A 72,089-nucleotide genomic window follows, 5' to 3' on the forward strand; every position below is an offset into this window, starting at 1 on the left:
CTCGGTAATACTGGCCTCGGTAATACTGGCCTCAGTAATACTGGCCTCAGTAATACTGGCCTCAGTAATACTGGCCTCGGTAATACTGGCCTCGGTAATACTGGCCTCAGTAATACTGGCCTCAGTAATACTGGCCTCAGTAATACTGGCCTCGGTAATACTGGCCTCGGTAATACTGGCCTCGGTAATACTGGCCTCGGTAATACTGGCCTCGGTAATACTGGCCTCGGTAATACTGGCCTCGGTAATACTGGCCTCAGTAATACTGGCCTCAGTAATACTGGCCTCGGTAATAATGGCCTCGGTAATACTGGCCTCGGTAATACTGGCCTCGGTAATACTGGCCTCGGTAATACTGGCCTCAGTAATACTGGCCTCAGTAATACTGGCCTCAGTAATACTGGCCTCAGTAATACTGGCCTCAGTAATACTGGCCTCAGTAATACTGGCCTCAGTAATACTGGCCTCAGTAATACTGGCCTCAGTAATACTGGCCTCAGTAATACTGGCCTCAGAACAGCGTGGACCATAACATTCCATTTGTTTGTTGTTTCCCATGAGATTCAGGAGAGTTTTGTGTAACTGTGCATCACAACCTGACTGATAATGTTTTAAAAAACAACCTGAACTTGTTCAATAAAATGTATTTTTTAAAACCGTTCATGCTTATGGCTGAGTTGATCCGCTTTCAATCAGTGATGCTTCAACACAGGCCTTAGAAGCAACTGAAATCCCATGTTCATTTAGAAGGGAGAGATGTGATTGTATACAAATTGACAGCAAGAAGCCCAAACAGATAATGTTTGACTAAAATATATTTTCAGTCTACAAATGATTTGTAATTATGTTCCCCCCGACCATCCAGCGGCTGGATCTATTTGATGATCCGTCCTCTAGACCGTGTCCCAAATGCCTACATTTAGGAAGTAGACCTAGTCTTGTTTAATCTGTGCTTGACGAAAGGTTAAAGTGCCCCCATAATTCCATCCTCCCACTCTGCTGTCTCAGCCTCTATCTGGTCTCTGGCTGGTCTCTGGTGATTTTCATTGTGGTTTAGGGTGTGAATCGATGCAGGTACAACTAGGGACCACTCACGCCACATTCCAGGAATGTAATTCCAGTGTTTCTAGAAGAGGCCTTCTGGTCATACATCCAGTCATTTAATTTCTTCCAGCAGCATCCGTTTGCCCCACGCAGGACCTCTAAGTTGTTATTATCTGGGAAGAAGTGTCATTGGATTTGCGGTAAGGCCTCTGGGAAAAACACTTTCTCTCATCTAAACAAGGACAGCATATTTCTCTGCTTGTAAAATGGTTGGTGGGGTGCAATAATGTGTTGGTCTTTTTTTATACTATGATTTATTAAAACATGAACTGGCACAGTGGAGAGGTTTAAAGATCTTTTAAAAACAGTTATGCTATTTGATTCATTATAAGAGTCCTGACTTGGGGAGTATGAAACCGTTTTAAATGTCAGTATGATATGTAGATGAACATGTTTGTACACAGGGCCGTCAGAAGGTATTTCACACCCCTTGGCTTTTTACCTGACTTGGAGAGTATGAAACCGTTTTAAATGTCAGTATGATATGTAGATGAACATGTTTGTACACAGGGCCGTCAGAAGGTATTTCACACCCCTTGGCTTTTTACCTGACTTGGAGAGTATGAAACCGTTTTAAATGTCAGTATGATATGTAGATGAACATGTTTGTACACAGGGCCGTCAGAAGGTATTTCACCCCCCTTGGCTTTTTACAGGTTTGGTTACAGACGGAATTTTAAATTCAGTTTTTTTGTCAATCGAATATTTATATTTTTTACAAATAGTAACATTGTTCTTCCACTTTGACATTTAGAGTATTTTGTGTAGATAGTTGATAAACAACGACAATTAAATGAATTTTAATCCCACTTTTAACAACAAAATGTGGAAAAAGTCAAAGGGTGTGAATACCTTCTGACAACCAGAGATATTAGAGAAAGGAGGAGATAGGAATCCCACAACCAGAGATATTAGAGAAAGGAGGAGATAGGAATCCCACAACCAGAGATATTAGAGAAAGGAGGAGATATGAATCCCATTGGTCAATAAATGGCGGAAGGCATATCTCAGTCACACGGTTGCTGAGATAATCGCCAAGCAATCCCTTTTCAAAGTCAGGGTTTGATGCCACGTTCTAAAAATGTCCAACTTGATATCTGGTTGTAGATATGCACGTGCCACGTTCAACCAGATAGCAAGTCGAACATTTCCTGCGTTCCGACGAGCACGTGAACGCAGCAATCAGGCGTGGAATTTAGTGGCAATTTCTGAAGGATATTTTTGTCATATGAAACCGCTTACATTTCTGATGCGCTTTTGAAAAACAGTGTATTCCCACGAATTGCCATTTTGGAACATTTGTGCATATAGCCTTCTGCCTTGTGGGCGTTGCTGTATTTTTATAATGTGAAGAAATAACCTAATAGTTGATCAACATTTTGAGCTAAACGTTCTGATTCTTTTGCATCAGCCTCATTGCTGTTTAAAAGTTGTTTTTATGTGCAGTGGCTGTATTGTGATCTGACGCTTCCAAAACAGCACCAGAGTCTGTTTTGAGAAAATGTATTTCTCGCAGAGAAGGACAAGATGACCAATAAGAATAGGTGAACTGTTGTACTACAGGGGATAGTATGTCCACATAGGCTAGTGCTTTTGCTGTTCCTTAGGCCTACTGATCTGGTTGGCTGACGGAAAGGAAATATGGAAATGATTTGAACATCCTCAATATGCATCTTGGAATTGGATAAGAATGACGGGCGGCGTTGCTTCCCCAATGTCTGTCTTCACTTGTAGCCCACTGAGATGAGTCTGTCTTCACTTGCAGCCCACTGAGATGAGTCTGTCTTCACTTGCAGCCCACTGAGATGAGTCTGTCTTCACTTGCAGCCCACTGAGATGAGTCTGTCTTCACTTGTAGCCCACTGAGATGAGTCTGTCTTCACTTGTAGCCCACTGAGATGAGTCTGTCTTCACTTGCAGCCCACTGAGATGAGTCTGTCTTCACTTGTAGCCCACTGAGATGAGTCTGTCTTCACTTGTAGCCCACTGAGATGAGTCTGTCTTCACTTGTAGCCCACTGAGATGAGTCTGTCTTCACTTGTAGCCTACTTCGGTGCTGAGATGCCTGTGAGAAGGACCTGATCACATGACAGGCATGGACTAATAAGAATTGAGATAACTGACAGAGCCATGTGAGTGACAGGTACTTCGTAGCACGGCGATTGACAGCTGGGAGAAGGGAATTATAACTATTCCTTCCAAAAGGCACAACGGACACTTCAGCTGCAAGGCATGGATTTCTTTAGGGAGCATTATAATGCTGCTGGGAAATTCTAGGTCTGGCAGCAATAGTGGACAAACCTGCCTGTTTTCATAGATAGTATCCAACACATTGTGACTAAAGATAAACCATATTACAAAGAATATCTCAAAGTCTTCGGGAATTTTTTTTTAATGTTGTACTTCTTCATGATATTCAATGCTAATGTTGGGCTTTTGAGCTAGAACCCAATCGACTCCCACTGGATGCGTTCCAGTACATCACTGTTGTCACTTGCTCCTACATGTCAAATGTGTGAAATTGACAAAAAAAAACACATGTGATTTAAAGTGAAGTTTTGACTGCGAGTTTCTGCAGTTGCTCTTAACCAACTTCATCCTGCAGCCACCGCCTGCATTGTGGGAGGATCTGTCATCAACCAATCATTAAACTGTTTTTGTATGACCCATGTGAATGTGACCAAGGACATTTATTTATTTTTACCTTTTATTTAACTAGGCAAGTCAGTTAAGAACAAATTCTTATTTTCAATGACAGCCTAGGAACAGTGGGTTAACTGCCTTGTTCAGGGGGCAGAACAACATATTTTTACCTTGTCAGCTCAGGGATTCGATCCGGCAACCTTTCGGTTCCTGTTCCAATGCTCTAACCACTCCGTACTGCCCCGTCACGTGACTGAAACAGGAACCCCTTACTAAAATGTACCATGGTACTTTCACTGATACCATGGTATAGATGTGGATCATGGAAATAGCCTTGAAAAATGATGGTACTCCCATGGTGTGGTCTAGAAGACAAATAAATGCACGCCTATTAAGACGAGGTGCTGGCTAGCGGAGTAGAACACCTATTAAGACGAGGTGCTGGCTAGCGGAGTAGAACACCTATTAAGACGAGGTGCTGGCTAGCGGAGTAGAACACCTATTAAGACGAGGTGCTGGCTAGCGGAGTAGAACACCTATTAAGACGAGGTGCTGGCTAGCGGAGTAGAACACCTATTAAGACGAGGTGCTGGCTAGCGGAGTAGAACACCTATTAAGACGAGGTGCTGGCTAGCGGAGTAGAACACCTATTAAGACGAGGTGCTGGCTAGCGGAGTAGAACACCTATTAAGACGAGGTGCTGGCTAGCGGAGTAGAACACCTATTAAGACGAGGTGCTGGCTAGCGGAGTAGAACACCTATTAAGATGAGGTGCTGGCTAGCGGAGTAGAACACCTATTAAGACGAGGTGCTGGCTAGCGGAGTAGAACACCTATTAAGACGAGGTGCTGGCTAGCGGAGTAGAACACCTATTAAGACGAGGTGCTGGCTAGCGGAGTAGAACACCTATTAAGACGAGGTGCTGGCTAGCGGAGCAGAACACCTATTAAGACGAGGTGCTGGCTAGCGGAGCAGAACACCTATTAAGACGAGGTGCTGGCTAGCGGAGCAGAACACCTATTAAGACGAGGTGCTGGCTAGCGGAGCAGAACACCTATTAAGACGAGGTGCTGGCTAGCGGAGCAGAACACCTATTAAGACGAGGTGCTGGCTATCGGAGCAGAACACCTATTAAGACGAGGTGCTGGCTAGCGGAGCAGAACACCTATTAAGACGAGGTGCTGGCTAGCGAAGCAGAACACCTATTAAGACGAGGTGCTGGCTAGCGGAGTAGAACACCTATTAAGACGAGGTGCTGGCTAGCGGAGTAGAACACCTATTTAGACGAGGTGCTGGCTAGCGGAGTAGAACACCTATTAAGACGAGGTGCTGGCTAGCGGAGTAGAACACCTATTAAGACGAGGTGCTGGCTAGCGGAGTAGAACACCTATTAAGACGAGGTGCTGGCTAGCGGAGTAGAACACCTATTAAGACGAGGTGCTGGCTAGCGGAGTAGAACACCTATTAAGACGAGGTGCTGGCTAGCGGAGTAGAACACCTATTAAGACGAGGTGCTGGCTAGCGGAGTAGAACACCTATTAAGACGAGGTGCTGGCTAGCGGAGTAGAACACCTATTAAGACGAGGTGCTGGCTAGCGGAGTAGAACACCTATTAAGACGAGGTGCTGGCTAGCGGAGTAGAACACCTATTAAGACGAGGTGCTGGCTAGCGGAGTAGAACACCTATTAAGACGAGGTGCTGGCTAGCGGAGTAGAACACCTATTAAGACGAGGTGCTGGCTAGCGGAGTAGAACACCTATTAAGACGAGGTGCTGGCTAGCGGAGTAGAACACCTATTAAGACGAGGTGCTGGCTAGCGGAGTAGAACACCTATTAAGACGAGGTGCTGGCTAGCGGAGTAGAACACCTATTAAGACGAGGTGCTGGCTAGCGGAGTAGAACACCTATTAAGACGAGGTGCTGGCTAGCGGAGTAGAACACCTATTAAGACGAGGTGCTGGCTAGCGAAGTAGAACACCTATTTAGACGAGGTGCTGGCTAGCGGAGTAGAACACCTATTAAGACGAGGTGCTGGCTAGCGGAGTAGAACACCTATTAAGACGAGGTGCTGGCTAGCGGAGTAGAACACCTATTAAGACGAGGTGCTGGCTAGCGGAGTAGAACACCTATTAAGACGAGGTGCTGGCTAGCGGAGTAGAACACCTATTAAGACGAGGTGCTGGCTAGCGGAGTAGAACACCTATTAAGACGAGGTGCTGGCTAGCGGAGTAGAACACCTATTAAGACGAGGTGCTGGCTAGCGGAGTAGAACACCTATTAAGACGAGGTGCTGGCTAGCGGAGTAGAACACCTATTAAGACGAGGTGCTGGCTAGCGGAGTAGAACACCTATTAAGACGAGGTGCTGGCTAGCGGAGTAGAACACCTATTAAGACGAGGTGCTGGCTAGCGGAGTAGAACACCTATTAAGACGAGGTGCTGGCTAGCGGAGTAGAACACCTATTAAGACGAGGTGCTGGCTAGCGGAGTAGAACACCTATTAAGACGAGGTGCTGGCTAGCGGAGTAGAACACCTATTAAGACGAGGTGCTGGCTAGCGGAGTAGAACACCTATTAAGACGAGGTGCTGGCTAGCGGAGTAGAACACCTATTAAGACGAGGTGCTGGCTAGCGGAGTAGAACACCTATTAAGACGAGGTGCTGGCTAGCGGAGTAGAACACCTATTAAGACGAGGTGCTGGCTAGCGGAGTAGAACACCTATTAAGACGAGGTGCTGGCTAGCGGAGTAGAACACCTATTTAGACGAGGTGCTGGCTAGCGGAGTAGAACACATATTAAGACGAGGTGCTGGCTAGCGGAGTAGAACACCTATTAAGACGAGGTGCTGGCTAGCGGAGTAGAACACCTATTAAGACGAGGTGCTGGCTAGCGGAGTAGAACACCTATTAAGACGAGGTGCTGGCTAGCGGAGTAGAACACCTATTAAGACGAGGTGCTGGCTAGCGGAGTAGAACACCTATTAAGACGAGGTGCTGGCTAGCGGAGTAGAACACCTATTAAGACGAGGTGCTGGCTAGCGGAGTAGAACACCTATTAAGACGAGGTGCTGGCTAGCGGAGTAGAACACCTATTAAGACAAGGTGCTGGCTAGCGGAGTAGAACACCTATTAAGAAGAGGTGCTGGCTAGCGGAGTAGAACACATATTAAGACGAGGTGCTGGCTAGCGGAGTAGAACACCTATTAAGACGAGGTGCTGGCTAGCGGAGTAGAACACCTATTAAGACGAGGTGCTGGCTAGCGGAGTAGAACACCTATTAAGACAAGGTGCTGGCTAGCGGAGTAGAACACCTATTAAGACGAGGTGCTGGCTAGCGGAGTAGAACACCTATTAAGACGAGGTGCTGGCTAGCGGAGTAGAACACCTATTAAGACGAGGTGCTGGCTAGCGGAGTAGAACACCTATTAAGACGAGGTGCTGGCTAGCGGAGTAGAACACCTATTAAGACGAGGTGCTGGCTAGCGGAGTAGAACACCTATTAAGACGAGGTGCTGGCTAGCGGAGTAGAACACCTATTAAGACGAGGTGCTGGCTAGCGGAGTAGAACACCTGTTAAGACGAGGTGCTGGCTAGCAGAGTAGAAACTTGAAAATAAAAGAGAGCCGCACACTCTAGGAGCTCGGATGCAAAAATGTAATTACTCCCATGGTAGTGCATCATTTATACCATGCTATAGATGTGGATCATGGAACTGTACTGTGGTTTTAAACTGCATTATACAGTCTACCATAGTAATGCACAATTATTATAAATGGTACTAACAATGTATCATATGGTACCATCTTTAGTAATGGTGCGTTACTGTAGTACAATGGCAGTATAAAGCATTAAATGAATTAACTCCTCGAGGTCAGAAGAGGTTGGTTGGCATTATAGTGATCCGCTGTGGAAAACGTCCCCAGTTGTCACACTTGATTAAAGTAAAGATCCTTAATAGAAAATGACTCAAGTAAAAAGTAAAGTCACCCAGTAATGCTACTTGAATAAACATCTAAAAGTATTTGGTTTTAAATATACTCAAATATCAAAAGTAAAAATATAAATAATTTCAAATTCCTTATATTAAGCAGAGTAGACGGCAAAATGTTCTTGTTTTTAACATTTGCGTATAGCCAGGGGCACACTGCATTTGTGTTCAGTGAGTCTGCTAGATCAGAGGCAGCAGGGATGACTAGGTGTTCTCCTGATACCTGTGTGAATTGGACCGTTTTCCTAACAAGGGAAAATGTATGGAGTAAAAAGTACATGATTTTCTTTAGGAATGTAGATAAGTAAAAGTTTTCAAAAATGTATATACTAGTATAGGCAAGTTTCTGATGAAGTCAGAGGCAGGCTGCTATTGTTGATCCTAGTTTGTCTGTAACATCAAATAAAACGTGATCATACTTATGTATTGATATGACCGTTTTTTCCTTCTTATGTTTGGGTTCCCTGTGTTGCCAATCTGAAATGTGAGAGATATGGTAGCCTAATCTTTGGCATGTTTTAATCATTTACACTACTTATCGTCCAGGGGTGTAGCGCTTGTTTCGGGCCGCAGATGGAGCCGGTCGCTGTAGCGGTCTCTTCCCGTTCTCTCTCTCTCTCCACAGCGGTTCTCTCACTAGCCTGCCGAGGCAGCCGAATGACACAGACACCAGATAAACGGAATATATTTTAAACGTTATCCGGGTGAGCGAGTTATAAAGCATATGGTATGAAACACCAAGAAGCGCGGGGTGTAAATGTATTTTTGTTGTTGTTGACGTTTTGATAGTTGAATTAGTTGATCTGTTAGCATAGAAGCTAACGTCGGCTAACGTTAGCTCCAGTCAAGCTAGCCTGGGGGGTGTCATGGCAACAGGACCAACGAGCGGCCCGTTCACACAGAGTGGAAACAGGAACACATAACTTCCTGTTCTTAGGGAAAGGTTGACAATTATATGATGAAAATTTATCTATGAGATAAGATGAGGATGTATACCTTTTTACAAATAGTTTTTAGTATATTGGCTATTTAGAATTGTAAGTGAGTATCCAAGTCAGCTGAATAAGAGAGAAACAACTGAAAACTGTATTGAAGAGAGAAGCCCCTGATAAATTATTTTAAATCTTCAATGTTTTAGACTCCATTCATTCTTCTCACCATACCCTGTCCAGGTCCGAAGGTTTAATAGGGTACACTACTAGACCATGTGTGTTGTGGTTTTTCACTGAGTTAACAGGGTTTAAGAGGGTACACTACACAAATCAAATCAAATGTTATTTGTCACATACACAGCGTTAGCAGATGTTAATGCGAGTGTAGCGAAATGCTTGTAATAACCAACGAGTAATCTAGCTAACAACTAGACCATGTCTGCTGTGGTTTTTCACTGAGTTAAAGGGGTTTAAGAGGGTACACTACTAGACCATGTTGTGGTTTTTCACTGAGTAAATGGGGTTTAAGAGGGTACTACGCTTTGCCATTGCAGAGCTAGTAGTCACTGTTGCATTATGTGGGTACCATAAATTACTAGGTTTTTTGGTCACTTTACCCCAAAAAACGGGGGGACACAGACCACCATAATACATTGCATACAACTACCATGCTTTCATGTTTCACCACATGCTGCTAGTACATACATACATGGGGACACTACCATGGCAGGAAAATTCCATGGCATTTGCACCAATATCAATGTATTTTACTACCATGGTAGTGCCCCAAAAACCATAATAGTAACGTTACCATGGTATTTATTTTTTATTTTACTACCATGGTACATTTTCGTAAGGGACCAACTTTGCCTCGATTCATGTACAGTGAAGTAATACACATACATGTGATTTTAGAGGCTCTCAATGATTGATTGTATAATGTACCCTAAATATTTCAGCTTGTGAGTGTGTGATATGGTGGTTGGAGCTAAGTTTTACTTCTAAACAATGGCAACAGCGCCATGTTGATCTGAGCCTTGCTGTCGAAAAACCATATTAGTGTCCGACTTTCATCAGTTGCAGAAACACCTGCCCTGAATACACCATCCTCAACTTTCGTTTTCACTCGGTTGTTTTCGCCATTACGTCGATGCACGGCGCGGCCCATCGACGACGCATGGACAACGCACACAGTGGGCGTTTCACGTCTCCTGAAAAGTATCTCTGAGAAAACTACAATCAGTTCTCAAACTACAAACTGGTCCTTGTGGGTCCTTCTATAACCGAGTAGTTTATCGCTGACGATTTATAGAAATGTAAAATATTGAATGAAAATAAAGCAAATACACGTTAAACAAGACTCAGTCTTTAAAAAGTGATGGTTTTATGTAATACTTGGTGTGATTATTGTTATTTAAGGGAATGGTTTTGTCCTTAGTTGAGACTTTAATTAGACGAACCGCGTCAGGCAATGAGGAAGACACATGCCCGCTTCCTTTTCCGCCGCACAGTTTAAACTGGCAGTTGTTATTGTTATGGAGGTCTGGGATTGAAGTTTTTGCAGATGGATTTTCTCGATCCTTCGTGTTATTCAGGCAAATAAGACAACTATAAGCCATTTACATTTAGCACTTCTTACCACACGTACAGTGTAGTGTTCATTTAGTAAAACGGGCGAAACGCAGGTGGAAGTCTACCGAGATGTCTCTGCCTCCGGAGAAAGCATCTGAACTAAAGCAGATCATACACAACCATCTGATCAAGGTAGCTAGTTACCGAAGCATTTAAAATGATCATTACCAATCTGATAGCTATGAAGTCATTAAAACTCGTTTTTTCAACCACTCCACAAATGTATTGTTTTAACAAACTATAGTTTCGGCAAGTCAGTTAGGACATCTACTTTGTGCTTGACACAAGTCATTTTTCCGACAATTGTTTACAGACAGATTATTTCACTTATAATTCACTGTATCACAATTCCAGTGGGTCAGAAGGTTACATACACTAAGTTGAAAAGGATGTCATGGCTTTAGAAGCTTCTGATAGGCTAATTTATATAATTTGAGACAATTGGAGGTGTACCTTCAAACTCAGTGCCTCTTTGCTTGACATCATGGGAAAATCAAAAGAAATCAGACAACACCTCAGAAAAAAAATTGTAGACCTCCATAAGTCTGGTTCATCCTTGGGAGCAATTTCCAAATGCCTGAAGGTACCACGATCATCTGTACAAACAATAGTACACAAGTATAAACACCATGGGACCACGCAGCCGTCATACCGCTCAGGAAGGAGACGCGTTCTGTCTCCTAGAGATGAATGTACGTTGGTGCGAAAAGTGCAAATCAATCCCAGAACAACAGCAAAGGTCCTTGTGAAGATGCTGGAGGAAACAGGTACAAAGTATCTATATCCACAGTAAAACTAGTCCTATATCGACATAACCTGAAAGGCCTCTCAGCAAGGAAGAAGCCACTGCTCCAAAACCGCCATAAATAAGCCAGACAATGGTTTGCAACTGCACATAGGGACAAAGATCATACTTTTTGGAGAAATGTCCTCTGGTCTGATGAAACAAAAATAGAACTGTTTGGCCACAATGACCATCATTATGTTTGGAGGAAAAAGGGGGAGGTTTGCAAGCCGAAGAACAGCATCCCAACTGTGAAGCACCGGGGTGGCAGCATCATGTTGTGGGTATGCTTTACTGCAGGAGGGACTGGTGCACTTCACAAAATAGATGGTTTCATGAGGAAGGGAAATTATGTGGATATATTGAAGCAACATCTCAAGACATCAGTCAGGAAGTTAAAGCTTGGTCGTAAATGGGTCTTTCAAATGGACAATGACCCCAAGCACACTTCCAAAGTTGTGGCAAAATGGCTTAAGGACAACAAAGTCAAGGGATTGGAGTGGCCATCACAAAGCTATGACCTCAATCCCATAGAAAATTGGTAGGCAGAACTGAAAAAGCGTGTGCGAGCAAGGAGGTCTACAAACCTGACTCAGTTACACCAGCTCTGTCAGGAGGAATGGGCCAAAATTCACCCAACTTATTGTGGGAAGCTTTTGGAAGGCTACCCAAAATGTTTGACACAAGTTAAACAATTTAAAGGCAATGCTACCAAATACTAATTGAGTGCATGTAAACTTCTGATCCACTGGGAATGTGATGAAAGAAATCAAATCTGAAATAAATATTTCTCTACAATTATTCTGACATTTCACATTCTTAAAATAAAGTGGTGATCCTAACTGACCTAAAACAGGGAGTTTTTACTAGGATTAAATGTCAGGAATTGTGAAAAACTCAGTTTAAATGTATTTAAACTTCCGACTTCAACTGTAGCTAGCTATGTACAGGGAAACACTTCTAGTTAGAGAGAGACTGTTGCCATTGAGGGAGAACAGCCAGGAGTGGGGCTTGAACCATTCTGTTCTAAGATGTAGTGACTAGTAGTAATGTGTGTTTTGTCAGATAAACATCCATGGGAAGATCAGGGATGTGTTGGCGGAGACCGTGAGAGAGGATCTGGACCCTGGACACAGCTCTCTGTCTGAGGAGGACTTCCTCCGGGCTCTGCAACGCAGGGGAATCGTAGACGATGTCATGAAGGATCTTCATTTCTCCAAGGTGAGTTGTGGGAACTCTTCCGATCAGCACGTTTTATTATCGGAGGTTGAATGCGGCTTTCTACAGAAGTTCAGAGAGGACATGAATATACACCAAAATTAATTCCCTTGCTATGTCGAGATCACAACTTATCTCATGATCGCTACATAACAAACGTTGTTTAATTGAGACCACGAGATAATCAAAAGTACCACGCATCATCCATTCATTTGTTCAGATGCACCATGCAGGATTTAACCACCTCATCAAGGAGTCCTGTGGCTGTATTGGTCACAATGCACTCATGGGGCATTTAAGCCCCGAACAATGCCTGACAAGCAGCCCTGTCTCCCAAGGCTGTGTGCCGCCCCCAAGACCACAGCCAATCGCATGCAAAGAACAACGCAGTTAACTTGGCTAGTTAGCTGGATAGTCTTACTAGAAAGTTGTCTATGCTGATTGTTAGCTTGCATAACTGATATGTGTATAACTATAATGGACACTATTTGTTTTGTGGATAATATTTAAATGTACAGTGGGTCAACTCCATTCCTGACAGGCTGATCAGATTCAGCCTCAGAGGCTGATGAGTCAGGATGCTGCCTTTAGAGGCTGTTTCATGGGTAAAGCTCCTGACAGGCTGATCAGATTCAGCCTCAGAGGCTGATGAGTCAGGATGCTGCCTTTAGAGGCTGTTTCATAGGTAAAGCTCCTGACAGGCTGATCAGATTCAGCCTCAGAGGCTGATGAGTCAGGATGCTGCCTTTAGAGGCTGTTTCATAGGTAAAGCTCCTTGCAGGCGGATTAGCTGTCGGTGCTTTATAGGTTGATGCATATAATCCAGAGTAGTTGTGCTCTATTCCTGGCAGGCTGATCAGATTCAATAGCAGCCTCAGAGCTAGATCAGATTCTATAGCAGCCTCAGAGCTATTTCAGATTCTATAGCAGCCTCAGAGCTAGATCAGATTCTATAGCAGTCTCAGAGCTAGATCAGATTCTATAGCAGCCTCAGAGCTAGATCAGATTCTATAGCAGTCTCAGAGCTAGATCAGATTCTATAGCAGCCTCAGAGCTAGATCAGATTCTATAGCAGTCTCAGAGCTAGATCAGATTCTATAGCAGTCTCAGAGCTAGATCAGATTCTATAGCAGTCTCAGCGCTAGATCAGATTCTATAGCAGCCTCAGAGGCTGATAAGTCAGTATGCTGTCTGCAAGGAGCCTTACATATGAAACAGCCTACAAGGCAGCATCCTTAGAGGCTCAGAGGCAGCATCCTGAGAGGCTCAGAGGAAGCATCCTGAGAGGCTCAGAGGAAGCATCCTGAGAGGCTCAGAGGCAGCATCCTGAGAGGCTCAGAGGAAGCATCCTGAGAGGCTCAGAGGAAGCATCCTGAGAGGCTCAGAGGAAGCATCCTGAGAGGCTCAGAGGCAGCATCCTGAGAGGCTCAGAGGCAGCATCCCGAGGCTGCTATTGAATCTGATCAGCCTGTCAGGAATGAAGCTCACCCACTCTGTAAATGTAAATAGCATCCATAAAACATACAGTGTCCCTTACAGATATCAGTTATGCAAGCTAACAACCAGCACAGATAACAAGCTCACTAGCTGACAGAACTACCTTGCTAGCTCACTTACTCACTCACAAGACGAGCCAAGTTAGCTGCGTTGTTGCTTGCATGCGATTGGCTGTGGTCTCGGGGGTGGCACAAAGCCTGGTAGACAGGGCTGCCTGTCAGAGGCAGAGTTAAGGGCATAGATGCCCCATTAGCTCTAAAGGGACATTTAACTTGTTCACATTCTAACGTAGAAACTGATAATGATCTCCAAACACAAATGAAAGCATGACGTCAGCGTGAAATGTACCCTTAGCATGAAATGTACCATCCCTTAGTGTAGCAGTCAATAAAAACATGGGCTCTGATCCACTGTGGGCTCTGATCCACTGTGGGCTCTGATCCACCAGGGGCTCTGATCCACCAGGGGCTCTGATCCACCGCTGGCTCTGATCCACCGTGGGCTCTGATCCACCGTGGGCTCTGATCCACCGTGGGCTCTGATCCACCAGGGGCTCTGATCCACCAGGGGCTCTGATCCACCAGGGGCTCTGATCCACCAGGGGCTGATCCACTCCTATAGTTTATCTCGTCATCTCAACAAAACAACTTTTGTTATGTAGTGTTCATGACATAAGTTGTGATCTCAACATAATGAGGGGGTTTGTAGTGTTCATGACATAAATAAGTTGTGATCTCAACATAATGAGGTGTTTGTAGTGTTCATGACATAAATAAGTTGTGATCTCAACATAATGAGGGGGTTTGTAGTGTTCATGACATAAATAAGTTGTGATCTCAGCATAATGAGGGGGTTTGTAGTGTTCATGACATAAATAAGTTGTGATCTCAACATATGAGGGGGTTTGTAGTGTTCATGACATAAATAAGTTGTGATCTCAGCATAATGATGGGGTTTGTAGTGTTCATGACATAAATAAGTTGTGATCTCAACATAATGAGGGGGTTTGTAGTGTTCATGACATAAATAAGTTGTGATCTCAGCATAATGAGGGGGTTTGTAGTGTTCATGACATAAATAAGTTGTGATCTCAGCATAATGATGGGGTTTGTAGTGTTCATGACATAAATAAGTTGTGATCTCAGCATAATGAGGGGTTTGTAGTGTTCATGACATAAATAAGTTGTGATCTCAGCATAATGAGGGGTTTGTAGTGTTCATGACATAAATAAGTTGTGATCTCAGCATAATGAGGGGGTTTGTAGTGTTCATGACATAAATAAGTTGTGATCTCAACATAATGAGGGGGTTTGTAGTGTTCATGACATAAATAAGTTGTGATCTCAACATAATGAGGGGGTTTGTAGTGTTCATGACATAAATAAGTTGTGATCTCAACATAATGAGGGGGTTTGTAGTGTTCATGACATAAATAAGTTGTGATCTCAGCATAATGAGGTGTTTGTAGTGTTCATGACATAAATAAGTTGTGATCTCAACATAATGAGGGGGTTTGTAGTGTTCATGACATAAATAAGTTGTGATCTCAACATAATGAGGGGTTTGTAGTGTTCATGACATAAATAAGTTGTGATCTCAGCATAATGAGGGGTTTGTAGTGTTCATGACATAAATAAGTTGTGATCTCAGCATAATGAGGGGTTTGTAGTGTTCATGACATAAATAAGTTGTGATCTCAACATAATGAGGGGTTTGTAGTGTTCATGACATAAATAAGTTGTGATCTCAACATAATGAGGGGTTTGTAGTGTTCATGACATAAATAAGTTGTGATCTCAACATAATGAGGGGTTTGTAGTGTTCATGACATAAATAAGTTGTGATCTCAACATAATGAGGGGGTTTGTAGTGTTCATGACATAAATAAGTTGTGATCTCAACATAATGAGGTGTTTGTAGTGTTCATGACATAAATAAGTTGTGATCTCAGCATAATGAGGGGGTTTGTAGTGTTCATGACATAAATAAGTTGTGATCTCAACATAATGAGGGGGTTTGTAGTGTTCATGACATAAATAAGTTGTGATCTCAACATAATGAGGGGGTTTGTAGTGTTCATGACATAAATAAGTTGTGATCTCAGCATAATGAGGGGGTTTGTAGTGTTCATGACATAAATAAGTTGTGATCTCAACATAATGAGGGGTTTGTTTTATGTCCTCTCTGGGCTTCCGTACCTTCATAACTTTGACAGTATTTTGACAGGAAGTGCCTGACACCGAGTTAGGACTCCAGAACACTCCGAAGCCTGCAACTCACTTTATTGACAAGGACCCGACGAAGCTCAAGAAAAGTAAGAAACACTGTTACCGGGGAGATTGAACGAGAAGTCTCTAGTAGCACCTGACGTTCCCTTACTACTGTTCAGTGTCAAATTATTGTATTTCTGTCCTCCCAGCCAACATGGACCCAGCGAGGAGGTACCTGTACCTCCAGGTCCTGGGGGGTAAGGCCTTTCTAGAGCACCTCCAGGAGCCAGAGCCTCTACCTGGTCAGGTCTGCTCCACCTTCACCCTCTACCTGCACTTCAGGAACCAGCGCTTCCACTCCAAGCCTGTCCCCTGTGCCTGTGAGCCAGACCTGCAGGAGGGCTTCCTGCTGGAGATACACAGAGAGGGCCTGGGTACAGACGGGTTGACTTCCTGACTGCCTGATGTTACACAACTGGTTTACTGTAGACAACACTGCCTCCTTTAATTTATCTTTAATCCCTGTTGTAAAGTAGTCCTGTTTACTAGTAGTCCTGTTTACTAGTAGTCCTGTTTACTATTAGTCCTGTTTACTAGTAGTCCTGTTTACTAGTAGTCCTGTTTACTAGTAGTCCTGTTTACTAGTAGTCCTGTTTACTATTAGTCCTGTTTACTAGTAGTCCTGTTTACTAGTAGTCCTGTTTACTAGTAGTCCTGTTTACTAGTAGTCCTGTTTACTACTAGTAGTCCTGTTTACTAGTAGTCCTGTTTACTACTAGTAGTCCTGTTTACTAGTAGTCCTGTTTACTAGTAGTCCTGTTTACTAGTAGTCCTGTTTACTAGTAGTCCTGTTTACTATTAGTCCTGTTTACTAGTAGTCCTGTTTACTATAGTATACTTCTGGGTTAAACCGGCGGTTTTAAGAAGCGCGGTTTGTCGGGTCATGTTTCAGAGGACGCACGACTCGTCTCCAGAGCCCGTTGGGGAGTTGCAGCGATGAGACAAGATGGGAATTGGGGAGGAAAAGGGGGTACTACCAACAACAACAACTTAATAATTGATCCTCTCTGAACAGGCTTGTTGTTCGTGACCTTCCTTTGTCTCTGTGTCTTACAGGCGATGGCAGTAAGATGGCAGATGCCACCACGATGTTGTCTATCTGTGACCCGGTACACCTGGTGTTGATAAAGAGAGACACGTCCAGCGAGACCACCCTGGTCTCCTCTTACTTCCTGGACTGGAGGACCGTCCTCTCCTCTCCCTCTGGGAAGACCAGCATTGCCGTAGAGCTGCTTGGAGTCGGTAAGGACACTAGGGTTAAACTATTTGAGGTTTAATTTTCTGAAGGAAAATTAACCTGCATTTTCTATTAATTAGCCTGATTTACACCCAGTTAAATACATAGAAATTAAAGACAAAAGAGAGGGAAAACATCCTGTCTGCTGTTCTGGGTTTCTGTTCTGTTCCAACTGTCGGTAGTGATTGTAAGGTGTTTCTGTTCTGATTGTAAAGTGTATGGTAACAGCTGTTCTGTCCTAACAGGTGTTCAGTATATCTCCTCTGTATCCTATCAGGTGTTCAGTATATCTCCTCAGTATCCTATCAGGTGTTCAGTATATCTCCTCTGTATCCTAACAGGTGTTCAGTATATCTCCTCTGTATCCTAACAGGTGTTCAGTATGTCTCCTCAGTATATCTCCTCTGTATCCTAACAGGTGTTCAGTATGTCTCCTCAGTATATCTCCTCTGTATCCTAACAGGTGTTCAGTATGTCTCCTCAGTATGTCTCCTCTGTATCCTAACAGGTGTTCAGTATGTCTCCTCTGTATCCTAACAGGTGTTCAGTATGTCTCCTCTGTATCCTAACAGGTGTTCAGTATATCTCCTCAGTATATCTCCTCAGTATGTCTCCTCTGTATCCTAACAGGTGTTCAGTATATCTCCTCTGTATCCTAACAGGTGTTCAGTATATCTCCTCTGTATCCTAACAGGTGTTCAGTATATCTCCTCAGTATATCTCCTCAGTATATCTCCTCTGTATCCTAACAGGTGTTCAGTATATCTCCTCAGTATGTCTCCTCAGTATGTCTCCTCTGTATCCTAACAGGTGTTCAGTATATCTCCTCTGTATCCTAACAGGTGTTCAGTATGTCTCCTCTCTGTATCCCAACAGGTGTTCAGTATATCTCCTCTGTATCCTAACAGGTGTTCAGTAGGTCTCCTCAGTATATCTCCTCAGTATATCTCCTCTCTGTATCCTAACAGGTGTTCAGTATATCTCCTCTGTATCCCAACAGGTGTTCAGTATATCTCCTCAGTATATCTCCTCTGTATCCCAACAGGTGTTCAGTATATCTCCTCTGTATCCTAACAGGTGTTCAGTAGGTCTCCTCAGTATATCTCCTCAGTATGTCTCCTCTGTATCCTAACAGGTGTTCAGTATATCTCCTCTGTATCCTAACAGGTGTTCAGTATATCTCCTCTGTATCCTAACAGGTGTTCAGTATATCTCCTCAGTATATCTCCTCTGTATCCCAACAGGTGTTCAGTATGTCTCCTCTGTATCCTAACAGGTGTTCAGTATATTTCCTCTGTATCCTAACAGGTGTTCAGTATATCTCCTCAGTATATCTCATCTGTATCCCAACAGGTGTTCAGTATATCTCCTCTGTATCCTAACAGGTGTTCAGTATGTCTCCTCTCTGTATCCTAACAGGTGTTCAGTATATCTCCTCTGTATCCTAACAGGTGTTCAGTATATCTCCTCAGTATCCTAACAGGTGTTCAGTATGTCTCCTCTCTGTATCCTAACAGGTGTTCAGTATATCTCCTCTGTATCCTAACAGGTGTTCAGTATATCTCCTCAGTATCCTAACAGGTGTTCAGTATATCTCCTCTGTATCCTAACAGGTGTTCAGTATGTCTCCTCTGTATCCTAACAGGTGTTCAGTATATCTCCTCTGTATCCTATCAGGTAGTGAATGTAAGGTGACGGCTGGTGTACTCAACATGAGTCTTGACCTTTACCCTCCTCTGTCAGAGATCCTGTCACCTGACATCATCACCACACAGGTCAGAGACTGATCGTAATGCTGCTATGCTCTGTCATGTTGTCACGCTGTGATTCACTGACATCTTCCTTCCTAAGAGGCAGACATTTACAGTGCCTTGCGAAAGTATTCGGCCCCCTTGAACTTTGCGACCTTTTGCCACATTTCAGGCTTCAAACATAAAGATATAAAACTGTATTTATTTGTGAAGAATCAACAACAAGTGGGACACGATCATGAAGTGGAACGACATTTATTGGATATTTCAAACTTTTTTAACAAATCAAAAACTGAAAAATTGGGCGTGCAAAATTATTCAGCCCCTTTACTTTCAGTGCAGCAAACTCTCTCCAGAAGTTCAGTGAGGATCTCTGAATGATCCAATGTTGACCTAAATGACTAATGATGATAAATACAATCCACCTGTGTGTAATCAAGTCTCCGTATAAATGCACCTGCACTGTGATAGTCTCAGAGGTCCGTTAAAAGCGCAGAGAGCATCATGAAGAACAAGGAACACACCAGGCAGGTCCGAGATACTGTTGTGAAGAAGTTTAAAGCCGGATTTGGATACAAAAAGATTTCCCAAGCTTTAAACATCCCAAGGAGCACTGTGCAAGCGATAATATTGAAATGGAAGGAGTATCAGACCACTGCAAATCTACCAAGACCTGGCCGTCCCTCTAAACTTTCAGCTCATACAAGGAGAAGACTGATCAGAGATGCAGCCAAGAGGCCCATGATCACTCTGGATGAACTGCAGAGATCTACAGCTGAGGTGGGAGACTCTGTCCATAGGACAACAATCAGTCGTATATTGCACAAATCTGGCCTTTATGGAAGAGTGGCAAGAAGAAAGCCATTTCTTAAAGATATCCATAAAAAGTGTTGTTTAAAGTTTGCCACAAGCCACCTGGGAGACACACCAAACATGTGGAAGAAGGTGTTCTGGTCAGATGAAACCAAAATTGAACTTTTTGGCAACAATGCAAAACGTTATGTTTGGCGTAAAAGCAACACAGCTCATCACACTGAACACACCATCCCCACTGTCAAACATGGTGGTGGCAGCATCATGGTTTGGGCCTGCTTTTCTTCAGCAGGGACAGGGAAGATGGTTAAAATTGATGGGAAGATGGATGGAGCCAAATACAGGACCATTCTGGAAGAAAACCTGATGGAGTCTGCAAAAGACCTAAGACTGGGACGGAGATTTGTCTTCCAACAAGACAATGATCCAAAACATAAAGCAAAATCTACAATGGAATGGTTAAAAAATAAACATATCCAGGTGTTAGAATGGCCAAGTCAAAGTCCAGACCTGAATCCAATCGAGAATCTGTGGAAAGAACTGAAAACTGCTGTTCACAAATGCTCTCCATCCAACCTCACTGAGCTCGAGCTGTTTTGCAAGGAGGAATGGGAAAAAATGTCAGTCTCTCGATGTGCAAAACTGATAGAGACATACCCCAAGCGACTTACAGCTGTAATCGCAGCAAAAGGTGGCGCTACAAAGTATTAACTTAAGGGGGCTGAATAATTTTGCACGCCCAATTTTTCAGTTTTTGATTTGTTAAAAAAGTTTGAAATATCCAATAAATGTCGTTCCACTTCATGATTGTGTCCCACTTGTTGTTGATTCTTCACAAAAAAAGACAGTTTTATATCTTTATGTTTGAAGCCTGAAATGTGGCAAAAAGGTCGCAAAGTTCAAGGGGGCCGAATACTTTCGCAAGGCACTGTATATTGTTCCTTCCTAAGAGGCAGACATTTATATTGTTCCTTCCTAAGAGGCAGGGGTTGATAGTGTTCCTTCCTAAGAGGCAGACATTTATATTGTTCCTTCCTAAGAGGCAGGGGTTGATAGTGTTCCTTCCTAAGAGGCAGGGGTTGATAGTGTTCCTTCCTAAGAGGCAGACATTTATATTGTTCCTTCCTAAGAGGCAGGGGTTGATAGTGTTCCTTCCTAAGAGGCAGGGGTTGATAGTGTTCCTTCCTAAGAGGCAGACATTTATATTGTTCCTTCCTAAGAGGCAGGGGTTGATAGTGTTCCTTCCTAAGAGGCAGGGGTTGATAGTGTTCCTAAGAGGCAGGGGTTGATAGTGTTCCTTCCTAAGAGGCAGACATTTATATTGTTCCTTCCTAAGAGGCAGGGGTTGATAGTGTTCCTTCCTAAGAGGCAGACATTTATATTGTTCCTTCCTAAGAGGCAGGGGTTGATAGTGTTCCTTCCTAAGAGGCAGGGGTTGATAGTGTTCCTTCCTAAGAGGCAGGGGTTGATAGTGTTCCTTCCTAAGAGGCAGGGGTTGATAGTGTTCCTTCCTAAGAGGCAGGGGTTGATAGTGTTCCTTCCTAAGAAGCAGGGGTTGATAGTGATTGTTACTGGTGTTTATTGTTTGCAGCAGTCCCTAAGAGGCAGGGGTTGATAGTGTTCCTTCCTAAGAAGCAGGGGTTGATAGTGTTCCTTCCTAAGAGGCAGGGGTTGATAGTGATTGTTACTGGTGTTTATTGTTTGCAGCAGTCCCTAAGAGGCAGGGGTTGATAGTGTTCCTTCCTAAGAGGCAGGGGTTGATAGTGATTGTTACTGGTGTTTATTGTTTGCAGCAGTTCCTAAGAGGCAGGGGTTGATAGTGTTCCTTCCTAAGAGGCAGGGGTTAATAGTGATTGTTACTGGTGTTTATTGTTTGCAGCAGTCCCTAAGAGGCAGGGGTTGATAGTGTTCCTTCCTAAGAGGCAGGGGTTGATAGTGTTCCTTCCTAAGAGGCAGGGGTTGATAGTGTTCCTTCCTAAGAAGCAGGGGTTGATAGTGTTCCTTCCTAAGAGGCAGGGGTTGATAGTGATTGTTACTGGTGTTTATTGTTTGCAGCAGTCCCTAAGAGGCAGGGGTTGATAGTGTTCCTTCCTAAGAGGCAGGGGTTGATAGTGTTCCTTCCTAAGAGGCAGGGGTTGATAGTGTTCCTTCCTAAGAGGCAGGGGTTGATAGTGATTGTTACTGGTGTTTATTGTTTGCAGCAGTCCCTAAGAGGCAGGGGTTGATAGTGTTCCTTCCTAAGAGGCAGGGGTTGATAGTGTTCCTTCCTAAGAGGCAGGGGTTGATAGTGTTCCTTCCTAAGAGGCAGGGGTTGATAGTGTTCCTTCCTAAGAGGCAGGGGTTGATAGTGTTCCTTCCTAAGAAGCAGGGGTTGATAGTGTTCCTTCCTAAGAGGCAGGGGTTGATAGTGTTCCTTCCTAAGAGGCAGGGGTTGATAGTGTTCCTTCCTAAGAGGCAGGGGTTGATAGTGTTCCTTCCTAAGAAGCAGGGGTTGATAGTGTTCCTTCCTAAGAAGCAGGGGTTGATAGTGTTCCTTCCTAAGAGGCAGGGGTTGATAGTGTTCCTTCTTAAGAGGCAGACGTTGATAGTGATTGTTACTGGTGTTTATTGTTTGCAGCAGTCCCTGGAGCGGCAGAAGACGGCGGAGAAGGAGAGGCTGTTTCTGGTTTATGCGAAACAGTGGTGGAGAGAGTTTCTAGAGATCAGACAGGCCAACCAATCCAAACTGGTCAAGATCTTTGCTCAGGTCCTCACATTGTTAATACTTGTGTATTAATATAATACGGATGTGTTAGTGTTTAATAATATTCAAAAACATTGTTTTGTGTTTTTTAGGATGAGAATGGTGTCAACCGGACAGTGTGTTAGCCGTGCTGGGTGTTAGCCGTGCTGGGTGTTAGCCGTGCTGGGTGTTAGCCGCGCTGGGTGTCAACCGGACAGTGTGTCAACCGGACAGTGTGTCAGCCGGACAGTGTGTCAACCGGACAGTGTGTCAACCGGACAGTGTGTCAACCGGACAGTGTGTCAACCGGACAGTGTGTCAACCGGACAGGGTGTCAGCCGTGCTGGGTGTTAGCCGTGCTGGGTGTTAGCCGTGCTGGTTGTTAGCCGTGCTGGTTGTTAGCCGTGCGGTGCTGGGTGTCAACCCGACAGTGTGTCAGCCGTGCTGGGTGTCAACCGGACAGTGTGTTAGCCGTGCTGGGTGTTAGCCGTGCTGGGTGTTAGCCGTGCTGGGTGTTAGCCGTGCTGGGTGTTAGCTGTGTCGTGCTGGGTGTTAGCCGTGCCGTGCTAGGTGTTAGCCGTGCCGTGCTGGGTGTTAGCCGTGCCGTGCTGGGTGTTAGCTGTGCCATGCTGGGTGTTAGCCGTGCCGTGCTGGGTGTTAGCCGTGCCGTGCTGGGTGTTAGCCGTGCCGTGCTGGGTGTCAACCGGACAGTGTGTCAGCCGTGCTGGGTGTCAACCGGACAGTGTGTTAGCCGTGCTGGGTGTTAGCCGTGCTGGGTGTTAGCTGTGCCGTGCTGGGTGTTAGCCGTGCCGTGCTGGGTGTTAGCCGTGCCGTGCTGGGTGTTAGCCGTGCCGTGCTGGGTGTTAGCCGTGCCGTGCTGGGTGTTAGCCGTGCTGGGTGTTAGCCGTGCTGGGTGTTAGCCGTGCTGGGTGTTAGCCGGGCTGGGTGTTATCCGGGCTGTATTTGAACTTTGTTGTGTTGCTTGCAGGATGAGAACGGCGTCAACAGGCCGGTGTGTTCCTACGTGCGTGTCCTGCGTGCTGGTCGTCTCCTGGAGAGTCCCCGTCAGGCGGCCCGCTTCGTTAGCCTGCTGGGCCTGGAGAAAGCCCCTGTGGTGGGGGGAGGAGGAGGGGGCAAACAGGAGCAGTGGTGCTCCCTTCTCGCCTTCCTCTGTAGAAACAAGGTGAGGACCGGCTCTGTTCTGAACCACACACACAGCCGTAAGCATTTAGACAGCTGTAATGCTATGACGTCTTTAACCTCTGAACTCTGTGTTCTAATCGTCAGTGGTGGAATTGTAAAATAATTGATTTCTGAAACGGTTAAACGGTCTGTTACGAGAAGATTTATTTATATCCTGATGGACGGTTCTGGGATTTCCCCAGTGCAGCAGAATGAATAAATGCCTCTCCTCTTCTATCCTCTCCCCTCTCCTCTCCTCTTCTATCCTCTCCCCTCTCCTCTCCTCTTCTATCCTCTCCCCTCTCCTCTTCTATCCTCTCCCCTCCCCTCTCCTCTCATCTCTCCTCTCCTCCTCCTCTATCCTCTGAGACATGATGACCAGCCCTTTGGGTTAGAGTTAGGAACTGAGAGCAGACTGAGACATGATGACCAGCGCTGTGGGTTGGAGTTAGGAACTGAGACATGATGACCAGCCCTGTGGGTTGGAGTTAGGAACTGAGACATGATGACCAGCCCTGTGGGTTAGAGTTAGGAACTGAGAGCAGACTGAGACATGATGACCAGCCCTGTGGGTTGGAGTTAGGAACTGAGACCAGACTGAGACATGATGACCAGCCCTGTGGGTTAGAGTTAGGAACTGAGAGCAGACTGAGACATGATGACCAGCGCTGTGGGTTGGAGTTAGGAACTGAGACATGATGACCAGCCCTGTGGTTTGGAGTTAGGAACTGAGACATGATGACCAGCCCTGTGGGTTAGAGTTAGGAACTGAGACATGATGACCAGCCCTGTGGGTTGGAGTTAGGAACTGAGACATGATGACCAGCCCTGTGGGTTAGAGTTAGGAACTGAGACATGATGACCAGCCCTGTGGGTTAGAGTTAGGAACTGAGACATGATGACCAGCCCTGTGGGTTGGAGTTAGGAACTGAGACCAGACTGAGACATGATGACCAGCCCTGTGGGTTAGAGTTAGGAACTGAGACATGATGACCAGCCCTGTGGGTTAGAGTTAGGAACTGAGACATGATGACCAGCCCTGTGGGTTAGAGTTAGGAACTGAGACATGATGACCAGCCCTGTGGGTTAGAGTTAGGAACTGAGACATGATGACCAGCCCTGTGGGTTAGAGTTAGGAACTGAGACATGATGACCAGCCCTGTGGGTTAGAGTTAGGAACTGAGACATGATGACCAGCCCTGTGGGTTAGAGTTAGGAACTGAGACATGATGACCAGCCCTGTGGGTTAGAGTTAGGAACTGAGACATGAATGACCAGCCCTGTGGGTTAGAGTTAGGAACTGAGACCAGACTGAGACATGATGACCAGCCCTGTGGGTTAGAGTTAGGAACTGAGAGCAGACTGAGACATGATGACCAGCGCTGTGGGTTGGAGTTAGGAACTGAGACATGATGACCAGCCCTGTGGGTTAGAGTTAGGAACTGAGAGCAGACTGAGACATGATGACCAGCGCTGTGGGTTGGAGTTAGGAACTGAGACATGATGACCAGCCCTGTGGGTTAGAGTTAGGAACTGAGACATGATGACCAGCCCTGTGGGTTAGAGTTAGGAACTGAGACCAGACTGAGACATGATGACCAGCCCTGTGGGTTAGAGTTAGGAACTGAGAGCAGACTGAGACATGATGACCAGCGCTGTGGGTTGGAGTTAGGAACTGAGACATGATGACCAGCCCTGTGGGTTAGAGTTAGGAACTGAGAGCAGACTGAGACATGATGACCAGCGCTGTGGGTTGGAGTTAGGAACTGAGACATGATGACCAGCCCTGTGGGTTAGAGTTAGGAACTGAGACATGATGACCAGCCCTGTGGGTTAGAGTTAGGAACTGAGACATGATGACCAGCCCTGTGGGTTAGAGTTAGGAACTGAGACATGATGACCAGCCCTGTGGGTTAGAGTTAGGAACTGAGACATGATGACCAGCCCTGTGGGTTAGAGTTAGGAACTGAGACATGATGACCAGCCCTGTGGGTTAGAGTTAGGAACTGAGACATGATGACCAGCCCTGTGGGTTAGAGTTAGGAACTGAGACATGATGACCAGCCCTGTGGGTTAGAGTTAGGAACTGAGACATGATGACCAGCCCTGTGGGTTAGAGTTAGGAACTGAGACCAGACTGAGACATGATGTTTTTGGTGTTTCCAGGGTGACTGTGACATCTCTCTGATCTGATTGGTTGTGTGTTTCCAGGGCGACTGTGAGGACCATGCCACCCTGCTGTGCAGTCTGCTGCTGGGGTTCGGCCTGGATGCCTACGTGTGTGTTGGCACTAAGCCCAAGAGCCTGGCACACACCTGGGTGATGACCAGGGGCACTGACAGCACCATCACCTTCTGGGAGAGCCTGACCGCACACAGGTGAGACTGAAGCCTGGTTCAGATACAACGGCCCCACCTGAGACGAGACACAACCAGACTGTTTCATAATGTTGTAGCTGACCTGAAGACGAGGCGTTCAGATCAAAAAGACCAGCCCAGGGTCTTCCGAGTGGCCAGCGGTCTGAGGCACTGTATCGCAGTACTTGAGGCGTCACTACAGACCCGGGTTTGGTCACAGGCTGTGTCACAACCGGCCTTGACCGGGAGTCCCATAAAACGGTGCACAATTGGCTCATCGCACTCTAGCAACTCCATGTGGCGGGCCGGGCGCCTGCAGGCTGACTTCGATGGTCAGTTGAACAGTGTTTCCTCCGACACGGTGGTGCGGCTGGCTTCCGGGTTAAACCGGCGGTGTTTCCTCTGACACGGTGGTGCGGCTGGCTTCCGGGTTAAACCGGCGGTGTTTCCTCTGACACAGTGGTGCGGCTGGCTTCCGGGTTAAACCGGCGTTGTTTCCTCTGACACGGTGGTGCGGCTGGCTTCCGGGTTAAACCGGCGGTGTTTCCTCTGACACGGTGGTGCGGCTGGCTTCCGGGTTAAACCGGCGTTGTTTCCTCTGACACGGTGGTGCGGCTGGCTCCCGGGTTAAACCGGCGGTGTTTCCTCTGACACGGTGGTGCGGCTGGCTTCCGGGTTAAACCGGCGTTGTTTCCTCTGACACAGTGGTGCGGCTGGCTTCCGGGTTAAACCGGCGTTGTTTCCTCTGACACGGTGGTGCGGCTGGCTTCCGGGTTAAACCGGCGGTGTTTCCTCTGACACAGTGGTGCGGCTGGCTTCCGGGTTAAACCGGCGTTGTTTCCTCTGACACGGTGGTGCGGCTGGCTTCCGGGTTAAACCGGCGTTGTTTCCTCTGACACAGTGGTGCAGCTGGCTTCCGGGTTAAACCGGCGTTGTTTCCTCTGACACGGTGGTGCGGCTGGCTTCCGGGTTAAACCGGCGGTGTTTCCTCTGACACAGTGGTGCGGCTGGCTTCCGGGTTAAACCGGCGGTGTTTCCTCTGACACGGTGGTGCGGCTGGCTCCCGGGTTTAGCGGGCGGGTGTTAAGAAGTGCAGTTTGTCGGGTCATGTTTCAGAGGACACACGACTGGACCTTCGTCTCCAGAGCCCGTAGGGCAGTCGATGAGACAAGATGGAAGTTGGGGAGAAAAAAAAAATACCAGACACAGTTCAGACCGTTTCCATGGTAATGCTGCCTCTTTACAATGACATGATTTCTTTGAAACAAAGTTGCCACTTGTTGTAGCAAGGTGTTGTAGCAGCTAGGTGTTGTAGCCGCTAGGTGTTGCAGCAGCTAGGTGTTGTAGCAGCCAGGTGTTGTAGCCGCTAGGTGTTGTAGCCGCTAGGTGTTGTAGCCGCTAGGTGTTGTAGCCGCTATGTGTTGTAGCCGCTAGGTGTTGTAGCCGCTAGGTGTTGTAGCCGCTAGGTGTTGTAGCCGCTAGGTGTTGTAGCAGCTAGGTGTTGTAGCAGCCAGGTGTTGTAGCAGCCAGGTGTTGTAGCAGCCAGGTGTTGTAGCCGCTAGGTGTTGTAGCCGCTAGGTGTTGTAGCCGCTAGGTGTTGTAGCCGCTAGGTGTTGTAGCCGCAAGGCAACAAGGTGTTGTAGCCGCTAGGTGTTGTAGCCGCTAGGTGTTGTAGCCGCTAGGTGTTGTAGCAGCTAGGTGTTGTAGCAGCCAGGTGTTGTAGCAGCCAGGTGTTGTAGCAGCCAGGTGTTGTAGCAGCCAGGTGTTGTAGCAGCCAGGTGTTGTAGCAGCCAGGTGTTGTAGCAGCCAGGTGTTGTAGCCGCTAGGTGTTGTAGCCGCTAGGTGTTGTAGCCGCTAGGTGTTGTAGCAGCTAGGTGTTGTAGCAGCCAGGTGTTGTAGCCGCTAGGTGTTGTAGCAGCTAGGTGTTGTAGCAAACAAGTTTCATTCACCAGAAAAGTTACACACTTTGCGACTCGTCAAAGAAATATCAACAAGCTAGACTAGCTATTACTGCAGCAAAACAGCTAGCTATTACTGCAGCAAAACAGCTAGCTATTACTGCAGCAAAACAGCTAGCTATTACTGCAGCAAAACAGCTAGCTATTACTGCAGCAAAACAGCTCGCTATTACTGCAGCAAAACAGCTAGCTATTACTGCAGCAAAACAGCTAGCTATTACTGCAGCAAAACAGCTAGCTATTACTGCAGCAAAACAGCTAGCTATTACTGCAGCAAAACAGCTAGCTGTCTGCTTGGCTAACTAGTTAGCTGCTTGGCTGAACACAGACAGTCAGCGCACTGTTCTCGCTAAAGCGTGTCGTAAGTTTTTCGCTAAGATTTGACGTGTTGAATTTTGGAAACTCCAGCTAGCCAACATGAGATGTTCCTAAAACCACACTGTTTCAGATCAAACAAACTTCTGTTCTTCAACTGCATAAAACACATCAGAGGTGTTTTAAATGTGATGCTTAACAACACCTGCAACAATTAAGTCCTCTGTTTCTCTGGCGGAGTTTCTGATAGGTTAACGGAGTCCCCTTCACCAGGGTGCAGCATGGTTATGAATAGAGCTGCGATGATCCCTCACTCTAGTCTGTATGTCAGTGGCATGTCTGTTCTACACAATATATTTCTACCTATTCAACCATTTTTTGTTTCAGGTACCTCCACCAGGCCATTGACCCAGACGCCCCTCCCCTGGCCCCCCAGCCCCGCCCCTCCTATCCCTACAGGACCATCGGCTGTGTGTTCAACCACAGGTCCTTCCTGGCCAACTGCCAGCCGTCGGACGCCGTGGAACTCTGCTCGTTCGACTTCCACAACCAGTCCCAGTGGAAGGCTATGAGTGAGGAGGCTGTTGGCTCAGTCTGCTCCCCAGGCAGCACCACCTCTCTGCCCCCTCTACCTCCTCTCTGTGGCCCCTCCCTGGAGCCCAGCGCTGCCTCCAATCAGCTGGAACTGGAGCTGAGGTACCTGGTGGTGGAACACAGGAAGGTGAGAGTACGAACAACGGCGTACAGGTTGGCTCAGTTTAACCTGTAACACCTTTCAGAGCCCATACCTGTCAGAGCCCATACCTGTCAGAGCCCATACATGTCAGAGCCCATACCTGTCAGAGCCCATACCTGTCAGAGCCCATACATGTCAGAGCCCATACCTGTCAGAGCCCATACCTGTCAGAGCCCATACCTGTCAGAGCCCATACCTGTCAGTCATGTTGTGTCTCTACAGTACAGGATGTTAACATGGTCTCTGTGTGTCTAGTCATGTTGTGTCTCTACAGTACAGGATGTTAACATGGTCTCTGTGTGTCTAGTCATGTTGTGTCTCTACAGTACAGGATGTTAACATGGTCTCTGTGTGTCTAGTCATGTATATCTACAGTACAGGATGTTAACATGGTCTCTGTGTGTATATATTGGCTCATGGGTCTGTGTATCCACATCCAGACCCACACATACAGTCAGAGCCGGCTCTAGCCTTTTGGGGGCATTAAGTGACATTTTGTCCCTCAAAAAAAGATCTCTGTGTCTGTATTATAGTAGATCTCTCTGTCTGTATTATAGTAGATCTCTGTGTCTGTATTATAGTAGATCTCTGTGTCTGTATTATAGTAGATCTCTGTGTCTGTATTATAGTAGATCTCTGTGTCTGTATTATAGTAGATCTCTGTGTCTGTATTATAGTAGATCTCTGTGTCTGTATTATAGTAGATCTCTGTATTATAGTAGATCTCTGTGTCTGTATTATAGTAGATCTCTGTGTCTGTATTATAGTAGATCTCTGTATTATAGTAGATCTCTGTGTCTGTATTATAGTAGATCTCTGGGTCTGTATTATAGTAGATCTCTGGGTCTGTATTATAGTAGATCTCTGTGTCTGTATTATAGTAGATCTCTGTGTCTGTATTATAGTAGATCTCTGGGTCTGTATTATAGTAGATCTCTGTATTATAGTAGATCTCTGTGTCTGTATTATAGTAGATCTCTGTGTCTGTATTATAGTAGATCTCTGGGTCTGTATTATAGTAGGTCTCTGTGTCTGTATTATAGTAGATCTCTGTGTCTGTATTATAGTAGATCTCTGTGTCTGTATTATAGTAGATCTCTGTGTCTGTATTATAGTAGATCTCTGGGTCTGTATTATAGTAGATCTCTGTGTCTGTATTATAGTAGATCTCTGTGTCTGTATTATAGTAGATCTATGTGTCTGTATTATAGTAGATCTCTGTGTCTGTATTATAGTAGATCTCTGTGTCTGTATTATAACAGATCTCTGTCTGTATTATAGTAGATCTCTGTCTGTATTATAGTAGATCTCTGTGTCTGTATTATAGTAGATCTCTGTGTCTGTATTATAGTAGATCTATGTGTCTGTATTATAGTAGATCTCTCTGTCTGTATTATAGTAGATCTCTGTGTCTGTATTATAGCAGATCTCTGTGTCTGTATTATAGTAGATCTCTGTGTCTGTATTATAGTAGATCTCTGTGTCTGTATTATAGTAGATCTCTGTGTCTGTATTATAGTAGATCTCTGTGTCTGTATTATAGTAGATCTCTGTGTCTGTATTATAGTAGATCTCTGTGTCTGTATTATAGTAGATCTCTGTATTATAGTAGATCTCTGTGTCTGTATTATAGTAGATCTCTGTGTCTGTATTATAGTAGATCTCTCTGTCTGTATTATAGTAGATCTCTGTGTCTGTATTATAGTAGATCTCTGTGTCTGTATTATAGTAGATCTCTGTGTCTGTATTATAGTAGATCTCTGTGTCTGTATTATAGTAGATCTCTGTCTGTATTATAGTAGATCTCTGTGTCTGTATTATAGTAGATCTCTGTGTCTGTATTATAGTAGATCTCTGTGTCTGTATTATAGTAGATCTCTGTGTCTGTATTATAGTAGATCTCTGTGTCTGTATTATAGTAGATCTCTGTGTCTGTATTATAGTAGATCTCTGTGTCTGTATTATAGTAGATCTCTGGGTCTGTATTATAGTAGATCTCTGTGTCTGTATTATAGTAGATCTCTGTATTATAGTAGATCTCTGTGTCTGTATTATAGTAGATCTCTGTGTCTGTATTATAGTAGATCTCTGTGTCTGTATTATAGTAGATCTCTGTGTCTGTATTATAGTAGATCTCGGTGTCTGTATTATAGTAGATCTCTCTGTCTGTATTATAGTAGATCTCTGTGTCTGTATTATAGTAGATCTCTGTGTCTGTATTATAGTAGATCTCTGTGTCTGTATTATAGTAGATCTCTGTGTCTGTATTATAGTAGATCTCTGTGTCTGTATTATAGTAGATCTCTGTGTCTGTATTATAGTAGATCTCTGTATTATAGTAGATCTCTGTGTCTGTATTATAGTAGATCTCTGTGTCTGTATTATAGTAGATCTCTGTATTATAGTAGATCTCTGTGTCTGTATTATAGTAGATCTCTGGGTCTGTATTATAGTAGATCTCTGGGTCTGTATTATAGTAGATCTCTGTGTCTGTATTATAGTAGATCTCTGTGTCTGTATTATAGTAGATCTCTGTGTCTGTATTATAGTAGATCTCTGTATTATAGTAGATCTCTGTGTCTGTATTATAGTAGATCTCTGTGTCTGTATTATAGTAGATCTCTGTGTCTGTATTATAGTAGATCTCTGGGTCTGTCTCTCTGTGTCTGTATTATAGTAGATCTCTGTGTCTGTATTATAGTAGATCTCTGTGTCTGTATTATAGTAGATCTCTGTGTCTGTATTATAGTAGATCTCTGGGTCTGTATTATAGTAGATCTCTGTGTCTGTATTATAGTAGATCTCTGTGTCTGTATTATAGTAGATCTATGTGTCTGTATTATAGTAGATCTCTGTGTCTGTATTATAGTAGATCTCTGTGTCTGTATTATAACAGATCTCTGTCTGTATTATAGTAGATCTCTGGGTCTGTATTATAGTAGATCTCTGTCTGTATTATAGTAGATCTCTGTGTCTGTATTATAGTAGATCTCTGTGTCTGTATTATAGTAGATCTATGTGTCTGTATTATAGTAGATCTCTCTGTCTGTATTATAGTAGATCTCTGTGTCTGTATTATAGCAGATCTCTGTGTCTGTATTATAGTAGATCTCTGTGTCTGTATTATAGTAGATCTCTGTGTCTGTATTATAGTAGATCTCTGTGTCTGTATTATAGTAGATCTCTGTGTCTGTATTATAGTAGATCTCTGTGTCTGTATTATAGTAGATCTCTGTGTCTGTATTATAGTAGATCTCTGTATTATAGTAGATCTCTGTGTCTGTATTATAGTAGATCTCTGGGTCTGTATTATAGTAGATCTCTCTGTCTGTATTATAGTAGATCTCTGTGTCTGTATTATAGTAGATCTCTGTGTCTGTATTATAGTAGATCTCTGTGTCTGTATTATAGTAGATCTCTGTGTCTGTATTATAGTAGATCTCTGTCTGTATTATAGTAGATCTCTGTGTCTGTATTATAGTAGATCTCTGTGTCTGTATTATAGTAGATCTCTGTGTCTGTATTATAGTAGATCTCTGTGTCTGTATTATAGTAGATCTCTGTGTCTGTATTATAGTAGATCTCTGTGTCTGTATTATAGTAGATCTCTGTGTCTGTATTATAGTAGATCTCTGGGTCTGTATTATAGTAGATCTCTGTGTCTGTATTATAGTAGATCTCTGTATTATAGTAGATCTCTGTGTCTGTATTATAGTAGATCTCTGTGTCTGTATTATAGTAGATCTCTGTGTCTGTATTATAGTAGATCTCTGTGTCTGTATTATAGTAGATCTCTGTGTCTGTATTATAGTAGATCTCTGTGTCTGTATTATAGTAGATCTCTGGATCTGTATTATAGTAGATCTCTGTATTATAGTAGATCTCTGTGTCTGTATTATAGTAGATCTCTGTGTCTGTATTATAGTAGATCTCTGTGTCTGTATTATAGTAGATCTCTGTGTCTGTATTATAGTAGATCTCTGTGTCTGTATTATAGTAGATCTCTGTGTCTGTATTATAGTAGATCTCTGTGTCTGTATTATAGTAGATCTCTGTATTATAGTAGATCTCTGTGTCTGTATTATAGTAGATCTCTGTGTCTGTATTATAGTAGATCTCTGTGTCTGTATTATAGTAGATCTCTGTGTCTGTATTATAGTAGATCTCTGTATTATAGTAGATCTCTGTGTCTGTATTATAGTAGATCTCTGGGTCTGTATTATAGTAGGTCTCTGTGTCTGTATTATAGTAGATCTCTGTGTCTGTATTATAGTAGATCTCTGGGTCTGTATTATAGTAGATCTCTGTGTCTGTATTATAGTAGATCTCTGTGTCTGTATTATAGTAGATCTCTGTCTGTATTATAGTAGATCTCTGGGTCTGTATTATAGTAGATCTCTGTCTGTATTATAGTAGATCTCTGTGTCTGTATTATAGTAGATCTCTGTGTCTGTATTATAGTAGATCTCTGTGTCTGTATTATAGTAGATCTCTGTGTCTGTATTATAGTAGATCTCTGTGTCTGTATTATAGTAGATCTCTGGGTCTGTATTATAGGTGATCTCTTTGTCTGTATTATAGTAGATCTCTGTGTCTGTATTATAGTAGATCTCTGTGTCTGTATTATAGTAGATCTGTATTATAGTAGATCTCTGTGTCTGTATTATAGTAGATCTCTGTGTCTGTATTATAGTAGATCTCTGTGTCTGTATTATAGTAGATCTCTGTGTCTGTATTATAGTAGATCTCTGTGTCTGTATTATAGTAGATCTCTGTGTCTGTATTATAGTAGATCTCTGTGTCTGTATTATAGTAGATCTCTGTGTCTGTATTATAGTAGATCTCTGTGTCTGTATTATAGTAGGTCCCTGTGTCTGTATTATAGTAGATCTCTGTGTCTGTATTATAGTAGATCTCTGGGTCTGTATTATAGTAGATCTCTGTGTCTGTATTATAGTGGATCTCTGTGTCTGTATTATAGTAGATCTGTATTATAGTAGATCTCTGTGTCTGTATTATAGTAGATCTCTGTCTGTCTCTGTGTCTGTATTATAGTAGATCTCTGTGTCTGTATTATAGTAGATCTCTGTGTCTGTATTATAGTAGATCTCTGTGTCTGTATTATAGTAGATCTCTGTGTCTGTATTATAGTAGATATCTGTGTCTGTATTATAGTAGATCTCTGTGTCTGTATTATAGTAGATCTCTGTGTCTGTATTATAGTAGATCTCTGTGTCTGTATTATAGTAGATCTCTGGGTCTGTATTATAGTAGATCTTTGTCTGTATTATAGTAGATCTCTGTGTCTGTATTATAGTAGATCTCTGTGTCTGTATTATTGTAGATCTCTGTCTGTATTATAGTAGATCTCTCTGTCTGTATTATAGTAGATCTCTGTGTCTGTATTATAGTAGATCTCTGTGTCTCCCTCCAGGACCTTGGCCTGGCCACAGTGTGGGATGACCACCTGTCCTACGTCCTGTCCTCCGCCCTGGCGGCGTACGAGCTGGAGCGCTGCACGGGGACTTCCTGCGGTAACGAGGAGTTCCAGGATGCTGTGCGGAGGGCGGTGCCGGACGGACACACCTTCAAAGGTTTCCCCATCCACTTCCTGCACCACAACGCACGGCGAGCCTTCGCTACTTGCCTCAGGTAACTATAGCAACGCACCACAACGCACGGCGAGCCTTCGCTACCTGCCTCAGGTAACTATAGCAACGCACCACAACGCACGGCGAGCCTTCGCTACCTGTCTCAGGTAACTATAGCAACGCACGGCAACACACGCGAGCCTTCGCTACTTGCCACCGGTAACTATAGCAACACACCGCAACACACGTCGAGCCTTCTCTTACCTGCCTCAGGTAACTATAGCAACGCTCCTCAACACACGTCGAGCCTTCTCTACCTGCCTCAGGTAACTATAGCAACGCTCCTCAACACACGTCGAGCCTTCTCTACCTGCCTCAGGTAACTATAGCAACGCTCCTCAACACACGTCGAGCCTTCTCTACCTGCCTCAGGTAACTATAGCAACACACCGCGCAACACACGTCGAGCCTTCGCTACTTGCCTCAGGTAACTATAGCAACGCTCCTCAACACACGTCGAGCCTTCGCTACTTGCCTCAGGTAACTATAGCAACGCTCCTCAACACATGTCGAGCCTTCGCTACTTGCCTCCGGTAACTATAGCAACACTGAATATTTCCAGCTTTTAGACACCTCACAATTTTATAAGTTGATCAGGTAAAAGAAGGACAGGAGAAGTGTGTGTTGTCGTGGATACTGAAGTGATGTGTGACTGTTGTTGTTTGGGCAGGTCTCCGTTCTGTGATGAGATAGTGTGTTGCCGTGGGGACCACGTGAGGCTGGCGGTGCGTGTCCGGGTGTTTGCGTACCCCGAGTCTGCCTGTGCCGTCTGGGTGATGTTCGCCTGCAAGTATCGTTCTGTACTCTGACCCCTGACCTTTGACACGCCCCCACCGTTGGAGGAACATCAAGTTTAAGGGACCAGGGACCTCCCCATACCATAATAACACCATACTGAAGGGCTGATACCATATCTATTGAATTACCAGGGACCTCCCCATACCATAATAACACCATACTGAAGGGCCGATACCATATCTATTGAGTTACCAGGGACCTCCCCATACCATAATAACACCATACTGAAGGGCTGATACCATATCTATTGAATTACCAGGGACCTCCCCATACCATAATAACACCATACTGAAGGGCTGATACCATATCTATTGAATTACCAGGGACCTCCCCATACCATAATAACACCATACTGAAGGGCTGATACCATATCTATTGAATTACCAGGGACCTCCCCATACCATAATAACACCATACTGAAGGGCTGATACCATATCTATTGAATTACCAGGGACCTCCCCATACCATAATAACACCATACTGAAGGGCTGATACCATATCTATTGAATTACCAGGGACCTCCCCATACCATAATAACACCATACTGAAGGGCTGATACCATATCTATTGAATTACCAGGGACCTCCCCATACCATAATAACACCATACTGAAGGGCTGATACCATATCTATTGAATTACCAGGGACCTCCCCATACCATAATAACACCATACTGAAGGGCTGATACCATATCTATTGAATTACCAGGGACCTCCCCATACCATAATAACACCATACTGAAGGGCCGATACCATATCTATTGAATTACCAGGGACCTCCCCATACCATAATAACACCATACTGAAGGGCTGATACCATATCTATTGAATTACCAGGGACCTCCCCATACCATAATAACACCATACTGAAGGGCTGATACCATATCTATTGAATTACCAGGGACCTCCCCATACCATAATAACACCATACTGAAGGGCTGATACCATATCTATTGAATTACCAGGGACCTCCCCATACCATAATAACACCATACTGAAGGGCTGATACCATATCTATTGAATTACCAGGGACCTCCCCATACCATAATAACACCATACTTTAAAAAACAATTAACTGGTCTAGGAACAGTGGGTTAACTGGTCTAGGAACAGTGGGTTAACTGGTCTAGGAACAGTGGGTTAACTGGTCTAGGAACAGTGGGTTAACTGGTCTAGGAACAGTGGGTTAACTAGTCTAGGAACAGTGGGTTAACTGGTCTAGGAACAGTGGGTTAACTGGTCTAGGAACAGTGGGTTAACTGGTCTAGGAACAGTGGGTTAACTGGTCTAGGAACAGTGAGTTAACTGGTCTAGGAACAGTGGGTTAACTGGTCTAGGAACAGTGGGTTAACTGCCTGTTCAGGGGCAGAACCACAGATTTGACAGACTTACTGTAGGTACCGATACCATATGTATTGCGATTCGATACTGTGATTTTATTGTTATTCCCAAACATGTAATATCCTGATATGTAACTATTGATCCCCTCCAGTCACTACAATGTGTTGTCTTTCTACCGTCTTATTACAGACTTTGTTTACTCTATGAGAATGTATTTATAGCTACATATATTTTTTTCTAAATAAATTATGTACTTTTTTAAAAAATTGAGTGAGTTTGAATTGTAATTTAACTAAATTTGATTGATCAGAACTTGTTCCTGTTATCTAGTCAAACAGGTTTAATTACTAGAGTTTAAGCCCACCATGAAGGTAATAAACAGTAGATTGATCAGAACTTGTTCCTGTTATCTAGTCAATCAGGTTTAATTACTAGAGTTTAAGCCCACCATGAAGGTAATAAACAGTAGATTGATCAGAACTTGTTCCTGTTATCTAGTCAAACAGGTTTAATTACTAGAGTTTAAGCCCACCATGAAGGTAATAAACAGTAGATTGATCAGAACTTGTTCCTGTTATCTAGTCAATCAGGTTTAATTACTAGAGTTTAAGCCCACCATGAAGGTAATAAACAGTAGATTGATCAGAACTTGTTCCTGTTATCTAGTCAAACAGGTTTAATTACTAGAGTTTAAACCCACCATGAAGGTAATAAACAGTAGATGTGTAATAACATTGTTCCACCACTAGATGGCGAGTGAAGACCAGCAGAGACGGTGAAGGTTGAACTGACAGAACTAAAGGCTCCATCCAGAGAATACTGACCCTCTCATCCTCCTCACATCCACATCTACTGAACTGACAAACAAAATGATTCAGAAAACACCAGTTAAACACTTTACAACTAAGCTGATGGTATTTGCAAAAAGCACTTTAGGATTCAAACCACAGATAATAAGTGAGAGATCTCCCAGACTTCCCAGTAGCTGGTTCTGTCCTTCCCAGTAGCTGGTGCTGTCCTTCCCAGTAGCTGGTGCTGTCCTTCCCGGTAGCTGGTGTTGTCCTTCCCGGTAGCTGGTGCTGTCCTTCCCAGTAGCTGGTGCTGTCCTTCCCAGTAGCTGGTGCTGTCCTTCCCAGTAGCTGGTGCTGTCCTTCCCAGTAGCTGGTGCTGTCCTTCCCAGTAGCTGGTGCTGTCCTTCCCAGCAGCTGGTGCTGTCCTTCCCAGTAGCTGGTGCTGTCCTTCCCAGTAGCTGGTGCTGTCCTTCCCAGTAGCTGGTGCTGTCCTTCCCAGTAGCTGGTGCTGTCCTTCTCAGTAGCTGGTGCTGTCCTTACCAATAGCTGGTTAACCGGTTCCTCTCAGTTAAATGATAACTGGTTCCTCTCAGTTAGATGGTAACTGGTTCCTCTCAGTTAGATGGTAACTGGTTCCTCTCAGTTAGATGGTAACTGGTTCCTCTCAGTTAGATGGTAACTGGTTCCCCTCAGTTAGATGGTAACTGGTTCCCCTCAGTTAGATGGTAACTGGTTCCTCTCAGTTAGATGGTAACTGGTTCCTCTCAGTTAGATGGTAACTGGTTCCTCTCAGTTAGATGGTAACTGGTTCCTCTCAGTTAGATGGTAACTGGTTCCTCTCAGTTAGATGGTAACCGGTTCCTCTCAGTTAGATGGTAACCGGTTCCTCTCAGTTAGATGGTAACCGGTTCCTCTCAGTTAGATGGTAACCGGTTCCTCTCAGTTAGATGGTAACCGGTTCCTCTCAGTTAGATGGTAACCGGTTCCTCTCGGTTAGATGGTAACCGGTTCCTCTCGGTTAGATGGTAACTGGTTCCTCTCGGTTAGATGGTAACTGGTTCCTCTCGGTTAGATGGTAACTGGTTCCTCTCAGATGGTATCTGGTTCCTCTCAGTTAGATGGTAACTGGTTCCTCTCGGATGGTAACTGGTTCCTCTCAGATGGTATCTGGTTCCTCTCAGTTAGATGGTAACTGGTTCCTCTCAGATGGTAACTGGTTCCTCTCCGTTATCTGTGGTTACAAGTTGGAACTAAGACAGTTCCGTGGCTCAATGCCAGGCGTTTAACTTGGCTGTGAAGGACCAATGAATGAAGGCCAATCAAGGCTTGTGGAAAATAAATAGGCTGATATTTCCCCGTTAATGTAGAATATGGATTAATAATCACTGAAATAAATGTTATATGCTATTATTACCAAAATCATAATGAACCATTTGTTTTTCTCTTAGTTCATGAAATAATGATCACAATTACACATTAAAGCATCAACAGATACATCCTGTTATGCTCTCTGGGTTCATATTGGACATCCAGGTAGATGTTCTGTCATCCAGCTGATTACATGCTCTCTGGGTTCATATTGGACATCCAGGTAGATGTTCTGTCACCCAGCTGATTACATGCTCTCTGGGTTCATATTGGACATCCAGGTAGATGTTCTGTCATCCAGCTGGTTACATGCTCTCTGGGTTCATATTGGACATCCAGGTACATGTTCTGTCACCCAGCTGGTTACATGCTCTCTGGGTTCGTATGGACATCCAGGTAGATGTTCTGTCACCCAGCTGGTTACATGCTCTCTGGGTTCATATTGGACATCCAGGTAGATGTTCTGTCATCCAGCTGATTACATGCTCTCTGGGTTCATATTGGACATCCAGGTAGATGTTCTGTCATCCAGCTGATTACATGCTCTCTGGGTTCATATTGGACATCCAGGTAGATGTTCTGTCACCCAGCTGGTTACATGCTCTCTGGGTTCGTATGGACATCCAGGTAGATGTTCTGTCACCCAGCTGGTTACATGCTCTCTGGGTTCGTATGGACATCCAGGTAGATGTTCTGTCACCCAGCTGGTTACATGCTCTCTGGGTTCATATTGGACATCCAGGTAGATGTTCTGTCACCCAGCTGGTTACATGCTCTCTGGGTTCATATTGGACATCCAGGTATATGTTCTGTCACCCAGCTGGTTACATGCTCTCTGGGTTCATATTGGACATCCAGGTAGATGTTCTGTCACCCAGCTGGTTACATGCTCTCTGGGTTCGTATGGACATCCAGGTAGATGTTCTGTCATCCAGCTGGTTACATGCTCTCTGGGTTCATATTGGACATCCAGGTAGATGTTCTGTCACCCAGCTGGTTACATGCTCTCTGGGTTCGTATGGACATCCAGGTAGATGTTCTGTCACCCAGCTGGTTACATGCTCTCTGGGTTCGTATGGACATCCAGGTAGATGTTCTGTCACCCAGCTGGTTACATGCTCTGGGTTCATATTGGACATCCAGGTAGATGTTCTGTCACCCAGCTGATTACATGCTCTCTGGGTTCGTATGGACATCCAGGTAGATGTTCTGTCATCCAGCTGGTTACATGCTCTCTGGGTTCGTATGGACATCCAGGTAGATGTTCTGTCAGTTGATCTCTGAAGAGACCGGGGATCGCTCCGTATAAACATTCCCTCTGATTGATATCCTGAACTCTGCTGCTGTGGAGACTGACTGGACCCTGTAATAACCGTACCATCAATTAGTACGGACCAATCAATGAGCTAACGGCAGAATGAGCCTGATGGACTGTGGGTAGCTGCCAGCCCATATCGATTTACTTCAAACCAATTAGTGTTTTTTTGCAGAGCTGTGAAGGAGGATTGTTCTGATTGGTCCCTACACTGTCTGCTGTGAGCCGAGCAGCTCATCGACCGTCTCAGGTTACATCCTGCTCCTGTTGTTATATACAGATGCCCAGTCTAAAACCCCATTAATACAGACAGGACACAGGATGTTCTACCCAATCTGAAACCTCATTAATACAGACAGGACACAGGATGTTCTACCCAATCTGAAACCCCATTAATACAGACAGGCCACAGGATGTTCTACCCAGTCTAAAACCCCATTAATACAGACAGGACACAGGATGTTCTACCCAGTCTGAAACCCCATTAATACAGACAGGACACAGGATGTTCTACCCAATCTAAAACCCCATTAATACAGACAGGACACAGCCACAGGATGTTCTACCCAGTCTGAAACCTCATTAATACAGACAGGACACAGGATGTTCTACCCAATCTAAAACCCCATTAATACAGACATGCCACAGGATGTTCTACCCAGTCTGAAACCCCATTAATACAGACAGGACACAGGATGTTCTACCCAATCTAAAACCCCATTAATACAGACAGGCCACAGGATGTTCTACCCAGTCTGAAACCCCATGAATACAGACAGGCCACAGGATGTTCTACCCAATCTGAAACCTCATTAATACAGACAGGACACAGGATGTTCTACCCAATCTGAAACCCCATTAATACAGACAGGCCACAGGATGTTCTACCCAGTCTAAAACCCCATTAATACAGACAGGACACAGGATGTTCTACCCAGTCTGAAACCCCATTAATACAGACAGGACACAGGATGTTCTACCCAATCTAAAACGCCATTAATACAGACAGGCCACAGGATGTTCTACCCAATCTAAAACCCCATTAATACAGACATGCCACAGGATGTTCTACCCAGTCTGAAACCCCATTAATACAGACAGGACACAGGATGTTCTACCCAATCTAAAACCCCATTAATACAGACAGGACACAGGATGTTCTACCCAGTCTGAAACCCCATTAATACAGACAGGACACAGGATGTTCTACCCAGTCTGAAACCTCATTAATACAGACAGGACACAGCCACAGGATGTTCTACCCAATCTACAACCCCATTAATACAGACAGGACACAGCCACAGGATGTTCTACCCAATCTAAAACCCCATTAATACAGACAGGACACAGGATGTTCTACCCAATCTAAACCCCCATTAATACAGACAGGACACAGGATGTTCTACCCAGTCTGAAACCCCATTAATACAGACAGGCCACAGGATGTTCTACCCAGTCTGAAACCCCATTAATACAGACAGGACACAGGATGTTCTACCCAATCTGAAACCCCATTAATACAGACAGGCCACAGGATGTTCTACCCAGTCTGAAACCCCATTAATACAGACAGGACACAGGATGTTCTACCCAGTCTGAAACCCCATTAATACAGACAGGCCACAGCCACAGGATGTTCTACCCAGTCTGAAACCCCATTAATACAGACAGGACACAGGATGTTCTACCCAATCTAAAACCCCATTAATACAGACAGGACACAGCCACAGGATGTTCTACCCAATCTAAAACCCCATTAATACAGACAGGACACAGCCACAGGATGTTCTACCCAGTCTGAAACCCCATTAATACAGACAGGACACAGGATGTTCTACCCAATCTACAACCCCATTAATACAGACAGGACACAGCCACAGGATGTTCTACCCAATCTAAAACCCCATTAATACAGACAGGACACAGGATGTTCTACCCAGTCTGAAACCCCATTAATACAGACAGGACACAGGATGTTCTACCCAGTCTGAAACCTCATTAATACAGACAGGACACAGCCACAGGATGTTCTACCCAATCTAAAACCCCATTAATACAGACAGGACACAGGATGTTCTACCCAGTCTGAAACCCCATTAATACAGACAGGACACAGGATGTTCTACCCAATCTGAAACCTCATTAATACAGACAGGACACAGGATGTTCTACCCAATCTACACCCCCATTAATACAGACAGGACACAGGATGTTCTACCCAATCTAAAACCCCATTAATACAGACAGGACACAGCCACAGGATGTTCTACCCAATCTGAAACCCCATTAATACAGACAGGCCACAGGATGTTCTACCCAGTCTGAAACCCCATTAATACAGACAGGCCACAGGATGTTCTACCCAATCTACAACCCCATTAATAAAGACAGGACACAGGATGTTCTGCCCAATCTGAAACCCCATTAATACAGACAGGCCACAGGATGTTCTACCCAATCTATACCCCCATTAATACAGACAGGCCACAGCCACAGGATGTTCTACCCAATCTAAAACCCCATTAATACAGACAGGCCACAGCCACAGGATGTTCTACCCAATCTAAAACCCCATTAATACAGACAGGCCACAGCCACAGGATGTTCTACCCAATCTAAAACCCCATTAATACAGACAGGCCACAGCATGTTCTACTCAATCTAAAATCCCATTAATACAGACAGGCCACAGGATGTTTTACCCAATCTAAACCCTATTCCTAGCACCCTATTCCTAGTGCACTAATTTTCTCCAGGGTCCATAGGGCTCTGTTCTAAAGTAGTGCACTATGTAGGGATAAGATACCATTTGACGAGCAGATATAATGGAGACACTTCAGTGCCACGTTGACATTACAGCAGTTCCAGACAGCTGTCCTGTGGTGCTGTTCTGTGGTGCTGTTCTGTGGTGCTGTTCTGTGGTGCTGTTCTATGGCGTTGTCCTGTGGTGCTGTCCTGTGGCGCTGTCCTGTGGTGCTGTCCTGTGGCGCTGTTCTGTGGTGCTGTCCTGTGCTGTTCTGTGGTGCTGTCCTGTGGCGCTGTCCTGTGGTGCTGTCCTGTGGTGCTGTCCTGTGGCGCTGTCCTGTGCTGTTCTGTGGTGCTGTCCTGTGGCGCTGTCCTGTGGCGCTGTCCTGTGCTGTCCTGTGGCGCTGTCCTGTGGCGCTGTCCTGTGGTGCTGTTCTGTGGTCCTGTCCTGTGGTGTTATGTGGTGCTGTCCTGTGGCGGTGTCCTGTGGTGTTCTATGGTGGTGTTCTGTGGTGCTGTCCTGTGGTGCTGTCCTGTGCTGTTCTGTGGTGCTGTCCTGTGGTGCTGTTGTGTGGTGCTGTCCTGTGGTGCTGTTCTGTGGTGCTGTCCTGTGGCGCTGTTCTGTGGCGTTGTCCTGTGGTGCTGTCCTGTGGTGCTGTCCTGTGGTGCTGTCCTGTGGTGCTGTTGTGTGGTGCTGTTCTGTGGTGCTGTCCTGTGGTGCTGTCCTGTGGTGCTGTTCTGTGGTGCTGTCCTGTGGTGCTGTCCTGTGGTGCTGTCCTGTGGTGCTGTTCTGTGGCGCTGTTCTGTGGTGCTGTTCTGTGGTGCTGTCCTGTGGTGCTGTCCTGTGGTGCTGTCCTGTGGTGCTGTTGTGTGGTAATGTCCTGTGGTGCTGTCCTGTGGTGCTGTCCTGTGGTGCTGTCCTGTGGTGCTGTTGTGTGGTGCTGTTCTGTGGTGCTGTTCTGTGGTGCTGTCCTGTGGTGCTGTCCTGTGGTGCTGTCCTGTGGTGCTGTTGTGTGGTGCTGTCCTGTGGTGCTGTTCTGTGGAAAGCTACATGGATCTGTAGTTCTAATGACCTTTGTTGAAAAGGCCTGTCTGTCTGTAACTGGAAACAACCTGGAGTACAGCCAGGATGAGACTGACCACATGATTCATACTGGGAACTGTTCTGTCACCTACATGATTCATACTGGGAACTGTTCTGTCACCTACATGATTCATACTGGGAACTGTTCTGTCACCTACATGATTCATACTGGGAACTGTTCTGTCACCTACGTGATTCATACTGGGAACTGTTCTGTCACCTACGTGATTCATACTGGGAACTGTTCTGTCACCTACATGATTCATACTGGGAACTGTTCTGTCACCTACATGATTCATACTGGGAACTGTTCTGTCACCTACATGATTCATACTGAGAACTGTTCTGTCACCTACGTGATTCATACTGGGAACTGTTCTGTCACCTACATGATTCATACTGGGAACTGTTCTGTCACCTACATGATTCATACTGGGAACTGTTCTGTCACCTACATGATTCATACTGGGAACTGTTCTGTCACCTACATGATTCATACTGGGAACTGTTCTGTCACCTACATGATTCATACTGGGAACTGTTCTGTCACCTACATGATTCATAGTGGGAACTGTTCTGTCACCTACATGATTCATACTGAGAACTGTTCTGTCACCTACGTGATTCATACTGGGAACTGTTCTGTCACCTACATGATTCATACTGAGAACTGTTCTGTCACCTACGTGATTCATACTGGGAACTGTTCTGTCACCTACATGATTCATACTGGGAACTGTTCTGTCACCTACGTGATTCATACTGGGAACTGTTCTGTCACCTACATGATTCATAGTGGGAACTGTTCTGTCACCTACATGATTCATACTGGGAACTGTTCTGTCACCTACATGATTCATAGTGGGAACTGTTCTGTCACCTACATGATTCATACTGGGAACTGTTCTGTCACCTACATGATTCATAGTGGGAACTGTTCTGTCACCTACATGATTCATACTGGGAACTGTTCTGTCACCTGCATGATTCATACTGGGAACTGTTCTGTCACCTACATGATTCATAGTGGGAACTGTTCTGTCACCTACATGATTCATACTGGGAACTGTTCTGTCACCTACATGATTCATACTGGGAACTGTTCTGTCACCTACATGATTCATACTGGGAACTGTTCTGTCACCTACATGATTCATACTGGGAACTGTTCTGTCACCTACGTGATTCATACTGTGAACTGTTCTGTCACCTACATGATTCCTCATACTGGGAACTGTTCTGTCACCTACATGATTCCTCATACTGTGAACTGTTCTGTCACCTACATGATTCCCCATACTGTGAACTGTTCTGTCACCTACATGATTCTGTCACCTACATGATTCCTCTTTTGGGAGTGTGAGTGAGTTTGTGTGTCTGTTTGTTTTGTTGCCAAATATGCACAGTACTCTCCCCTAGATATGGAGGAGATAACCAGTACTCTCCACTAGATATGGAGGAGATAACCAGTACTCTCCACTAGATATGGAGGAGATAACCAGTACTCTCCACTAGATATGGAGGAGATAACCAGTACTCTCCACTAGATATGGAGGAGATAACAGGACTCTCCACTAGATATGGAGGAGATAACATGACTCTCCCCTGGATATGGAGGAGATAACAGGACTCTCCACTAGATATGGAGAAGATAACAGGACTCTCCACTAGATATGGAGGAGATAACAGGACTCTCCACTAGATATGGAGGAGATAACATGACTCTCCCCTGGATATGGGGGAGATAACAGGACTCTCCCCTGGATATGGAGGAGATAACAGGACTCTCCCCTGGATATGGAGGAGATAGCAGGACTCTCCCCTGGATATGGAGGAGATAACAGGACTCTCCACTGCATATGGAGGAGATAACAGGACTCTCCACTAGATATGGAGGAGATAACAGAACTCTCCACTAGATATGGAGGAGATAAACAGGACTCTCCACTAGATATGGAGGAGATAACAGGACTATCCACTAGATATGGAGGAGATAACCAGTACTCTCCATTAGATATGGAGGAGATAACCAGTACTCTCCATTAGATATGGAGGAGATAACCAGTACTCTCCATTAGATATGGAGGAGATAACCAGTACTCTCCATTAGATATGGAGGAGATAACCAGTACTCTCCATTAGATATGGAGGAGATAACCAGTACTCTCCATTAGATATTGAGGAGATAACAGGACTCTCCCCTGGATATGGAGGAGATAACAGGACTCTCCCCTGGATATGGATGAGATAACAGGACTCTCCACTGGATATGGAGGAGATAACAGGACTCTCCCCTGGATATGGAGGAGATAGCAGGACTCTCCACTAGATATGGAGGAGATAACAGGACTCTCCCCTGGATATGGAGGAGATAAACATTATTGTGACATTGTTTTACAGGAATAATTTCCTTTTGTTCTGAATGGTAGACCAAGGCTTTCCTTCTGTTCTGAATGGTAGACCAAGGCTTTCCATCTGTTCTGAATGGTAGACCAAGGCTTTCCTTCTGTTCTGAATGGTAGACCAAGGCTTTTCTTATGTTCTGAATGGTAGACCAAGGCTTTCCTTCTGTTCTGAATGGTAGACCAAGGCTTTCATTCTATTCTGAATGGTAGACCAAGGCTTTCTTTCTGTTCTGAATGGTCGACCAAGGCTTTCCATCTGTCCTGAATGGTAGACCAAGGCTTTCCTTCTGTTCTGAATGGTATACCAAGGCTTTTCTTCTGTTCTGAATGGTAGACCAAGGCTTTCCATCTGTCCTGAATGGTAGACCAAGGCTTTCCTTCTGTTCTGAAAGGTAGACCAAGGCTTTCCTTCTGTTCTGAATGGTAGACCAATGCTTTTTTCTGTTCTGAATGGTAGACCAAGGCTTTCCTTCTGTTCTGAATGGTAGACCAAGGCCTTTCTTCTGTTCTGAATGGTAGACCAAGGCTTTCCTTCTGTTCTGAATGGTAGACCAAGGCTTTCCATCTGTACTGAATGGTAGACCAAGGCTTTCTTTCTGTTCTGAATGGTCGACCAAGGCTTTCCATCTGTCCTGAATGGTAGACCAAGGCTTTCCTTCTGTTCTGAACGGTAGACCAAGGCTTTTCTTCTGTTCTGAATGGTTGACCAAGGCTTTCCATCTGTCCTGAATGGTAGACCAAGGCTTTCCTTCTGTTCTGAAAGGTAGACCAAGGCTTTCCTTCTGTTCTGAATGGTAGACCAAGGCTTTCCTTCTGTTCTGAATGGTAGACCAAGGCTTTCCTTCTGTTCTGAATGGTAGACCAAGGCTTTCCATCTGTTCTGAATGGTAGACCACGGCTTTCCTTCTGTTCTGAATGGTAGACCAAGGCTTTTCTTCTGTTCAGAATGGTAAACCAAGGCTTTCATTTTTGTTCTGAATGGTAGACCAAGGCTTTCATTCTGTTCTGAATGGTAGACCAAGGCTTTCCATCTGTTCTGAATGGTAGACCAAGGCTTTTCTTCTGTTCGGAATGGTAAACCAAGGCTTTCATTCTGTTCTGAATGGTAGACCAAGGCTTTCCATCTGTTCTGAATGGTAGACCAAGGCTTTCCTTCTGTTCTGAAAGGTAGACCAAGGCTTTCCTTCTGTTCTGAATGGTAGACCAAGGCTTTCCTTCTGTTCTGAATGGTAGACCAAGGCTTTTCTTCTGTTCGGAATGGTAAACCAAGGCTTTCATTCTGTTCTGAATGGTAGACCAAGGCTTTCCATCTGTTCTGAATGGTAGACCAAGGCTTTCCATCTGTTCTGAATGGTAGACCAAGGCTTTCCTTCTGTTCTGAATGGTAGACCAAGGCTTTCCTTCTGTTCTGAATGGTAGACCAAGGCTTTCCATCTGTTCTGAATGGTAGACCAAGGCTTTCCTTCTGTTCTGAATGGTAGACCAAGGCTTTCCATCTGTTCTGAATGGTAGACCAAGGCTCCTTCACGTTATCCCATATGTTTAGTAGTTAGAGAAACTGACTACTATACTAGTGAGCTCCCCAAGAGGAGAGACAGAACGGTTATGTTGGAAGAAACTGTAAAGGCTTCTGGGATAGACTGCAAGCAACATTTCACCCATTCTAAACCTTATTTACATATTTCATTTATGCAACCAAATTAACAGTGTCTGACTGCATGCCCTCTTTTCATTAGTGAACTAATAGATTTTAATCTATTGTTCTTTACATTAATTTGCAAGCTCATCAAAATGTCACACAGTGGTCTGTCTGACTGCTGCCTGTCTGTCTTTCTGTCTGCCTGATGCATGTCTGTCTGCCTGACACCTGTCTTTCTGTCTGTATGTCTGCTGCCTGCCTGTCTGACTGACTGCTGCCTGTCTGTCTTTCTGTCTGCCTGACACATGTCTGTCTGCCTGACACCTGTCTTTCTGTCTGTCTGTCTCACTGCTGCCTGTCTGTCTTTCTGTCTGCCTGACGCATGTCTGTCTGCCTGACACCTGTCTTTCTGTCTGTCTGTCTGCTGCCTGTCTGTCTGTCTGACTGACTGCTGCCTGTCTGTCTTTCTGTCTGTCTGTCTGACTGCTGCCTGTCTGTCTTTCTGTCTGCGTGACGCATGTCTGTCTGCTTGACACCTGTCTTTCTGTCTGTCTGACTGCTGTCTGTCTGTCTGTCTGACTGACTGCTGTCTGTCTGTCTGTCTGTCTGTCTGTCTGTCTGCCTGACACCTGTCTTTCTGTCTTTCTGTCTGCCTGACACCTGTCTGTCTGTCTGTCTTCCTGCCTGACACCTGTCTGTCTGTCTGCCTGACACCTGCCTGTCTGCCTGTCTGTCTGCCTGTCTGACTGTCTGTATGTCTGCCTGACACCTGTCTGTCTGTCTGTCTGTCTGACTGTCTGTATGTCTGCCTGACACCTGTCTGTCTGTCTGTCTGCCTGACACCTGTCTGTCTGCCTGTCTCTAGAGTCCTCTACAACGGGCCTGTGAGCAGAGAGGACAAAATATCTTTCTGAAGCACGTCCCTGTCCTGTCCTTATTGTCTGGAACAAAGCTCCTTTATGAATCCAGGGGAAAGTGACTCTCCACTAGATACGGAGGAGATAACCAGGACTCTCCCCTGGATACGGAGGAGATAACCAGGACCCTCCACTAGATACGGAGGAGGAAGAGGAACATCAAGTCAAAACACTTCAGAGTTTCAGCGTTTTTTCTGTTTTCCTTTTTCTTTAATTTGCAGGAAAGGAAATAAATTACCGGAGAACACCTGAATATTTTTTGAGCACCCCCTTCCCTCCCCAGAAAACCAAATTACTCAGCAAACTTATCGCTTGCCGTAGCAAGACTGTTATTAAAGAAAACAATCAGAGCAGCTGGATTAATCTCTGGCAGCCGCCTTATCTTCAAGCAGCACCTTTGTTATTTCCTGATGAGCGGCTGCTTTTCCTGCCACATCGTAGCACACCTCACTGCCCCCTTTCATCTCTCTATGGGCCCGTTCAGTTTATTAAAACACCTTCGTTTCTGAAGAACAGAGAGAAGACCAAGGCAAACAATAAGGTCAGGCAATCTCCTCTCCTCCAGCAGCCAGACAGCCAGGCGTTCAGGGAGTCAGCCAGCCTGCCAGTCAACCAGCCAGCCATCCAGCTAGCCAGCCAGTCAGACGGCCAGCCAGCCTTCCAGTCAACCAGCCAGCCATCCAGGTAGCCAGCCAGCCAAACAGCCAGGCATTCAGGGAGTCAGCCAGCCTGCCAGTCAGCCAGCCAGCCAGGCATTCAGGGAGTCAGCCAGCCTGCCAGTCAACCAGCCAGCCAGCCAGTCAGACAGCCAGGCATTCAGGGAGTCAGCCAGTCAGCTAGCCAACCAGCCAGTCAACCAGCCAGTCAACCAGCCAGCCAGTCAACCCGGGCTGCAGGGCTGAGGAGGATGGGAGCTGGTAGTCAGTCAATCAGTGTATTAGGGCTGGGGGGTTCTGCAGGGCTGAGGAGGATGGGAGCTGGCAGGCAGTCAGTGTATTAGGGCTGGGGGGTTCTGCAGGGCTGAGGAGGATGGGAGCTGGCAGGCAGTCAGTGTATTAGGGCTGGGGGGCTCTGCAGGGCTGAGGAGGATGGGAGCTGGTAGTCAGTCAGTGTATTAGGGCTGGGGGGCTCTGCAGGGCTGAGGAGGATGGGAGCTGGTAGTCAGTCAGTCAGTGTATTAGGGCTGGGGGGATCTGCAGGGCTGAGGAGGATGGGAGCTGGTAGTCAGTCAGTGTATTAGGGCTGGTGGGCTCTGCAGGGCTGAGGAGGATGGGAGCTGGTAGTCAGTCAGTGTATTAGGGCTGGGGGGCTCTGCAGGGCTGAGAAGGATGGGAGCTGGCAGGCAGTCAGTGTATTAGGGCTGGTGGGCTCTGCAGGGCTGAGGAGGATGGGAGCTGGTAGTCAGTCAGTCAGTGTATTAGGGCTGGGGGGCTGAGGAGGATGGGAGCTGGTAGTCAGTCAGTGTATTAGGGCTGGGGGGATCTGCAGGGCTGAGGAGGATGGGAGCTGGTAGTCAGTCAGTGTATTAGGGCTGGTGGGCTCTGCAGGGCTGAGGAGGATGGGAGCTGGTAGTCAGTCAGTGTATTAGGGCTGGTGGGCTCTGCAGGGCTGAGGAGGATGGGTGCTGGGCTGGATTCTAGGATGCCAGTCAGTGTAGGTTGTATCAGGTCATTCATGCAGGGTGCTGGGCTGGACTCTAGGATGTCAGTGTGGGTTGTATCAGGTTGTATCAGGTCTGACGGTGGGTTGTATCAGGTCTGACGGTGGGTTGTATCAGGTCTGACAGTGGGTTGTATCAGGTCTGACGGTGGGTTGTATCAGGTTGTATCAGGTCTGACGGTGGGTTGTATCAGGTCTGACAGTGGGTTGTATCAGGTCTGACGGTGGGTTGTATCAGGTGGGTTGTATCAGGTCTGACAGTGGGTTGTATCAGGTCTGACAGTGGGTTGTATCAGGTCTGACGGTGGGTTGTATCAGGTTGTATCAGGTCTGACAGTGGGTTGTATCAGGTTTGACAGTGGGTTGTATCAGGTCTGACGGTGGGTTGTATCAGGTCTGATGGTGGGATGTATCAGGTTGTATCAGGTTGTATCAGGTCTGACAGTGGGTTGTATCAGGTCTGACAGTGGGTTGTATCAGGACTGACGGTGGGTTGTATCAGGTCTGACGGTGGGTTGTAGCAGGTCTGACGGTGGGTTGTATCAGGTCTGACGGTGGGTTGTATCAGGTCTGACAGTGGGTTGTATCAGGTCTGACGGTGGGTTGTATTAACGGGGTAACAGATTGGTCTTCATATCTCTCTTTTGACCCTGCTGCTACTCACCACTCGTTGTTGACAGCAACAGTTGTCACAAAGTGCTGAAACAGAAACCCAGCCTAAAACCCCTAACACCAGGTCAGAATGATGGAGCGTAGCCCCAGCCTAAAATCCCTAACACCAGGTCACAATGATGGAGCGTAGCCCCAGCCTAAAACCCCTAAGACCAGGTCACAATGATGTAGCGTAGCCCCAGCCTAAAATCCCTAAGACCAGGTCACAATGATGTAGCGTAGCCCCAGCCTAAAATCCCTAAGACCAGGTCACAATGATGTAGCGTAGCCCCAGCCTAAAACCCCTAAGACCAGGTCACAATGATGGAGCGTAGCCCCAGCCTGAAACCCCTAAGACCAGGTCACAATGATGGAGCGTAGCACAGGCTTGTTGGTTGAATGATCATAGTTTGACCTTTCACCTTTGCTCTCTCTACCAGCCCGCCAGGTCAGGCAATCTCCTGGACCTGTCATCTCTACAGACTACCACAGCCCCTCATCAGTCCGGTTCTGACTGGTTTCATCAGTCCAGTACTGACTGGATTCATCAGTCCAGTACTGGCTGGTTTCATCAGTCCAGTTCTGACTGGTTGCCTGACTGTAGTCCCTGTTGAATTCATCAGTCCAGTTCTGACTGGTTTCATCAGTCCAGTACTGACTGGTTTCATCAGTCCAGTACTGACTGGTTTCATCAGTCCAGTTCTGACTGGTTTCATCAGTCCAGTACTGACTGGTTTCATCAGTCCAGTACTGACTGGTTCCCTGACTGTAGTCCTGATGAATTCATCAGTCCAGTACTGACTGGTTCCCTGACTGTAGTCCTGGTGAATTCATCAGTCCAGTTCTGACTGGTTTCATCAGTCCAGTTCTGACTGGTTTCATCAGTCCAGTACTGACTGGTTTCATCAGTCCAGTACTGACTGGTTCTCTGACTGTAGTCCTGGTGAATTCATCAGTCCAGTTCTGACTGGTTTCATCAGTCCAGTTCTGACTGGTTTCATCAGTCCAGTACTGACTGGTTTCATCAGTCCAGTACTGACTGGTTTCATCAGTCCAGTACTGACTGGTCCCCTGACTATAGTCCTTGGTGAATTCATCAGTCCAGTACTGACTGGTTTCATCAGTCCAGTACTGACTGGTTTCATCAGTCCAGTACTGACTGGTTTCATCAGTCCAGTACTGACTGGTCCCCTGACTATAGTCCTTGGTGAATTCATCAGTCCAGTACTGACTGGTTTCATCAGTCCAGTACTGACTGGTTTCATCAGTCCAGTTCTGACTGGTTTCATCAGTCCAGTACTGACTGGTTTCATCAGTCCAGTTCTGACTGGTTTCATCAGTCCAGTACTGACTGGTTCCCTGACTGTGGTCCTTGGTGAATTCATCAGTCCAGACACCAGCCTTTCCTTAAAGCATCCCAGCCAGGTAACACTGTTAGTTTGTGTTCAGCACTCATTGTTTGGTGTAGAATGCATGATTCGGATCACATAACACACGCCTTGGCCTTTTTAATGTGCTGCAGGGGGAGAGCAGTGATACACATCGAGTAACGAGACTATGATGAATGGTGGTGCAGGTGGAGAGAGAGATGTTCTCTTGTAGGTCTGTAGTAGCAGATACCTTGTTGGTTTTTCACACCACTACTCTCTCTCTTAATTGTTTTTAATTGTATTTTATATATTTTAGGGGGTAGGTCAGATTTAACATTTTAGGGGGTGGATCAGATTTAATATTTTAGGGGGTAACCAAAAAAGTGTTAAACAAATCAAAATAATTTTGAGATTCTTCGAATAGCCACCCTTTGCCTTGATGACAGTTTTGCACACTTTTGGCATTCTCGTAACCAGCTTCACCTGGAAAGCTTTTCCAACAGTCTTGAAGGAGTTCCCTCATATGCTGAGCATTTGTTGGCTGCTTTTCCTTCACTCTGCGGTCCGACTCATCCCAAACCTTCTCACAGAGATGAACCTGCAGAAGAGTCCCCTAAGCAAGCTAGACCCAACCATGAGAAAACAAAAAGATAATTACTTGTCACATTGGAAAGAATCAACTAAAAAACAGAGCAAACTAGAATGCTATTTGGCCCTAAACAGAGAGTACACAGTGGCAGAATACTTGACCACTGTGATTGACCCAAACATAAGGAAATCTTTGACTATGTACAGACTCAGTGAGCAAAGCCTTGCTATTGAGGAAGGCCGCCGTAGGCAAACCAGGCTCTCAAGAGAACACAGGCTATGTGCGCACTTTCCCATGCCAATAAAGCCCTTAAATTGAATTGAGCGAGCGAGAGAGAGAGAGAGATAGACACAGAGGGAGAATGAACTCTCAGGTTCCCTGGCATACAAGAACGACAAGTGCTGAATGTGAAAGCACAGGCTCTAAAATGGCTGTTCTGCTCTGTCTGAATTCCCCTGCCTGTGCCATATTACATATCTGTGTTCCAGTGATATTTCTCTTTGAAATGTAGGCCACCTCCGCGTAGAGGGAAAAGACGGTGACCCATCTAATGTAGACCACCTCCGGTAGAGGGAAAAGACGAAGACAGCGACCCATCTAATGTAGGCCACCTCCGCGTAGAGGGAAAAGACCAAGACCCATCTAATGTAGGCCACCTCCGCGTAGAGGGAAAAGAAGAAGACAGCGACCCATCTAATGTAGGCCACCTCCGCGTAGAGGGAAAAGACCAAGACCCATCTAATGTAGGCCACCTCCGCGTAGAGGGAAAAGACCAAGACCCATCTAATGTAGGCCACCTCCGGTAGAGGGAAAAGACCAAGACCCATCTAATGTAGGCCACCTCCACGTAGAGGGAAAAGACCAAGACCCATCTAATGTAGGCCACCTCCGGTAGAGGGAAAAGACGAAGACCCATCTAATGTAGGCCACCTCCGGTAGAGGGAAAAGACCAAGACCCATCTAATGTAGGCCACCTCCGGTAGAGGGAAAAGAAGAAGACTGCGACCCATCTAATGTAGGCCACCTCCGGTAGAGGGAAAAGACCAAGACCCATCTAATGTAGACCACCTCCGGTAGAGGGAAAAGACGAAGACTGCGACCCATCTAATGTAGACCACCTCCGCGTAGAGGGAAAAGACCAAGACGGCGACCCATCTAATGTAGACCACCTACGCGTAGAGGGAAAAGACCAAGACGGCGACCCATCTAATGTAGGCCACCTCCGCGTAGAGGGAAAGATGAAGACCCATCTAATGTAGGCCACCTCCGCGTAGAGGGAAGAGACCAAGACAGCGACCCATCTAATGTAGACCACCTCCGCGTAGAGGGAAAAGACTGCGACCCATCTAATGTAGACCACCTACGTGTAGAGGGAAAAGACTACGACCCATCTAATGTAGACCACCTCTGTGTAGAGGGAAAAGACGAAGACCCATCTAATGTAGACCACCTCCGGTAGAGGGAAAAGACGAAGACCCATCTAATGTAGACCACCTCCGCGTAGAGGGAAAAGACGAAGACCCATCTAATGTAGGCCACCTCTGCGTAGAGGGAAAGACCAAGACTGCGACCAATCTAATGTATGCCACCTCCGCTTAGAGGGAAAAGACCAAGACTGCGACCCATCTAATGTATGCCACCTCCGCTTAGAGGGAAAAGACCAAGACTGCGACCCATCTAATGTAGGCCACCTCCGCATAGAGGGAAAAGACCAAGACCCATCTAATGTAGACCACCTCCGCATAGAGGGAAAAGACCAAGACTGCCACCTATCTAATGTAGGCCACCTCTGCGTAGAGGGAAAAGACCAAGACTGCGACCCATCTAATGTAGACCACCTCCACGTAGAGGGAAAAGAAGAAGACCCATCTAATGTAGACCACCTCCGCGTAGAGGGAAAAGACTGCGACCCATCTAATGTAGGCCACCTCCGCGTAGAGGGAAAAGACCAAGACCCATCTAATGTAGGCCACCTCCGCGTAGAGGGAAAAGACTGCGACCCATCTAATGTAGGCCACCTCCGGTAGAGGGAAAAGACTGCGACCCATCTAATGTAGGCCACCTCCGCGTAGAGGGAAAAGACTGCGACCCATCTAATGTAGGCCACCTCCGCGTAGAGGGAAAAGACGAAGACCCATCTAATGTAGGCCACCTCCGCGTAGAGGGAAAAGACTGCGACCCATCTAATGTAGGCCACCTCCGCGTAGAGGGAAAAGACGAAGACCCATCTAATGTAGACCACCTCCGCATAGAGGGAAAAGACTGCGACCCATCTAATGTAGGCCACCTCCGCGTAGAGTGAAAAGACGAAGACCCATCTAATGTAGGCCACCTCCGCGTAGAGGGAAAAGACTAAGAATGCGACCCATCTAATGTAGGCCCTCCACCTCCGGTAGAGGGAAAAGACGGCGACCCATCTAATATAGGCCACCTCCGCGTAGAGGGAAACGACTAAGACTGCGACCCATCTAATGTAGGCCACCTCCGGTAGAGGGAAAAGACTGCGACCCATCTAATGTAGGCCACCTCTGCGTAGAGGGAAAAGACCAAGACCCATCTAATGTAGGCCACCTCCGGTAGAGGGAAAAGACCAAGACCCATCTAATGTAGGCCACCTCCGGTAGAGGGAAAAGACCAAGACCCATCTAATGTAGGCCACCTCCGGTAGAGGGAAAAGACCAAGACCCATCTAATGTAGGCCACCTCCGGTAGAGGGAAAAGACTGCGACCCATCTAATGTAGGCTACCTCCGCGTGGAGGGAAAAGACGAAGACAGCGACCCATCTAATGTAGGCCACCTCCGGTAGAGGGAAAAGACGAAGACGGCGACCAATCTAATGTAGACCACCTACGCGTAGAAGGAAAAGACGAAGACCCATCTAATGTAGGCCACCTCCGCGTAGAGGGAAAAGACGGCGACCCATCTAATGTAGGCCACCTCTGGTAGAGGGAAAAGACGAAGACCCATCTAATGTAGGCCACCTCCGCGTTGAGGGAAAAGACCAAGACAGCGACCCATCTAATGTAGACTACCTCTGGTAGAGGGAAAAGACGAAGACCCATCTAATGTAAGCCACCTCCGCGTAGAGGGAAAAGACCAAGACAGCGACCCATCTAATGTAGACCACCTCCGCGTAGAGGGAAAAGACGAAGACCCATCTAATGTAGGCCACCTCTGCGTAGAGGGAAAAGACGAAGACCCATCTAATGTAGGCCACCTCCACGTAGAGGGAAAAGACCAAGACCCATCTAATGTAGGCCACCTCCGGTAGAGGGAAAAGACCAATACCCATCTAATGTAGGCCACCTCCGGTAGAGGGAAAAGACCAAGACCCATCTAATGTAGGCCACCTCCGGTAGAGGGAAAAGACCAAGACCCATCTAATGTAGGCCACCTCCGCGTAGAGGGAAAAGACGGCGACCCATCTAATGTAGGCCACCTCCGCGTAGAGGGAAAGATGAAGACCCATCTAATGTAGGCCACCTCCGCGTAGAGGGAAGAGACCAAGACAGCGACCCATCTAATGTAGACCACCTCCGCGTAGAGGGAAAAGACTGCGACCCATCTAATGTAGACCACCTACGCGTAGAGGGAAAAGACTGCGACCCATCTAATGTAGGCCACCTCTGTGTAGAGGGAAAAGACAAAGACCCATCTAATGTAGACCACCTCCGGTAGAGGGAAAAGACGAAGACCCATCTAATGTAGACCACCTCCGCGTAGAGTGAAAAGACGAAGACCCATCTAATGTAGGCCACCTCCGCGTAGAGGGAAAAGACTAAGAATGCGACCCATCTAATGTAGGCCCTCCACCTCCGGTAGAGGGAAAAGACGGCGACCCATCTAATATAGGCCACCTCCGCGTAGAGGGAAACGACTAAGACTGCGACCCATCTAATGTAGGCCACCTCCGGTAGAGGGAAAAGACGGCGACCCATCTAATGTAGGCTACCTCCGCGTAGAGGGAAAAGACTAAGACTGCGACCCATCTAATGTAGGCCACCTCTGCGTAGAGGGAAAAGACCAAGACCCATCTAATGTAGGCCACCTCCGGTAGAGGGAAAAGACCAAGACCCATCTAATGTAGGTCACCTCCGATAGAGGGAAAAGACCAAGACCCATCTAATGTAGGCCACCTCCGGTAGAGGGAAAAGACCAAGACCCATCTAATGTAGGCCACCTCCGGTAGAGGGAAAAGACTGCGACCCATCTAATGTAGGCTACCTCCGCGTGGAGGGAAAAGACGAAGACAGCGACCCATCTAATGTAGGCCACCTCCGGTAGAGGGAAAAGACGAAGATGGCGACCAATCTAATGTAGACCACCTACGCGTAGAAGGAAAAGACGAAGACCCATCTAATGTAGGCCACCTCCGCGTAGAGGGAAAAGACGGCGACCCATCTAATGTAGGCCACCTCTGGTAGAGGGAAAAGACGAAGACCCATCTAATGTAGGCCACCTCCGCGTTGAGGGAAAAGACCAAGACAGCGACCCATCTAATGTAGACCACCTCTGGTAGAGGGAAAAGACGAAGACCCATCTAATGTAAGCCACCTCCGCGTAGAGGGAAAAGACCAAGACAGCGACCCATCTAATGTAGACCACCTCCGCGTAGAGGGAAAAGACGAAGACCCATCTAATGTAGGCCACCTCTGCGTAGAGGGAAAAGACGAAGACCCATCTAATGTAGGCCACCTCCGCGTAGAGGGAAAAGACCAAGACCCATCTAATGTAGGCCACCTCCGGTAGAGGGAAAAGACCAAGACCCATCTAATGTAGGCCACCTCCGGTAGAGGGAAAAGACCAAGACCCATCTAATGTAGGCCACCTCCGGTAGAGGGAAAAGACCAAGACCCATCTAATGTAGGCCACCTCCGCGTAGAGGGAAAAGACGGCGACCCATCTAATGTAGGCCACCTCCGCGTAGAGGGAAAGATGAAGACCCATCTAATGTAGGCAACCTCCGCGTAGAGGGAAGAGACCAAGACAGCGACCCATCTAATGTAGACCACCTCCGCATAGAGGGAAAAGACTGCGACCCATCTAATGTAGACCACCTACGCGTAGAGGGAAAAGACTGCGACCCATCTAATGTAGGCCACCTCTGTGTAGAGGGAAAAGACGAAGACCCATCTAATGTAGACCACCTCCGGTAGAGGGAAAAGACGAAGACCCATCTAATGTAGACCACCTCCGCGTAGAGGGAAAAGACGAAGATCCATCTAATGTAGGCCACCTCTGCGTAGAGGGAAAGACCAAGACTGCGACCCATCTAATGTATGCCACCTCCACGTAGAGGGAAAAGACCAAGACCCATCTAATGTAGGCCACCTCCGGTAGAAGGAAAAGACCAAGACCCATCTAATGTAGACCACCTCCGGTAGAGGGAAAAGACCAAGACCCATCTAATGTAGGCCACCTCCGCGTAGAGGGAAAAGACTGCGACCCATCTAATGAAGGCCACCTCCGGTAGAAGGAAAAGACCAAGACCCATCTAATGTAGACCACCTCCGGTAGAGGGAAAAGACCAAGACCCATCTAATGTAGGCCACCTCCGCGTAGAGGGAAAAGACTGCGACCCATCTAATGAAGGCCACCTCCGCGTAGAGGGAAAATACCAAGACCCATCTAATGTAGGCCACCTCCGCGTAGAGGGAAAAGACGGTGACCCATCTAATGTAGGCCACCTCCGCGTCGAGGGAAAAGACTGCGACCCATCTAATGTAGGCCACCTCCGCGTAGAGGGAAAAGACCAAGACCCATCTAATGTAGGCCACCTCCGCGTAGAGGGAAAAGAAGAAGACCCATCTAATGTAGGCCACCTCGGCGTAGAGGGAAAAGAAGAAGACCCATCTAATGTAGGCCACCTCCGCGTAGAGGGAAAAGACCAAGACCCATCTAATGTAGGCCACCTCCGGTAGAGAGAAAAGACCAAGACGGCGACCTATCTAATGTGGACCACCTCCGCGTAGAGGGAAAAGACTAAGAATGCGACCCATCTAATGTAGGCCACCTCCGGTAGAGGGAAAAGACGGCGACCCATCTAATGTAGGCCACCTCCGCGTAGAGGGAAAAGACCAAGACCCATCTAATGTAGGCCACCTCCGGTAGAGGGAAAAGACTGCGACCCATCTAATGTAGGCTACCTCCGCGTGGAGGGAAAAGACGAAGACAGCGACCCATCTAATGTAGGCCACCTCCGGTAGAGGGAAAAGACTGCGACCCATCTAATGTAGGCTACCTCCGCGTGGAGGGAAAAGACGAAGACGGCGACCAATCTAATGTAGACCACCTACGCGTAGAAGGAAAAGATGAAGACCCATCTAATGTAGGCCACCTCCGCGTAGAGGGAAAAGACGAAGACCCATCTAATGTAGGCCACCTCCGCGTAGAGGGAAAGATGAAGACCCATCTAATGTAGGCCACCTCCGCGTAGAGGGAAAAGACCAAGACTGCGACCCATGTAATGTAGGCCACCTCCGGTAGAGGGAAAAGACCAAGACCCATCTAATGTAGGCCACCTCCGCGTAGAGGGAAAAGACGAAGACCCATCTAATGTAGACCACCTCCGCGTAGAGGGAAAAGAAGAAGATCTGCTGGTGTGGTTCTACCTGGCTGAGGATAGCGGTACTACACTAGAGATCTGCTGGTGTGGTTCTACCTGGCTGAGGATAGCTGTACTAACTAGATATCTGCTGGTGTGGTTCTACCTGGCTGAAGATAGCGGTACTACACTAGAGATCTGCTGGTGTGGTTCTACCTGGTTGAGGATAGATGTACTACACTAGAGATCTGCTGGTGTGGTTCTACGTGGCTGAGGATAGCGGTACTACACTAGAGATCTGCTGGTGTGGTTCTACCTGGCTGAGGATAGCGGTACTACACTAGAGATCTGCTGGTGTGGTTCTACTTGGCTGAGGATACCGGTACTACACTAGAGATCTGCTGGTGTGGTTCTACCTGGCTGAGGATAGCGGTACTACACTAGAGATCTGCTGGTGTGGTTCTACCTGGCTGAGGATAGCGGTACTACACTAGAGATCTGCTGGTGTGGTTCTACCTGGCTGAGGATAGCGGTACTACACTAGAGATCTGCTGGTGTGGTTCTACCTGGCTGAGGATAGCGGTACTACACTAGAGATCTGCTGGTGTGGTTCTACCTGGCTGAGGATAGCGGTACTACACTAGAGATCTGCTGGTGTGGTTCTACCTGGCTGATGATAGCGGTACTAACTAGAGATCTGCTGGTGTGGTTCTACCTGGCTGAGGATAGCGGTACTAACTAGAGATCTGCTGGTGTGGTTCTACCTGGCTGAGGATAGCGGTACTACACTAGAGATCTGCTGGTGTGGTTCTACCTGGCTGAGGATAGCGGTACTACACTAGAGATCTGCTGGTGTGGTTCTACCTGGCTGAGGATAGCGGTACTACACTAGAGATCTGCTGGTGTGGTTCTACCTGGCTCAGGATAGCGGTACTACACTAGAGATCTGCTGGTGTGGTTCTACCTGGCTGAGGATAGCGGTACTAACTAGAGATCTGCTGGTGTGGTTCTACCTGGCTGAGGATAGCGGTACTACACTAGAGATCTGCTGGTGTGGTTCTACCTGGCTGAGGATAGATGTACTACACTAGAGATCTGCTGGTGTGGTTCTACCTGGCTGAGGATAGCTGTACTACACTAGAGATCTACTAACTAGAGATCTGCTGGTGTGGTTCTACCTGGCTGAGGATAGCGGTACTACACTAGAGATCTGCTGGTGTGGTTCTACCTGGCTGAGGATAGCGGTACTACACTAGAGATCTGCTGGTGTGGTTCTACCTGGCTGAGGATAGCGGTACTACACTAGAGATCTGCTGGTGTGGTTCTACCTGGCTGAGGATAGCGGTACTACACTAGAGATCTGCTGGTGTGGTTCTACCTGGCTGAGGATAGCGGTACTACACTAGAGATCTGCTGGTGTGGTTCTACCTGGCTGAGGATAGCGGTACTACACTAGAGATCTGCTGGTGTGGTTCTACCTGGCTGAGGATAGCGGTACTACACTAGAGATCTGCTGGTGTGGTTCTACCTGGCTCAGGATAGCGGTACTACACTAGAGATCTGCTGGTGTGGTTCTACCTGGCTGAGGATAGCGGTACTAACTAGAGATCTGCTGGTGTGGTTCTACCTGGCTGAGGATAGCGGTACTACACTAGAGATCTGCTGGTGTGGTTCTACCTGGCTGAGGATAGATGTACTACACTAGAGATCTGCTGGTGTGGTTCTACCTGGCTGAGGATAGCTGTACTACACTAGAGATCTGCTGGTGTGGTTCTACCTGGCTGAGGATAGCGGTACTACACTAGAGATCTGCTGGTGTGGTTCTACCTGGCTGAGGATAGCGGTACTACACTAGAGATCTGCTGGTGTGGTTCTACCTGGCTGAGGATAGCGGTACTACACTAGAGATCTGCTGGTGTGGTTCTACCTGGCTGAGGATAGCTGTACTAACTAGATATCTGCTGTTGTGTTTCTACCTGGCTGAGGATAGCTGTACTAACTAGAGATCTGCTGGTGTGTTTCTACCTGGCTGAGGATAGCTGTACTAACTAGAGATCTGCTGGTGTGGTTCTACCTGGCTGAGGATAGCTGTACTAACTAGAGATCTGCTGGTGTGTTTCTACCTGGCTGAGGATAGCGGTACTAACTAGAGATCTGCTGGTGTGGTTCTACCTGGCTGAGGATAGCGGTACTACACTAGAGATCTGCTGGTGTGGTTCTACCTGGCTGAGGATAGCGGTACTAACTAGAGATCTGCTGGTGTGGTTCTACCTGGCTGAGGATAGCTGTACTAACTAGAGATCTGCTGGTGTGGTTGTACCTGGCTGAGGATAGCGGTACTAACTAGAGATCTGCTGGTGTGGTTCTACCTGGCTGAGGATAGCGGTATTACTATCTTTACAACCAAACCTAAATTACTATCTTTACAACCAGACCCCAATTACTATCTTTACAACCAGACTATCAACAATTACTATCTTTACAACCACACTGTCAACAATTACTATCTTTACAACCAGACCCCAATTACGTTCTTTACAACCAGACCCCAATTACTGTCTTTACAACCAGACTGTCAACAATTACTATCTTTACAATCAGACTGTCAACAATTACTATCTTTACAATCAGACTGTCAACAATTACTATCTTTACAACCAGAGTGTCAACAATTACTATCTTTACAACCAGACTGTCAACAATTACTATCTTTACAACCAGACTGTCAACAATTACTGTCTTTACAACCAGACTGTCAATAATTACTATCTTTACAACCAGACTATCAACAATTACTATCTTTACAACCAGACCCCAATTACTATCTTTACAACCAGACTATCAACAATTACTATCTTTACAACCAGACCCCAATTATTATCTTTACAACCAGACTGTCAACAATAACTATCTTTACAACCAGACCTCAATTACTATCTTTACAACCAGACCCCAATTACTATCTTTACAACCAGACCCCAATTACTATCTTTACAACCAGACTATCAACAATTACTATCTTTACAACCACACTGTCAACAATTACTATCTTTACAACCAGACCCCAATTACGTTCTTTACAACCAGACCCCAATTACTGTCTTTACAACCAGACTGTCAACAATTACTATCTTTACAATCAGACTGTCAACAATTACTATCTTTACAACCAGAGTGTCAACAATTACTATCTTTACAACCAGACTGTCAACAATTACTATCTTTACAACCAGACTGTCAACAATTACTGTCTTTACAACCAGACTGTCAACAATTACTGTCTTTACAACCAGACTGTCAATAATTACTATCTTTACAACCAGACTATCAACAATTACTATCTTTACAACCAGACCCCAATTACTATCTTTACAACCAGACTATCAACAATTACTATCTTTACAACCAGACCCCAATTATTATCTTTACAACCAGACTGTCAACAATAACTATCTTTACAACCAGACCTCAATTACTATCTTTACAACCAGACCCCAATTACTATCTTTACAACCAGACCCCAATTACTATCTTTACAACCAGACTATCAACAATTACTATCTTTACAACCACACTGTCAACAATTACTATCTTTACAACCAGACCCCAATTACGTTCTTTACAACCAGACCCCAATTACTGTCTTTACAACCAGACTGTCAACAATTACTATCTTTACAATCAGACTGTCAACAATTACTATCTTTACAATCAGACTGTCAACAATTACTATCTTTACAACCAGACTGTCAACAATTACTATCTTTACAACCAGACTGTCAACAATTACTGTCTTTACAACCAGACTGTCAATAATTACTATCTTTACAACCAGACTATCAACAATTACTATCTTTACAACCAGACCCCAATTACTATCTTTACAACCAGACTATCAACAATTACTATCTTTACAACCAGACTATCAACAATTACTATCTTTACAACCAGACTGTCAACAATTACTATCTTTACAACCAGACCTCAATTACTATCTTTACAACCAGACTGTCAACAATAACTATCTTTACAACCAGACTGTCAACAATTACTATCTTTACAACCAGACTGTCAACAGTTACTATCTTTACAACCAGACTATCAACAATTACTATCTTTACAATCAGACTGTCAACAATTACTATCTTTACAACCAGACCTCAATTACTATCTTTACAACCAGGCCCAATTACTATCTTTACAACCAGACCCCAATTACTATCTTTACAACCAGACTATCAACAATTACTATCTTTACAACCAGACCCCAATTATTATCTTTACAACCAGACTATCAACAATTACTATCTTTACAACCAGACCCCAATTACTATCTTTACAACCAGACTATCAACAATTACTATCTTTACAACCAGACCCCAATTATTATCTTTACAACCAGACTATCAACAATTACTATCTTTACAACCAGACCCCAATTACTATCTTTACAACCAGACCTCAATTACTATCTTTACAACCAGACCCCAATTACTGTCTTTACAACCAGACTATCAACAATTACTATCTTTACAACCAGACTATCAACAATTACTATCTTTACAACCAGACATCAATTAATAAGAGACGCTGCCCTCCATCGCTCTGTCTCTCTGTACGTCTCTCTGTCTCTGTCTCTCTCTCGCTCTCCCTCTCTCTCTCTCGCTCTCCCTCTCTCTCTCTCCTTCTCTGTCTCTGTTTCTCTCTGTCTGTCTATGTCTCGCTCTCCCTATGTCTCGCTCACTGTATCTCTCTCTCTCTCTGTCTCGCTCACTGTATCTCTCTCTCCCTCTGTCTCGCTCACTGTATCTCTCTCTGTCTCTCTGCAGCTGCACACTTAAGGCCCATGTTGTATTAGTCTGCTAAGAAGGGGCAGGACGCAGGGAGAGAGGAAGGGAGGGGGAGGAGATGAGAAGACAAAGACAAGGCTTCGCTGCAGCAACGTTCAGACCTCATTAACTTTTGTCTTGTCGTAACAGACAGACCTCTCAGATTATAGAGCTGTCCATCTACTCTGTTCCTCTCCCTCCCCTTTCCTCTCCCTCTCCTCCTCTTCAACCCCTCCTCCTCTTCTCCCTCTCTTCCTCCCCTCTCCTCACCAACCCCTCCTCCTCTCCTCAAGCCTCCTCCACCACTCTCCTCTCCCTCTCCTCTGCTCCCCTCTTCTCCTCTCCCCTCATCTCCTCTCCTCTTCTCCCCTTATCTCCTCTCCTCTCTACAGTATTACTCAGAGAAAGAGAGATATTGTATATTTTATCATACCATCTCTTTGTTGCAGCACTGTATCACCAATAGCAAGATTTCTTTGACATTGTAAAAGGAATTGACATTGTAAAAGGAATTGCTGTGGTCCACTTGGGATAAGCTTCATATAGGACAGAGGATATGTCTTCAGATCCCGGCTGGTAGAGGAGGTTGTCTATGTAACTGTCTGGCTGGTATAGGAGGTTGTGTATGTAACTGTCTGGCTGGTAGAGGAGGTTGTCTATGTAACTGTCTGGCTGGTAGAGGAGGTTGTCTATGTAACTGTCTGGCTGGTAGAGGATGTTGTCTATGTAACTGTCTGGCTGGTAGAGGAGGTTGTCTATGTAACTGTCTGGCTGGTAGAGGATGTTCTCTATGTAACTGTCTGGCTGGTAGAGGAGGTTGTCTATGTAACTGTCTGGCTGGTAGAGGAGGTTGTCTATGTAACTGTCTGGCTGGTATAGGACGTTGTCTATGTAACTGTCTGGCTGGTATAGGAGGTTGTCTATGTAACTGTCTGGCTGGTATAGGAGGTTGTCTATGTAACTGTCTGGCTGGTATAGGAGGTGGTCTAACTGTCTGGCTGGTACAGTAGGTTGTCTATGTAACTGTCTGGCTGGTAGAGGAGGTTGTCTAACTGTCTGGCTGGTATAGGAGGTTGTCTATGTAACTGTCTGGCTGGTATAGGAGGTTGTCTAACTGTCTGGCTGGTATAGGAGGTTGTCTATGTAACTGTCTGGCTGGTATAGGAGGTTGTCTAACTGTCTGGCTGGTATAGGAGGTTGTCTATGTAACTGTCTGGCTGGTATAGGAGGTTGTCTAACTGTCTGGCTGGTATAGGAGGTTGTCTAACTGTCTGGCTGGTAGAGGAGGTTGTCTATGTAACTGTCTGGCTGGTATAGGAGGTTGTCTATGTAACTGTCTGGCTGGTATAGGAGGTTGTCTAACTGTCTGGCTGGTATATGAGGTTGTCTAACTGTCTGGCTGGTACAGTAGGTTGTCTATGTAACTATCTGGCTGGTATAGGAGGTTGTCTAACTGTCTGGCTGGTATAGGAGGTTGTCTATGTAACTGTCTGGCTGGTATAGGAGGTTGTCTATGTAACTATCTGGCTGGTATATGAGGTTGTCTAACTGTCTGGCAGGTATAGGAGGTTGTCTATGTAACTGTCTGGCTGGTATAGGAGGTTGTCTATGTAACTGTCTGGCTGGTATAGGAGGTTGTCTATGTAACTGTCTGGCTGGTATAGGAGGTTGTCTATGCAACTGTCTGGCTGGTAGAGGAGGTTGTCTATGTAACTGTCTGGCTGGTAGAGGAGGTTGTCTATGTAACTGTCTGGCTGGTAGAGGAGGTTGTCTATGTAACTGTCTGGCTGGTAGAGGAGGTTGTCTATGTAACTGTCTGGCTGGTAGAGGAGGTGGTCTATGTAACTGTCTGGCTGGTAGAGGAGGTTGTCTATGTAACTGTCTGGCTGGTAGAGGAGGTTGTCTATGTAACTGTCTGGCTGGTACAGGAGGTTGTCTATGTAACTGTCTGGCTGGTAGAGGAGGTTGTCTATGTAACTGTCTGGCTGGTAGAGGAGGTTGTCTATGTAACTGTCTGGCTGGTAGAGGAGGTTGTCTATGTAACTGTCTGGCTGGTAGAGGAGGTTGTCTATGTAACTGTCTGGCTGGTAGAGGAGGTTGTCTAACTGTCTGGCTGGTAGAGGAGGTTGTCTATGTAACTGTCTGGCTGGTAGAGGAGGTTGTCTATGTAACTGTCTGGCTGGTATAGGAGGTTGTCTATGTAACTGTCTGGCTGGTAGAGGAGGTTGTCTATGTAACTGTCTGGCTGGTAGAGGAGGTTGTCTATGTAACTGTCTGGCTGGTAGAGGAGGTTGTCTATGTAACTGTCTGGCTGGTACAGGAGGTTGTCTATGTAACTGTCTGGCTGGTAGAGGAGGTTGTCTATGTAACTGTCTGGCTGGTAGAGGAGGTTGTCTATGTAACTGTCTGGCTGGTAGAGGAGGTTGTCTAACTGTCTGGCTGGTAGAGGAGGTTGTCTATGTAACTGTCTGGCTGGTATAGGAGGTTGTCTAACTGTCTGGCTGGTAGAGGAGGTTGTCTAACTGTCTGGCTGGTATGTAGGTTGTCTATGTAACTATCTGGCTGGTAGAGGAGGTTGTCTAACTGTCTGGCTGGTAGAGGAGGTTGTCTATGTAACTGTCTGGCTGGTATAGGAGGTTGTCTATCTGTCTGGCTGGTAGAGGAGGTTGTCTAACTGTCTGGCTGGTAGAGGAGGTTGTCTAACTGTCTGGCTGGTATAGGAGGTTGTCTAACTGTCTGGCTGGTATGTAGGTTGTCTATGTAACTATCTGGCTGGTAGAGGAGACAGTGTCTCTAGCCGCTTCTTCATAGCATGTACAGACCAGACGGTATCTCTAGCCATGTCCTCATAGCATGTACACACTAGACAGTATCTCTAGCCGTGTCCTCAGAGCATGTACAGACCAGACAGTATCTCTAGCCGTGTCCTCAGAGCATGTACAGACCAGACGGCATCCCTAGCCGTGTCCTCAGAGCATGTACAGACCAGACGGCATCCCTAGCCGTGTCCTCAGAGCATGTACAGACTAGACGGCATCCCTAGCCATGTCCTCAGAGCATGTACAGACCAGACGGCATCCCTAGCTTTAATAATGGAACACTAGTCCTTAATAATGTTTACATGCTGATTTACTCATTTCATATGTATATACTGTATTCTAGTCCTTAATGCTGTTTTACTCATTTCATATGTATATACTGTATTCTAGTCCTTAATGCTGATTTACTCATTTCATATGTATATACTGTATTCTAGTCCTTAATGCTGATTTACTCATTTCATATGTATATACTGTATTCTAGTCCTTAATGCTGATTTACTCATTTCATATGTATATACTGTATTCTAGTCCTTAATGCTGATTTACTCATTTCATATGTATATACTGTATTCTAGTCCTTAATGCTGATTTACTCATTTCATATGTATATACTGTATTCTAGTCCTTAATGCTGTTTTACTCATTTCATATGTATATACTGTATTCTAGTCCTTAATGCTGTTTTACTCATTTCATATGTATATACTGTATTCTAGTCCTTAATGCTGTTTTACTCATTTTATATGTATATACTGTATTCTAGTCCTTAATGCTGTTTTACTCATTTCATATGTATATACTGTATTCTAGTCCTTAATGCTGATTTACTCATTTCAAATGCAACCAATTCATTACCTCCAAAAACAAGCAATCCCGTCAAAACAACAACATTCATCCGGGAGGGACAGAAAAGGCCCAAGCATCCTCCTACGAAGCCAGAAACTGGACACCTAGCCATGGCCCGGGACTGGAAGATGCTTGTCGATATTGGCCAGCAACTCATTTTTCCACCTGAGATTGCTTCTACCAATCTTAGGCCAGACATGGTACTCTGGTCCCCTTCATGAAAGGTTGTGTACATCATAGAGCTCACAGTCCCGTTGGAAAACTCTGTTGAAGAGGCCCACGTGGGATGCAGAGGATTCGTGGCTTCTTCCACCATCAGGTTGCTGAAAGAACTTGGAATCCATGGACAGGCTCTGCGGCAGACCGTCAGAGCAGTTTGTCAAGCAGCTGAAAGAGGCAGCCAGTGGATCTGGATCAAACGGAAGGATCCACCAGGACCCATAGGGGTCTAAAGTAGTGCACTTTATAGGGAATAGGGTGCTATTTTGGAGTCCTTCTGCTGTGTGGTTGCTATCCCAGCTGACTGTCACCTGTCGGTCACTCTTCACTGTCCTCGATAGCTGCCGCTGTATGTTAGTGAGGTTTAACATCTCCAGCAGTGTACCAAGCACCCACAGATGTACTGTACAGGTCACTGTTGCTCAATGGGAAACGCATGCTGCTTTGTCTCAAATAAAGTTTCAGCTGAATCAGCAGAAAGGAGTGTTAATGGAACCCAGCTGCACAACAACCCATCAGGGAGAGGGTACCACCGTGCCGGGCCAATCAGGGAGAGGGTACCACCGTGCCGGGCCAATCAGCCGACGGGCCTCCAGCAGGCTTGGTGCATCTGGAGGGACATGGGCTGTATCTATACATGGTTCTGTGAGGGACTGGACTCGTTCCCCTGAAACCGGCAGCAGATGCTCCACTCAGATGTTTCCTGCAGTTATATTTGTCTCTCATTAGCTTTACAGCTAAATGTATTTTGAATGCGCTACCGCAAGGAAAAAGCAACTCCCTGAAGTCCCTGTTCTACCGTGGCTACGGGTGCGATCAGTGTGGTAGTTAAAAGCTTTTGAAAATCTCCAAACACCCTTTAAGTCTCTCTATCTATCTCTTTATCTTCCTCTCACTCTCATTCTCTCTCACCCAGCTACAGCAGTCTTCTAGAGGTGTCTGTGTTGTCCCTGTCAGTGCCTGTATAGTGGCACCTCACCCCTGTCAGATCCCCAGCCAGGACAGCATCTCCCCCCAGCAATGACATCACCTCACCCCTGTCAGATCCCCAGCCAGGACAGCATCTCTTCCCAGCCAGGACAGCATCTCTCCCCAGCCAGGACATCACCTCTCCCCAGCCAGGACAGCATCTCTCCCCAGCCAGGACATCACCTCTCCCCAGCCAGGACAGCATCTCTCCCCAGCCAAGACAGCATCTTCCCCCAGCCAGGACAACATCTCCCCCCAGCCAGGACAGCATCTCTCCCCAGCCAGGACAGCATCTCCCCCAGCCAGGACAGCATCTCTCCCCAGCCAGGACGGCATCTCTCCTTGAGTGTAGTGGTGGGGGCACGAGCGGGCTGGACAGACCAGATGATAACAGCTGAAAACTGTCATCACAGCCTGCCAGAGACTGCCATGCTGTCATCACCACCTGATACACTGTTACAGGTCACTGTCATCACCTCCTGACACACTGCTACAGTACGCTGTCATCACCACCTGATACACTGTTACAGTACGCTGTCATCACCACCTGAAACACTGTTACAGTACACTGTCATCACCACCTGATTCACTGTTACAGTACACTGTCATCACCACCTGATACACTGTTACAGTACGCTGTCATCACCACCTGAAACACTGTTACAGCACACTGTCATCACCACCTGATACACTGTTACAGTACGCTGTCATCACCACCTGATACACTGTTACAGTTGCGCTGTCATCACCACCTGATACACTGTTACAGTACGCTGTCATCACCACCTGATACACTGCTACAGTACACTGTCATCACCACCTGATACATTGTTACAGTACTCTGTCATCACCACCTGATACATTGTTACAGTACATTGTCATCACCACCTGATACACTGTTACAGTACGCTGTCATCACCACCTGATACACTGATACAGTACACTGTCATCACCACCTGATACACTGTTACAGTACGCTGTCATCACCACCTGATACACTGTTACAGTACGCTGTCATCACCACCTGATACACTGTTACAGTACGCTGTCATCACCACCTGACACACTGTTACAGTACACTGTCATCACCACCTGATACACTGTTACAGTACACTGTCATCACCACCTGATACACTGATACAGTACACTGTCATCACCACCTAATACACTGTTACAGTACGCTGTCATCACCACCTGATACATTGTTACAGTACTCTGTCATCACCACCTGATACACTGTTACAGTACGCTGTCATCACCACCTGATACACTGTTACAGTACTCTGTCATCACCACCTGATACATTGTTACAGTACGCTGTCATCACCACCTGATACACTGCTACAGTACACTGTCATCACCTCCTGATACACTGCGACAGTACACTGTCATCACCACCTGATACACTGTTACAGTACGCTGTCATCACCACCTGATACACTGTTACAGTACGCTGTCATCACCACCTGACACAATGTTACAGTACACTGTCATCACCACCTGATACACTGTTGCAGTACACTGTCATCACCACCTGATACACTGATACAGTACACTGTCATCACCACCTGATACACTGTTACAGTACGCTGTCATCACCACCTGATACATTGTTACAGTACTCTGTCATCACCACCTGATACACTGTTACAGTACACTGTCATCACCTCCTGATACACTGTTACAGTACGCTGTCATCACCACCTGATACACTGTTACAGTACTCTGTCATCACCACCTGATACATTGTTACAGTACGCTGTCATCACCACCTGATACACTGCTACAGTACACTGTCATCACCTCCTGATACACTGCGACAGTACACTGTCATCACCACCTGATACACTGTTACAGTACACTGTCATCACCTCCTGATACACTGTTACAGTACGCTGTCATCACCACCTGATACACTGTTACAGTACGCTGTCATCACCACCTGAAACACTGTTACAGCACACTGTCATCAACACCTGATACACTGTTACAGTACGCTGTCATCACCTCCTGATACACTGCTACAGTACACTGTCATCACCTCCTGATACACTGTTACAGTACGCTGTCATCACCACCTGATACATTGTTACAGCACGCTGTCATCACCACCTGATACACTGCTACAGTACACTGTCATCACCTCCTGATACACTGTTACAGTACGCTGTCATCACCACCTGATACACTGTTACAGTACGCTGTCATCACCACCTGAAACACTGTTACAGCACACTGTCATCACCACCTGATACACTGTTACAGTACGCTGTCATCACCTCCTGATACACTGTTACAGTACGCTGTCATCACCACCTGATACACTGTTACAGCACACTGTCATCACCACCTGATGCACTGTTACAGTACTCTGTCATCACCTCCTGATACACTGCTAC

General features: G+C 45.9%; 2 protein-coding genes across 3 annotated transcripts in view; one reads left to right on the forward strand and one right to left on the reverse strand.

Moving 5' to 3' along the window:
- The window catches only part of LOC139418903 (mucin-22-like), a 1,682-nt gene extending 1,124 nt beyond the window's left edge, over positions 1–558 (reverse strand). Inside the window, exon 1 of the mRNA XM_071168688.1 lies at positions 1–558. This exon is cut by the window's left edge and continues 364 nt beyond it. Coding sequence (XP_071024789.1) covers positions 1–558 — 558 coding nt within the window.
- Positions 559–10,157: 9,599 nt separating this feature from the next.
- Positions 10,158–37,193, forward strand: LOC139378651 (centrosomal protein of 76 kDa-like). 2 transcript variants are annotated; one of them, XM_071121027.1, is made up of 13 exons: positions 10,158–10,431; positions 12,149–12,304; positions 16,025–16,112; positions 16,218–16,442; positions 17,125–17,310; positions 18,983–19,080; positions 22,490–22,615; positions 23,580–23,774; positions 25,985–26,151; positions 28,791–29,124; positions 34,574–34,791; positions 35,461–36,587; positions 36,855–37,193. In XM_071121027.1, the coding sequence occupies exons 1-12, from the start codon at positions 10,369–10,371 to the stop codon at positions 35,597–35,599; spliced, it is 1,995 nt and encodes a 664-aa protein (XP_070977128.1). In that variant the 5' UTR covers positions 10,158–10,368; the 3' UTR covers positions 35,600–36,587; positions 36,855–37,193. The 2 variants fall into 2 exon arrangements, with proteins under 2 accessions (XP_070977128.1, XP_070977119.1); XM_071121018.1 differs by having other exon boundaries at positions 10,184–10,431; positions 22,487–22,615.
- Positions 37,194–72,089: the final 34,896 nt, after the last annotated feature.

Source organism: Oncorhynchus clarkii, chromosome 2 (genome assembly GCF_045791955.1).
Source record: "Oncorhynchus clarkii lewisi isolate Uvic-CL-2024 chromosome 2, UVic_Ocla_1.0, whole genome shotgun sequence".
Taxonomy (NCBI): Eukaryota; Metazoa; Chordata; class Actinopteri; order Salmoniformes; family Salmonidae; genus Oncorhynchus; species Oncorhynchus clarkii.

What these genes read in the sequence shown, in the direction of transcription:
- LOC139378651 (XM_071121018.1), top strand. Translation starts at nt 10,369, where the DNA reads ATGTCTCTGCCTCCGGAGAAAGCATCTGAACTAAAGCAGATCATACAC. An exon ending in AGGATCTTCATTTCTCCAAG is followed by an intron (nt 12,305 to 16,024) that starts GTGAGTTGTGGG and finishes GTATTTTGACAG; the next exon opens with GAAGTGCCTGACACCGAGTT. An exon ending in CGTAGAGCTGCTTGGAGTCG is followed by an intron (nt 17,311 to 18,982) that starts GTAAGGACACTA and finishes GTATCCTATCAG; the next exon opens with GTAGTGAATGTAAGGTGACG.